The 72,089-nt window shown below is 38.1% G+C and overlaps 1 protein-coding gene across 2 annotated transcripts; it reads right to left on the reverse strand.

The window, feature by feature from the left end:
• Window positions 1-35,208: 35,208 nt before the first annotated feature.
• On the reverse strand, window positions 35,209-54,938 carry LOC122289634 (probable beta-1,4-xylosyltransferase IRX10L). Of its 2 annotated transcripts, XM_043096803.1 has the most exons (5): window positions 54,476-54,938; window positions 46,214-46,290; window positions 37,086-37,474; window positions 36,629-36,870; window positions 35,209-36,074 (listed from the first exon to the last, which is right to left on the reverse strand). In XM_043096803.1, exons 2-5 carry the CDS (start codon window positions 46,281-46,283, stop codon window positions 35,561-35,563), a joined length of 1,215 nt encoding a protein of 404 aa, XP_042952737.1. In that variant the 5' UTR covers window positions 46,284-46,290; window positions 54,476-54,938; the 3' UTR covers window positions 35,209-35,560. The 2 variants fall into 2 exon arrangements, with proteins under 2 accessions (XP_042952737.1, XP_042952736.1); XM_043096802.1 differs by lacking the exon at window positions 46,214-46,290 and having other exon boundaries at window positions 54,476-54,937.
• Window positions 54,939-72,089: the final 17,151 nt, after the last annotated feature.

Here is a 72,089-nt window from a genome sequence, read left to right on the forward strand (position 1 = left end):
GGAGGCTGAGCCCTCGAGGATGCAGCCTCGCCAGAGTTCTGAGTTGGAGTTAATGTCTTGTTATTTGGCTTTGAAACTATATTTGTAGTTTGTAATATTTTATTATGTATGATTTGAACAGCTTTATATTAAACTAAGAAAAATTCTGGTACTTAGTTATGACTTTCGTTATCCGCTGAGTGTTTCTTCATGCACATTTGTTGCTTTTACACACACTTGACACTCGTCGATAGGGTGGTGACCTATGATGTCACCATCCGGACGTCTCGATTTCCCCGTGTCTGTGTGTGGGGATTTAGGAGTATCACAGGTGGTATCAGAATGGTTTGGCTCTAACTAAAACCACATGTCCCGTAGGTAGTACCAGAATGTTTTTAAAGTTGTGTTTTAAAATTTATTTTAAGTAAAGTTGTTATTTGATTTGTTTTATTTGTTTTGAATTTATTTGAGCTAGTTTGCTTGTATTTGTTTATTTAGTTATTTTATTGCATGCTGGTTTCTTTTTGTTTCTTGTTATGTGGTTTGATTTGGGTTCAACGAATTTTAAGGATATGTTTAAGGGAATTTTATTTAAGGTTTGGAGTCTTTTGCTGCTGTGACCTGGCAGCGCTTTAAGAAAGAATTTAATGATCACTTCTTTCCCGCTTCCGTGAGGCGGCAAAAAGTAAGAGAGTTCTCAACTTTGGTCCAAGGGAGCATGACCGTGGAACAGTATGCCCTGAGATTTATAGAACTTGGGCGATTTGCTCCCCACCTCATCGCCTCGGAGGAGATGCAGGCCGAGCGTTTTCAGGAGGGTCTACGTCCTGATATACGCCGAATGATGGTCAGCCACCGGATATCCACTTTTCAGGATTTAGTGGATGTGGCCACTCTTGTAAAGCGAGAGAATAATTTGAGTATGGGCTCCCTTCCAGGACATAAGATGCGGAGTTTTTTTGGTGAAGGAAGTAGTTCGGGTTTGCCTCAGAAATTTGTTCAGCGGATCGGGACTCGACCACAAGCGTCCTCAGGTGTACGTATGGGAGGAAGGGTGCCAATTTACGGAATTTGTAATAGAACTCATGAGGGTGAGTGTCGGCTAAGTGGTGGAACCCATTGTTACCGATCTGGCCAAGTGGGACATTTTGCTCTTGAGTGCCCTAGTCGAGTTCAAGAAAGCCGTGGAGCTCATCGCAGTGGTAGAACTAACCAGAGGCAATTAGTTCGGGCTCAAATGTACGCAGTGACTCTTGGTACCATTGGAGGCGAGGTTACGGAGACTCAGAATGCTGGAGTCATGGTAGGTATGGGTCTAATCTAATCTTTCATGATGAATGCCTTGTGTGGTTTGGTTTTTTTTTTTTTTTTTTTTTTTTTTTTTTTTTTTTTTTTTTTTTTTTTATCGAGACTTGGAGAGAATGGCATGATCTGGGTGATCTTTTAGGGAAGAAGAATAATTGAGTTCTTTGGTTCCGGAGTTTATGAAATGGTCTATAACGTAGTAGGTTGTAAGTTCAACAAATTTCAAGGATAGATTTTATGAAGTTTCAACAAAGTTTTGAAGTTTGGGGCCTTATAGATTTTAGGAAAATAAGTTTATGGTAATTAAGGTGTTAGGTTCGACAAGCTTTGGGGGGGAATAATTAAATTTTGAGTTTTAGATTTCGTAATTCGGATGAGTAATTTGGTGGCAATTGGGGCTTTAGATTTTACAAGCTTTTAAGGTTAATGTTTTAGATTAAAGCCACCAATCTTGAGAATTTCAGAAAATGATTTATTATCTATTAATGTTTTAGAATTTGAAAGATTTGGGAGTCGATTTTTCTATTATGGGATGTAAGTTCTTTGATCTTAGAAGTTCCGGAAGATGATTCTTATTTGATTTAAGGTTTTAGAATTGCAGAGTAGATGGACTGATTTATAATAAGAATTGAGTTCTTAGTTTTACAGACTTAGTGCTGTAGCTTGATCTACTATAGTGAGTGATTAGTTTGTAACCATTAAAATGGGGTTGATTAGAGTTGAGTTATTGATATGAAAATTTTTCTAGAGTAGATTTCTTTGAGGATTGGCGGTAATGATCTAGTTCGTGTAATTTTTTGAGGATTGAAGATATCGAGTTAGTTTAGAAAATAATTATTGTTAACTCGAGGTTGTAGTAGCAGATTTTAGGAAATGATTTTATCGATTCGAAAGATATAGGTCCATCAGGGTGTTGGAAATAGTAGATTTTGTGTTAGTATTGAACACGATTGAATTTGAGGCTATATGATCCGTAGACTTTTGGGAATGGATTCTTAGCAGGTTTAAGGTCATTCTCGGTACCAAACTTTAAGCAATGGCTAGTTGCTGATTTAAGGATATAAGTTGAGTAGATTCAGGAATGATTCTTGTTGAGTTGAGGATGTAAGTCCAGGTGATGGAAATGTGAAAATGAATCACTTGTACATTTGAATGATTTTTGTTGTTGGCTAAGAGTGCATAAGATCGATGAGTAGTAATGGTAAGTGCGTATGGATTTCGGGGAGTGCTGGTCCTAGTCTCATCTATTTTTGGCTTGGTAGGAGTTGAAGAGGAATCTGTGTGGTAATATTAAATTCAAGAGATTTTGGCTTTGAGTTGTTTGGTAAGTTGAACGGAATGTGCAGTCGAAGCGAGTTACCCATTGGGATGATGGTTTGAAACGACTGTTGTGTTTATCTTGAGAATTAATTGCGACTTGAAGTCATAGAAGTTTAAATTGGTGAGACTATACTTTTCTTTGGAGATCAAGTATCCAGTTGAGAGAATTGGGGATATGGTTATTTAACTTGAAAATGATCGTTAGGTCACCATGTGTGGTGTATGAAGTAATAAAGCAGTAGGATCCATGAGTGTTGTTTAATAGTTTTTGATGGATTGAAGATTTAAACAGTATGGCCTGTCTTGAGATTTATTTGTGAAGTGCTGTTGAAGGAATTAGTTGTGCTAAAATTAGAGTTTTTGAGAGTACAAGTAGGTGGGTGAGTTACCAAGAGCGTTTCGATTATGTCTAGGTGATGTCAATGGTAGTTTATAGTGAGTTAGATATTGCAAGATTTGATGTTATTCATAATATAGGTAATGAGTTTGAAGTATGGGATATCGGATAGAAGTTATAAGCGCTCTCGTTGGTTGGCCGGAAAGGACTTGGGTCTTTTGGAGATGTTCCTTATCTTTAGAAGAGACAGGTGTATTTTGGGATGATGTTATGTGTTTTCAAATTGGGGCCTGGAGGTTGATTAGTACTAGTTTCTGTCATTAATCAATGGATGTAATTTTGCGGAATGTTGATTTTCGTTTAGGACAGCGATGGCCAACTGAGGAATGAGTGGAGATTTGTGGTTTTTGGAGGTATGATTTTCTATGGAAAAGTGGTAAAGGTTTTCTTGTGATTAGGTGTGGATTGAGCTTATACTTCATGATATTAATTTTTGAGGATATAGCCTTTATGTATTTTGGTGAGTTATTAGAGTGCGCGTGAAAGTATGATTTTTGGAGATTCTTAGAAGTTCAAATTTTGTGTTGATTTTCAAGAATTAGTAGTGATTCAAAGTTTTAATGGGAGATTAATCATTTGGTCGTACAATTTGGTTTATAAATGGTTAACTTTGGAAGTGGCTATTAGGTTACCAAAATTGGAATGGGATGAAAGTTTGGAAGGTAAAGCAGAGACGTCATTGATATTAGTGATTTATGGTGTGAAGATAATAACCATTGGATTAGTTGGGAGTTGTCGATGATATGTATCTCTCAATCATGTTCAGAGTTGTATCTTGTATCTTTTTGGCGCTGGTGTTTGATCTTGCAAATTTCGAAGACGAAATTTGTTTTTAAGGTGGGAGGATGTGATGACACATTTTTACGTGTATTTTCACTGAAGGAGTTTCTTTAATTTAATTATATATTAGTTCTTTTATTTTAAATTATTGTATTTTAAATTGGTTTTAATTTATTTGATGCGGTGTTTAATTTATTTAGTCGTTTTACGGTTTTTAAAATCGTTTTCGGCGGATCAGTTTTTGGTTTCCGGAGTGAGGACTGGACCTCATTTCTTTTCCCTCATCTTTTCTTTTTCTTTTTTATGTTTTTTTTTTCTTTTTCTTTTTCCTTTTCCTTCTTTTTCTTTCTTTTCTTCTTCTTTCTTCTTCCTTCTCTCCCGCGTACGCCGAACAACTCTCCCTCTCCTTCCCGTTGCCGCCTGTTGACCAGCCCAGACCGCCACCGTCCGGCTGCTGTGTAGTACACCACCCCACCAAAATCTTCCCCTCCCACCAGTGATCATTCCCACCAATTTTCAGAGCCATCCGTCCAGCCGTTAGCTGCCACGCACGGTTGGAAGTCACGGCACCAGCCCACCTTTCCCTCTCTATCGCCGGTTGCTTTCTCAGCGCAGAACCGCCGCTCGCCGGTGGCGTGGCCTACACCACCCACCCAGTTTTCTTCCCCTTCCACCGGTGAACATCCCCACCAAGTTTCACCTCCAAGCGAGGCACCGTTAGCCGCCACTAGCTCCTCTAAGCCACACAGTTTTTGAGCTTTTCCGGCGCCGTTGCTCCACCTCCGGCCACCATCTCTTCACAACTTCTTCCCCTACCTCTTGTCGATCTAACCCACCCATTTTCGGCCTCGATCCGTTGCCGGAGCAGCTCCCATGAGCTCAACTCCGTTCAGCCCATTTTTGGCCTTCTACCGCCGTTTCCACCATCACCCATGACCAAAACTCACTTCCTTTAACTTCATAAATATCTCAAGACCATTCCCTATCAATTTTGTGTCTTAGTTTGTCCCCGTTCGAAAGTGGGTAATTTATTACCCACGGTCATAGTGTAAAATACACTGTTACGTTGCTTTTCCTCCGCAGTTTGCAAAACTGCGAACTTTCAAAAAATACCGTATAGCGCTGTAAGTATTTTTCAAACTCTACTTTTAGATTTAAATATATTTTACTCTTACAATAATTATTTATCTGCTGGTTGGTTGATTCCGGACTGAGTCCGAGGAGTTCGGGGGTCGGATGGATTGAGGACGGAGTTGTTTGGATTGTTGATTTGTGATTGGGTTGTTGTTTTGTGCTTTGATGTTGCATTTACATGGTGCATGCACGTGTATTTTATTTAATTGAGAAAAATCTTGTTTTATTGGCATAAATAGATTTTCAGGTGCGTGTGTTTCACGACCCCAAGCTGAGATGGGGTATTATCTCGGTGGAGCTCCTCTGTTCACTCGGAAGCGTAATATACTGAGTGATGTCCCCTGAGTTGTCGCTGGGCGACAACGGGAGCGGGCGGGTTGGTAACGCTCTACGTACCGACTCCGTGGCCCTTCGCTGACAAGGGCTAGAGGATGCTTGGCTACGAACGCGCGGGGAGCGGAACTGGGCATGGGTCGTTTAGGTGTCACACGCGTGGTCGTTACCTGCGGTGTGTCACAACAGCCAGGGTGTGCGGATGACCCCTAAGGGAGGTCATAGTGCATACGGATTAATTGGTTAATGGTTTGAGTTAGATATGGGCCAAATGAGACTTTTGGCGTGAGTTGGAAAGTAATATGTTTTTGAGCCAAATGGATTTTTGGCGTGCGTGGAAAAATATGGTTTTACGGGTCATGTACATTGGCTTTTCTTTCATGCATGTTGTTTGAGTTTTATATGTTTTTATCTAATTGTTTGGATTTTACTTACCTGCTGCACCATTTTTGGTACCGTAGATTTTGGTGCAGAGTTCGAGGAGGAGGAGGAGGCTGAGCCCGAAGATGCGGCTCCGCTGGAGTTCTGAGTTGGAGTTAATGTCTTGTTATTTGGCTTTGAAACTATATTTGTAGTTTGTAATATTTTATTATGTATGATTTGAACAGCTTTGTATTAAACTAAGAAAAATTCTAGTACTTAGTTATGACTTTCGTTATCCGCTGCGTGTTTGTTCGTGCACATTTGTTGCTTTTACACACACTTGGCACTCGTCGATAGGGTGGTGACCTGTGATGTCACCATTCGGACATCTTGATTTCTCCGTGTCCGTGCGTGGGGATTTAGGGGCGTCACAAGTCCCGCCTGCAATTCTTACCTACAGTGCACGCGACGTAGGGATGGTGGTAGAGTCCCGCCTGCGCTTCCCGCCTACAAACGAACTTGTAGGGATGGTGGTAAGAAAAGACAGTGGTAGAGTCTCGCCTGCAATTCCCACCTACGGTGCAAGCTTAGGGATGATGGTAGAGTCTTGCTTGTGATTCCAGCCTACAGTACTCTGATGGTTTGGTTAATGAGCTATTTTCCCATGAGATTGGATTTTTGGGCCATTATCTGGGATAATGCCAATGAAATGTTTTAAAAAAAATGTTTTGGGCTAAAATGGGATTTTGGCGTGTATGGAAAAATGAGAATTTTCAGGACATATGCATATGACATCATGTTCATGCATTTGATTATTGCATGAATATATTTTTATCTTGAGATTTGTTTGGTTTGTTACTTAGCTGCGGTACCGTCTTTGATAACGTAGATTTTGATGCAGAGGATGAGGAGGCTGAGCCCGAGGAGGTGGCTTCGCCAGAGGAGTGATCGGGGATCACTTGTGGATTGTGGTTTATTTTCCTATTTTTGATTGGTATTTTATTTTTACTGGTTATTTGTAATATTATTAGTACGCTTATTTTTAAGCGAGTTTGTATTTAAACAAAATTCTGATACTTAGTTGAAAGACTCTTTATTGCCGCTGTGTTATTTTTATGTACACGTGTTGCATGTATACACTTGGCACTTGACAATAGGATGTGTGACTTGTGTTGTCATCATCCCGACGCCTCGATTTCCACGTGTCCTTATGTGGGAGTGGGGGCGTCACATCAAATATGAAGAAACACTTAGAAATAGCTCATATTTGAAACCACTAGTATTTGACTACTCCAATATAGATGATTCCTCGTTCCATTCTATTTCTTCAAATTTTGAAGAAAAACTTGCGTTTGACTAAGTCAATACTAGTGCTTTTAGGCTCGATTTGGATTGAGAATAGGTCTTAACCCATCTCATTTCATCTTATCATTACAATTTTTATAAATTTTCATACAAAATATAATAAATGATTCAATTTTTTCAAATCCTAAAATAATAATAATATTAAAAAAATAATATTCTAACAATAATTTATTCAACTTTCAACTTTCTTCTCAACTCACTGTCCAAACCTAACCTTAATTTTGATAACTGTACTTACAGTCCACAAACTTTGTCCCCGCATACTCCTCTTCATGTCGCTTGTCCATGTCAACCTAAGTTGAATGACCAAGAAGCCCATGCCTTGTGATGACCAAAAAACCACTTCTCATGCTTGGTTTTGGACATTCAAGCTTGAATTTCGATTTCTCGCTACCCAAGCCACTAATTGAGTTGAAATATTGCATATTTTATACATTTAGAACTAACATATTTTAATCATTTAATGACAGTATTATTGATTTTAAATGAAAAAATAGTTAATAGGCATAAATTTGAGTTATGATTTAAATTGATTAATATAATGATTTATGCTTAATTTTATAACCTATGATTTAATTGGACAATATTTCCTCACATAAAAACATATGCAAAATACATTTATAATATTTCTTTCTTTTCAATTTATTTCGATTTTTCTACTGTGTTATTTTTAGGTTTCTAAATAAATAAGATGCTCGTTGGACGCAACACCTTGCTTTTGGAGACAACGGGACCACATGCAACATGGCTGTAGCGGTAAAGCCACTTTTATGGACTTTTATGGGTCAAAAATGGTGGCTAGTTGAGCTTGCATTCACACTTGCTTCTGCCATCTTCCACTTGCTTCCGCCATCTTCCACTTGCTTCCGCTATCTTCCACCGCCACCTTTATGGGTCAAAAATGGTGGCTAGTTGACAACCTACATCAAGCTTGCGTTCACATTTGCTTTCGCCATCTTCCACCTCCTTTAACTTCTATAAATACATGTTTTTGCTTTTAGAAACCTATCCCATTTTGAAAGAAAAATTTAGAGAAAGAGAGAGAGTTTTAGAGAGAAAAATAGTGAGGTTTCTCCTATATATTGTCTCTCCTTTTATAAGAAAGAGTGAGTTTTCTCCTTTTATAAGAGAGGGTATTGTCAATTGTGTTCTCCTTATTCAAGAGAGAAATTCTTGTAATCCTTTTGCTATAAGTGAAATTCTTCTACAATTGGAGTTCCTTATTATTTCTTTTATTCTTTCTCATTTCTACTTCAGTTGTAATTGTATGCCCCGTACCACAACGTCCTAATAGTGGTATCAAAGCATCAGGTTTATAGCCGGTTTTCGTGCTATAGTTAGATCCAGTTAGTGGAAAGGAGGCATCTTCAATAATGGCGACGAAGTACGAAATAGAGAAGTTCAATGGGAGTAATTTCTCATTGTGGAAAATGAGAATAAAAGCAATTTTAAGGAAAGATAATTGCTTGACGGCAATTGGAGATAGGCCCGATGAGATCACTGACGACGGCAAGTGGAGCGAGATGGATGACAATGCTATTGCTAATCTGCACCTAGCACTAGCTGATGGAGTATTGTCAAGTGTGGCGGAGAAAAAGACAGCAAAAGAGATATGGGATACTCTGACAAAATTGTACGAGGCCAAATCACTACACAACAAATTTTCTTGAGAAGAAAACTCTACACCCTTCGGATGATGGAGTCAACTATGGTGACAGACCACATCAACACCCTCAACACTTTATTTTCACAGCTCACAGCAATGGGGCATAACATAGAGACGGGTGAACGTGCTGAAATTCTATTTCAAAGTCTACCTGATTCGTATGATCAACTCATCATCAACTTAACCAACAACATTGAAGTTCTAGTCTTCGATGATATTGCAGCTGCGGTTCTTGAAGAAGAAAGTCGGCGCAAAAGCAAAGAAGATAGACCAGGAGGTTCACAACAAGCCGAAGCTTTAGTAATGACGAGAGGGAGATCAACGGAACGTGGCCCCAGTGGGAGTCAAAATCAGAGTAGATCAAAATCCAGAAGTAAGAAGAATGTCAAGTGTCATCACTGTGGCAAGAAAGGGCACTACAAAAGGGAGTGTTGGCATCTCAAGAAGAACGAAGAAGTCAAAGGAAAAGGCCCTGAGTTGTCAAAAGCTCAGGGTTGTGTAGCAAGCACCTCAGATGATGGTGAAATTTTATACAGTGAGGCAACAACAGTTACTGAAGGTAGAAGAAGATTCGCTGATGTCTGGCTTATTGACTCAGGAGCAACATGGCATATGACTCCCCGGAGAGAATGGTTCCATCAATATGAACCTATCTCAGGAGGATCTGTGTTCATGGGAGACGATCATGCCTTGGAGATTGCTGGTATTGGTACCATCAAATTGAAGATGTGTGACGGTACAGTTCGCACCATTCAGGAGGTACGACATGTGAAAAGCCTGAAGAAAAATCTATTGTCTTTAGGACAATTAGATAATAGTGGGTGTAAAACCCATATTCAAGATGGGATCATGAAAATAGTTAAAGGCGCGCTTGTAATGATGAAAGCGGAAAAGATAGCTGCAAATTTGTACATGCTTAAAGGAGAAACACAACAAGAAGGAGAAGCATCCACTGCGCTGGCAAGTTCGGCAGAAGAATTAACAATGATGTGGCACCGTAAGCTTGGCCACATGTCGGAACGAGGTTTGAAGATTCTTGCTGAACAAAAGCTTCTTCCAGGGCTCAAAAAGGTTTCATTACCCTTTTGTGAGTATTGTGTTACTAGTAAGCAGCACAGATTGAAATTCAATAGTTCCTCTGCTAGAAGTAAAGCTATCTTAGAACTAATCCATTCTGATGTTTGGCAAGCACCAGTTTTGTCCCTAGGAGGAGCAAAATACTTTGTGTCATTTATTGACGATTACTCCAGGAGATGTTGGGTGTATCCAATAAAAACTAAAGCAGATGTATTTCCAGTTTTCAAAATATTCAAAGCGCGGGTTGAGCTTGAATCTGAAAAGAAGATCAAGTGTTTAAGGACAGACAATGGAGGAGAATATACTGGTAGTGAATTTGATAGCTTCTGTCAACAAGAAGGTATCAAAAGGCAGCTCACGGTGGCATACACTCCACAACAAAATGGAATAGCAGAGCGGATGAACAGAACCTTGTTAGAACGAACAAGAGCGATGTTGAGAACTGCGGGAATGGCCAAGTCATTTTGGGCAGAAGCAGTCAAGACTGCCTGTTATGTGATCAATCGGTCACCATCAACCGCAATTGATCTGAAAACGCCGATGGAGATGTGGACTGATAAGCCAGCTGATTATTCTCACTTACATACATTTGGAAGTCCTGTTTATGTTATGTAAAACGCCCAAGAAACATCAAAGCTAGATCCAAAATCTAGAAAATGTATTTTCTTAAGGTATGCTGATGGAGTCAAGGGGTATCGCTTGTGGGATCCCACTGCCCGCAAGGTGCTAATCAGCAGAGATGTTGTATTTGTAGAAGATAAGGTACAAAAAAAAGAAAATGATAGTGCTTCAAAAGAGAAACCAGAGACTACTACAGTTCAAGTTGAAGAAAGACAAGAATTAGAAGTTCCAGATTCTTCTGAAGCAATATCAGAGCACGAAGAACAAGAACAAGCTGAGTGTGCAATTCCACAAGTTTGACGGTCAACTCGGGAGAGAAGAAAACCAACTTGGCACTCAGAGTACATCATGGAGGGAAATGTCGCATACTGTCTACTAACAGAAGATGGAGAACCGTCAAATTTCCATGAGGCTACAAATAGTCAAGAAGCTTCTCTGTGGATGGTTACAATGCAAGAAGAAATTGAAGCTCTCCATAAAAACAAAACATGGGATCTTGTACCACTACCACAAGGAAGGAAGGCCATCGGAAACAAATGGGTTTACAAGATCAAACGAAATGGCAATGATCAAGTGGAGCGGTATCGTGCTAGATTGGTGGTGAAAGGATTCGCTCAGAAAGAAGGCATAGACTTCAACGAAATATTCTCTCCTGTTGTTCGACTCTCAACGGTTCGAGCAGTCCTTGCGATGTGTGCTACATTTGACTTGTACTTAGAACAACTGGACGTGAAAACTGCATTTCTTCATGGAGAAATTGAAGAAGAAATTTACATGCTCCAACCAGAAGGTTTTGAAGAAAAAGAAAAAGAGAACTTGGTTTGCAGGTTGAACAAATCTCTATACGGTCTCAAACAGGCGCCGAGATGTTGGTATAAGAGATTTGATTCCTTTATCATGAGCCTTGGATACAACAGACATAGTTCAGATCCTTGTGTTTACTACAAGAGATTTGGTGATGGTAATTTCATTATTCTGTTGTTGTATGTTGACGACATGTTGGTAGCAGGCCCCAACAAAGATCGTATTACAGACTTAAAGGCACAGTTGGCTAGGGAGTTTGAAATGAAGGACTTGGGACCAGCAAACAAGATTCTAGGGATGCAAATTTACCGAGACAGAAATAATAGGAAGATATGGCTTTCTCAGAAAAATTATTTGAAGAAAATCTTGCGACGCTTCAACATGCAAGATTGTAAGCCAATTTCTACCCCTCTTCCTATTAATTTCAAGTTATCCTCAAGTATGAGTCCTAGCAATGAAGCAGAGAGGATGGAAATGTCTCGAGTACCGTATGCATTAGCAGTGGGTAGCTTAATGTTCGCTATGGTTTGTACAAGACCAGACATTGCACAATCAGTGGGAGTGGTTAGTCGATACATGGCGAATCCTGGTAAAGAGCATTGGAGTGCTGTAAAGAGGATCCTGAGGTATGTCAAGGGTACCTCAAATGTCGCATTATGTTATGAAGGATTAGACTTTACTGTCAGAGGCTATGTTGATTCAGATTATGCAGGTGATCTTGACAAGAGCAAGTCCACCTCAGGTTATGTGTTTACTCTTGCTGGAGGAGCTGTAAGCTGGGTTTCAAAATTGCAGTCTATCGTGGCTACTTCTACAACGGAGGCAGAATATGTCGCAGCTACACAAGCTAGCAAAGAGGCAATATGGTTGCAAATGCTACTGGAAGAGCTCGGACACGTACAAGAGAAGGTTGATTTATTTTGTGATAGTCAGAGCGCTTTGCATTTGGCAAAGAATCCAGCATTTCATTCAAGGACAAAGCACATACGAGTTCAGTATCACTTCGTTCGTGAGAAGGTGGAAGAATGAAGTGTGGATATACAAAAAATCCATACAAAAGACAACCTAGCAGATATATTAACAAAGCCAATTAATAATGACAAGTTTATCTGGTGTCGATCCTCCTTAGGCCTAGCAGATATGTAAGCGGCATAGAGATGGAAAGTGTAGAAAAGATAGAAGGATTACAAAAGTGACTTTAAGTGGGAGATATGTAGCGGTAAAGCCACTTTTATGGACTTTTATGGGTCAAAAATGGTGGCTAGTTGAGCTTGCATTCACACTTGCTTCCGCCATCTTCCACTTGCTTCCGCTATCTTCCATCGCCACCTTTATGGGTCAAAAATGGTGGCTAGTTGACAACCTACATCAAGCTTGCGTTCACATTTGCTTCCGCCATCTTCCAGTTGCTTCTGCCATCTTCCACCTCCTTTAACTCCTATAAATACATGTTTTTGCTTTTAGAAACCTATCCCATTTTGAAAGAAAAATTTAGAGAAAGAGAGAGAGTTTTAGAGAGAAAAATAGTGAGGTTTCTCCTATATATTGTCTCTCCTTTTATAAGAAAGAGTGAGTTTTCTCCTTTTATAAGAGAGGGTATTGTCAATTGTGCTCTCCTTATTCAAAAGAGAAATTCTTGTAATCCTTTTGCTATAAGTGAAATTCTTCTACAATTGGAGTTCCTTATTATTTCTTTTATTCTTTCTCATTTCTACTTCAGTTGTAATTATATGCCCCGTACCACAACGTCCTAACAATGGCTCTTTTGGGCAAGAAGGCAGCAGGTTTTTGGTGGGGAAGCAGTAGGGTTGCATTTTGATGAAAGGGGAGTCTACGCTGCATTTTTGGAGTTTGGCTGGCTTGCTTTTAAAGATATTTACGGAGACCCAGCAGGGGACTTTTGACTTTGGGGCCTTTAGCTTTTCATAGGGTTGGACGAGAAGAGAAAAAAGGCTAGGGAGCTTTCGGACTTCAGCATTTCAGTTGGCTCTTTTCTCGGTTTTGGAACGTGGAGACGCTAGCTATGGCACGAATGAAGAAGAAAATAATAAAAATAAAGAAAAGCAGCAATGACTGAAGACAAATGAAATTCAAAGGCTCTTCGGCAGGACCCATACAAATAAAGCAAATATTCATTGGTTAAAAACCTACAGCGCACGACTTGAAGCTACAGACAAAAAAAAGGGGGGACATGGAACGCTGCATTGAGATGAAATGAAGGAGAGGCCTCGAGCGGGATACGAAAAAGACAAAAAAAAAGGGAAACATGGGACGCTGCACTGAGATGAAATGAAGGAGAGGCCTCGAGCGGGATACGAAAAAGGAAGTAGATGAAAATGGGGGGAAAGGCTAGTTTGGCGGGACTTGAAAAGGAGAAAGAAAAATGATTTTCGGTGTTGGCCGGGGACTTTAGAGAGGGCCAATCGGTTTTGAGAACTAGGAGAGAGTAACGATAAACGAGAAGAGAGGTTTGAAGTATTATGGCAGGCCATTTTTTTTTTTTTTTGGGTGTGGGAGCTGTGGACGGAAGGAAAAAAAGAGAGGGTGGTTTTTCTGGGTTTGGGGGTGAGAGGAGTTTTCATTATGAATTTGGACCTGGACACTGGGCACTGGAGTTTTGGGGCGTAGGCAACACGAGGGTTTTTGGTTTATTGGCCTTGGGGAGAAAAACGTGAGGCTGGAACAAAAGTTTCTGGGGGTTGGATGACGTGGGCACCCTGCACCGGAGAGAGGTGAGCGAGAAACAGAGTGAGAGAACATAGAATCTTCGCTAGGCGCTGGAGAAACAGGAACGCAGGGGCTTCTGTTTTGAGGGAGTTTTTATTTTTGGGTTCTATCTTTTCTCCATTTTTATTCTCTTGTCTAGATTGTTTTCAGGTGCTGGATTGTGTATTTTACTTTAGTTTTCTATGGAAAATATTTCTTTAATATCCATGGCTCTTGTGATGAACATGATTAGCTAAATTTTCATACTGAGGTTAGAGGTGAAGTCTAATGATTTAGATATTATTTCAGATCATCGATAAAATTTATGTTATGATTTTGATTGATTGACTGGTTTTATTATTGGATATTTTGATTATCTATATATTTATCTTGACTCATTGTGATTTCTGAATACATTGAATGCTTGAAAAAATCTCTGTGATATTCAAATGAGTTTATGAATGTTAGAATCATCAGTTGTTCATACTTAATCATTAGTGACTATTTTTCTTGACCTTAAATGCTAAATGTTCCAATTAAACGTAATCATTATTCTAGTTCAATCGAAAACAATATTACAAATTATTAGATGGATCCTTGAAACCTTAGTCGTTCTCCATATCAATTTATTTTATCATTTTAGTTTTATTCTATTACTTTAAAAATCTTCATCTCAGTAATTTTCTCTTCTATTTGATTGCACGTTTCTTTTAGTAATTTTTTTTCATTGTTTGAGTTTATTTTGTTTATCACATAAGTCAATCCCTGTGGATTCGGTCTTATTTGGTACTACAACACCTGTATACTTGCAGGTAAAATTACACTAAATTTTTGATCCACTAGTTTGAGTCAAAGTTTAGGCCAACAACCACCCAGGAGCAGAGAAGTCATTTGAGTTTTGACGTTGACCTGCTTAGCTGCTCATTAACTTTATTCAAAGTTCTTCATGCTTTACATAATTAAGGATAATATTTCTTTAGGTGCTTTGCGTTCCATGGGTGTGGCAGGTTCTTCTTCTAGTGTCTTTTAAGCAGTATGTGCCAGGTTGTAGGTTGGCGATCACTACGTATGGTTCGTCCCAGTAGGGGCCAAGTTTTCCTTCTTCATGCGTGGTTACTCTAGTTTCTCTTAAGATCAAATTGTCTATTTTGAAGGCACGAGGCTTAACTTTTCGATTGAAGTACTATTTGGTTCTCCTTTAGTTAGGGGTTGCTTGAGCTTGAGCTTCATCTTAGTGTTAGTCTAGCAAGTCGATGTGCTCTTCCAACACTTTATCGTTCTACTCTTGGTCGAAATACTGGACACAATATGTTGGCAACCCTATCTCTACCAAAGCCACAGAGTCACTCTCGTATGTTAAATAGAATGGGGTCTCTCTTGTTAGAGTTTTTACCGTGGTTCTATCTGGCCATAGTATCACTGTTTCAAATACCGTACCGTACCCACCGGTACGGCCAGTATATACTATACTGGACACTAGTTTGGTATAGGTATTATACCTCTTTCGTAGCGTTCCAAATACCGTCCGAAATAACCAACCGTACCAGCCGATATTTTGGCCTTTACTTTTTTTTTTTAATTTCTTCAAACTGTAAGCTCATTTTTTGGCCCCTAATTCATACCAGACTATTTATAATTTATATATATATATATGTATTTATGTATAATTTATTCATATATAGACTATTATTTTGGAATATAATTTATATATATTTATATATATAATTTATTCATATATCGACTATCCCGAAATGGTACACGAAATGATACTAGTATCGAAATTTTTCTTTCCAGTGCATTGACCTGTACGGCATCCGGTACGATATTCAAAACTTTGCATAGGATGCCTTGGAGCTCTTCTACCCAATCTCCTTTCTTATATGTAAGTCTCTTCTTTAGCATACCAAGTAGGGATTTGTTGGTCGCTTCTACTTGCTGATTGGCTTAGGGATGTCCTGAGGAAGAGTATTTGAATCGAATTCCTAGCTCTGCGCACCACTTTCAATAATGCTCTGAGTCGAACTATCGTCCATTGTCCATAATGATGCTCTTGGTGATCCTAAATCTGCATACGATGGTTTTCCTCAAGAACTTGATGTTATTTCTAACTGTGATCATCACCAGGGGTTCTGCCTCCTCCCAATTGGTGAAGTTGTCCACAATGACGACCACGATTCTTACTCCTCCTTTACCGAGTGGGAAGGGTCATTCTTGGTCCACCCCTAACTATGTGAATGACAATGGGGAGATTATGGAGGTTAGCTCTTCTAGCAAGCAGTGTGATACTGGGACAAACATCTAGCACTTTGGGCATCTCTTAACGAACTCTTTCGTGTCCTTGAGGGCATGGGGCTAATAGTAGCCCGCCTTCATAACCTTTCTCACCAAAGATCTTCCCTGGAGTGGCTTCTGCACACTCCTTCATGCACCTCTGCTACGACGTATTATGCCTCTTATGGGGAGATGCACCTTAGTAAGGGGCTCGAGAAGCCTCGTTTGCAAAGAGTTTCGTCGATCCAGGTGAACTGCATAGCTCTTTTATTTTTATTTTTTTATCTTCCTTGCTTCCTCATTTTCAGCTAGGATTTCTCCCATATCTAGGTACCTTGCCACTTCTCGAGCCCACTCTGGCTCTCTGGGTCCCATCTCTACAACTTTGATCCTGACAACGAGGACTTCTATCTCCCTACTTACAACCTTCCATGGCAAGACAGAGTTTTCCATTTCTAAGGTGGTTTCTGTTAGTTGGTCTGCTATGCTGTAACTCTCCCTTGGTATTTTCTTAATGCTCTAATGGCGAAATTGGTCCCTTTTCTCCCATGTCAACTTCAAGTACTTCTTCAATTTCTCACCCTTTGCTGCGTACACCCCCAACACCTTATTAACGACCACTTGGGAGTCTACCTTTACCTCGACCGCGATGGACCCTAGTCCCTATGCTATCGAAAGTCTAGCCACCAGCACTTCGCATTCAGCTTCATTGTTGGTAGTTTTGAAAGTGAGTTTCACCATGTAATGGTGTTCGTGTCCAGAGTCACTTACTATGTATGACCCTACTCCCCCGCCAGCACAGCAAGATGTGTTGTTGACAAAGACCTACTTTTCTAACTAGAGTAGTTGCTATTTCTTTGGAAAAGCTGGTAAATTTGGCAATAAATTCTGTTAGGGCTTGTCCCTTTGTTGCTTGTCTCAGGAGGTAATCAATGTTGAATTCATTCAGTTCAATCGACCGGCTCACTAGGCATCTGGTTTCTACAGCATCTTCTTGAGGGGAGCTTCGTTTAAGACCTTAACTAGGTGAACTAGGAAATAGGGTCACAATTGCCTTGCTGCTGTTATCAGTGCGAAGGCTAGCATCTCCATTCGCGAGTATCTCAACTCTACTCCCTTTAGGGCTCGGCTTATGTAATACATCAGTTTCTGACCCTGTCTTTACTATTTGACGAGTGTCGTAGACACAACATGGGGACAAACCACCAAGTATACGTAGAGTGTATCTCCTTGTTCAGGCTAGCTTAGCAATGCTGGGTGTACTTTATGTAGAATCTTAAAAAATGGTAAGCATTTGTCAGTGGACCTGGACCCAAATCTATTTAATATTTCCACATTGCTAGTCAGTCTCTTGGTTTAGCTGATGTTCCGAGGGGTCCTCATCTCCATGATTGTCCTAATCTTCTCTATGTTAGCCTCTATGCCCCTTTCAGACACTATGAAGCCCATAAATTTTCTTGAGTCAACGCCAAAAGCGCGCTTTGTCAGGTTCTACTTCATTTTGTATTGACGTAGCACAATGAAGCCTTCCTTCAGATCTTTCAAGTTTTGGGCCGGTACTTTGCTTTTGACCAGTAAGTTATTAGCATAGACTTCCATAATTCGCTCGATCTATTTCTTGAACATTTGATTCACGAGTCTCTTGTATGTCGCCCCCACATTTTTCAGGCAGAAGGGCATGACCTAGTAGTAGTATAGCCCTTGATCGGTCACAAATGAGGTTTTCTCTTAGTCCACTGTGTTAATTCGGATTTGGTTGTACGCTAAGTAGGCATCCATGAAACTCAACATTCAGTGTCCCGCCATGGAATCGATGATCAGGTCAATCCCTGACACTGGGAAACTATCATTTGGACATGCTTTGTTGAGATTAGTGAAGTCCACATACACTCTTAGTTTTGTTTTGGACTTTTTAGTTAGTACAATATTGGATAACCACTCGGGATAGTAGGCTTCCCTATGAAACCTGTAACGAGCAATCAGTCAACTTTTATGGCTATGGAAGCGTATTTCTCCATGCTAAATGACCTCTTCTTCTGGCGGACTTTCTTAATGGTGGGGTTGACACAAAGACAGTGCTCGATGACTTCATTTTCTATTCTTGCCATGTCCTCATGGCTCCATGCAAATATGTCTCTATGCTCAATTAGCAATTGTTTTAGGGCTTCCTGAACCTCGAGCAAGAGTTTGGTCCTAGCCGATGTCCTGGTTTCAGGCCGCTCTTGGTGGAGGGCTACTAGTTATAGCAGTTCTTTGGGTTCTACTTGCTGCAGAATTTCTTCATCCCACATCTCTACACCTTGGTCAAGAAAGACAAGAGGCAGTTCATCCGGACCCTCGAGGTTTGTAATACAGACATTTGCTCCTCCCGGCGTAAGTTCTTGCACGTAGCCCTTTCGTGCTAGGCCTGCTCACCTCAGACTTGCCAATTCCCCCGCCTCTATCTAGAACTTCATCTTCAGATGATAAGTTGATGTGATTGCTCTAAAGTTGTTTAAGAATGGTCATCACAATATGGTGTTGTAGGATAAAGGGGTCTTGATGACAAGAAAGTCAACCATAGCAGTGGCAGTCTGGGCTCCCTTTCCGGTTGTGATATGTAGAGTTATCATGCCCAAAGGTTGTACTACATCTCTAGAGAATGAAAATATATGATAAAATACAATCCAAGAATGAAAATATGTACTAAAGGTAGCTCTAATGATTAGTCACAGTAACCTATCAAAGTATGCAACAAGAAATAGAAGAGGAAATTATGGTTAATTGTCAAACCATCTCAGAGTGGTGATTCAAAAACTAAGATTTATCCTTTAGAAAAATTTTATTGTCCATCCTCTCACCATTCATTTATATGACATCAAATGATTAGATGGTAAATAATTTTCTAATTATTTAATGCTACATTAGAGGATGACAGGAGGATGATAACAAGAAGGATGATTAATAGCACTTCTCTTATATTTATGGAGATGAGACGTAGGGGGATATTCTATTACTTGAAGAAGATTTTGATAAAATAAAAACTCTAGGAGATCCAGATCTCTAGGATACAACAATTATGAATGATCATTTCACGCATGCATTATGCAATAAAATTGAACAACATTTATATCAACTAGATCAAGTACTATGCAAGGGAAAGAAACAAGTGAATTTCCACCTTTAGGTAAGATATTGATGGTAATACATCCTAAAGTTTGCCAATGGTCTTATGGCTAGATAAACTTGCTCCCTTGTTTCATACCCCAACCCTCAAAAGAATATCCTAAATTCTAATTTAAGCATAATTAGAAAAGTGAACCCCCAAAATTAGACAATTTAAAACAATAGAATTGAAAAGGGAAAATCACCCACTAAAAGAAACAAAACTGTCTTAGGAGAAAATGTTTAGCAATAAGCAACATGAGAGTTAATGATATATATATATATATATATATATTAATTTTTATGATACCTCTGTTGCAGATAAGGCAACCAAATCACACCCAATGGCTACCTAAGTAGCCATGGCAACCACACACCTAGCAACAACTCCTTTCCAATTTACTTTTATTGTTCCCAAATCACAACCCATAATATTCTCGCCCTTGTAACTTTACACAATTCTATAAATACCAACTAATCTATAAACCACTAGTATATATACGTATAATATACTCTTAGTAAGCTCTCATGGTGAGTGAGACTCTTTCACAAACACCCAATGTTCATTTGTTTTTAATTTATATTTTTAATGAGAGTTGATATTTTGTCATACCTCAGTCACTAGATTAAAATATTTTCTAGAAATGGGAACATCATAAAGTTGCTTCCCATTTTGCTTGTCACAAGAAAAATCAACAAAGGTTGAAATAAAATAGCAGGTTGAAATACCTTTTTTTTTTTTTAAAAAAAAAATCAGGTTCTAAATAATAATCCCTTCTAACTCACGAACAGTCTTCCTAAAATACATTTGTAAATGACCCCTTTATTCCTAGCTTTATGCTATTGAGTAATGACAGATGTTTAATCCGAAACCCCCCACACGTGAAGTATATAATTGTCCCACCCACAATCATAAAGCATCAGTTTTTCAAAATAATAATAAAAACATTTAAAAGAAAAACTAGAATGAATAATTGAAGTGGAGGGATGGCCGACCTCTACCAGTTTTGATTGCAATGTAAAAACCGTTGGCACGAGGGAGATGTCGAGGTCGAAGGGACCTTCGCAGCTTCGGAACGGGACGTCGCCCAAAGGGGATGAAGGGACTTCCATAAGTATGGGAAGGGGATGACACACGATGGGGATGAAGGGATCTTTGGAGCTTAGGAATCATAAGACACATGAAGGCACTAAGGGGAAGGAAGAGGATAGAGCTCATGAGCAATGGGATGAAGCTGCTCAGCAGCTCAGGTGTTCTCTGAAGCTGCTTCTTGAATGAAACGAATCGTTTCATACGAGTTGTCCTTTCCCACTTAAATGAAATGTTGAGCTTCATCATCTATGTGGAATGAGCCACGTAGAGAGAGCGTGAAGAGTCCCCTATTCGAGGATTGCAATCATTATTCCTTAATTTTAGCACACCACTTCCCTATTTAAGTAATGCCTACGTGCCTTAAAAAAACAAAAATTAAAAACAGGGATGAAGAGGACTTGAGTTCATATCCTTTGTCTCATATTTTGTAACACTCCCCACTGTAAGGAAAACCACAAGAAAAAAGATTGTTTTATTCGAGGGGAGCACCTCTAAAGGAAGGAAAGGTAGAGAGAGAAATGTTCTAGTAGTACATATACTGTCAGTAACCCCTTTTTCCCTCCCATGGCCATGGTCTGAAATACACCCAAGCAAAGTAAATAGCAGTAGTCTAAAGCTACGACTCTAATGCCAAAACAAGGGCTCGGTAAGCTATTGGGCTGGCCCGTTAAAATGAAACAACTAAATAAACATAAAATAAGATAGAGGTGACTTCGAACTAAAGTGTAACCCACACTTTTGTCTCTCTCAAATGCCCCTTGCTGAACCATCATTTCTTGTGTCTATTTGCCACAAACCCTAATCTTCAGCATGTGACATACCCACCCCTTCAAAACTTCATTCGGTCGAGAATTAGCTTCCCAGGTGGCGTCTTTCTTTGCTTGTCCTTGCCACTTGACCAGCAGCTCCACTTTTGCTTTACTACCAGCTTTAACCATTAGGTGACCCATGACTGCTTCAGGTTCAGGGTTGAGGGCTCCTTGATTGTCGGTTGGTTGAAGTATTGGAACTACTGCATACTTGGCTCCAATCTTCCTTTTGAGTTGGGGAATGTGAAAAGTTGGATGGACCCATTAGGTCGCCAGCAGATCTAAGTGGTATGCCACATTCCCAATCCTCTGTAGTACCTGGAAAGACCCAAAAAAAGCCAGGGGCCAGTTTGAGGTCGCACTGATGTGCAACAAACGCCTGTCGTTATGGCTAGAGCTTCAAGTATACCCATTCCCTTATCTTGAACTCATGTTCTTTCCTCTTTAGGTATGCATGTTTTTTCATTCTATTATGGGCTCTGTGCAAATTTTCTCAAAGTAGTTAAGATATTTGATCTCAGGAGCGAGATTAGCTTCCACTGCCTCTATACACACAATGTTTGGTATGTAGTCCATGAGCCTTGGTAGTGGATAATCATATATTGCCGCAAATTGATAGGCACCATGGTAGATCAAGTTTTAATGATCACTTGCAAGTTCCAGATGGACCAATCATAAGGTCAAAAGCTAATAAGATCAAGAAAGCAATGCAAGAATTTATGCAATCCACTTAGGCCGAGTTTACAAATTCATCTAGCAAGACCCCAACATTTAAGATGGGCTTGAAAGAAGGAGAACCAATTTTAATCTATGTGATACAAGTTATGGAAGGGGGCAGCATGACCTAGTGATTTAGTGTAGATTTTTATTTCAATAAGTATTGGCATGTGGGCCTATTGTTATGTTTTTGTGGTTGAAGGCATTGGACTTGTTTAATTCATTAAAAGGACTTCTATTATTAGCTATAGATGTGTATTCTAGGTTGTTTGGGCTTGAAGATGTTAGGTCTATATCTCTTATTTTGATGAAGGCCTTATTCGGCTTAGGGTTTTTGGGGAAAGGTTCTAAAAACACTTGTAGCCGCACATTGTGAGGCAACCAACATGAATGAAGTACTTTTTAGAGAGACGTTCAGTTTTCTACACTTGTTCTTGAATGAAATAAAAACTTATCAAAGGTAAAACCTTTGTGGTGTTCTTACTGCAATCTAGGTTCTTGAAACAAGATTTCAATGGGTATAGATCTTCTTGAGTTAATTCTTGGTTTTTTTGGATGAGTTTTCAATTTGATTATGGGTTCAAGGGATTTCAATCTCACGGGTTCACATCACAAATGGTATGAGTTTGGTAAAGAGGTGTGGTGTGGAGTTATAATGCCAGTTGCTAGTGGTAGCCATAGAGCCCAATCCTTAGGTCGGTCCCAAGTGAAGCATATTAAGATCACATATCAGAGCTCTTAATAAATTCCTTCACATCCCTTTTAAAACCCGACCAAAAAAAAATCTCTCCTTACCATTTGTAAGGACTTGTCATAACCTACGTGTCCTCCCCCCCAACAAGGGCTACTGTGTGTAAGTTCTAATAACTTATTTTTTAATCCTTCATCCTGGGGAATGTACAATTTGCCATTGCACAGAAGTAGTCCATCCCTAGTAGTGTAAGTTGAGCTCAACTTCTCTTCCAAGCAAAGTTTAATAAGTTTCTGTAGCTCTTCATCCCTAGTATATGTTGCCTCAAATTCATCCAGCCAATCTATAGTTGGAAAAGAGATCAACATTAGAGTTTCTTCTTCCTAAGTCTCTCTTCTTAATAGGGCAATAGCTACCCTATTTTCAGCCCCTTTTAAACTCCACAATAAAGTCGTATCCCAATAGCGTAGGTATCCATTTTTTCTGCATTTGGCTCCCACTTTCTAGTCCAATAAGTGTTTCAAACTCTGTTTGTCAGTTTTGACAACAAATGTCTCTCCCAAGAGGTAGGGTCTCCATCTAAGTATAACTGAAACTAGAGTGAAGAGTTTCTTCTCATAAGTCGACATCATCAAGGACCTCCCTTTGAGATTTTGGTTGTAGAAAGTTATGGATCTACCCTTTTGCATAAGCACTACTCCAATCGCATTAGCAAATGCATCACAATGAATAGTGAAGGTCATCGAAAAGCTTGGCAATGCCAGGACTAGGGGCTTAGCGAATACTTCTTTCAATAGTTGGAAAGCCACTTCAGCTTCTTGACTCCAATGGAAATTATAGTTTTTTAGGATTCCGGTCACGGGTGTTGCAATCCTTTCATAGCCTTGAATAGACATGTGGTAGTACCCAGTTAAGCCCAAAAATCCCCTCAAGGCTTTTAAGGAATTTATGAGTAGTCATTCCTACATGGACTTAAGCTTCTCAAGATCTGCCCTAACCCCTTTAGTGGATATTAAGTGCATCCAAACCAACATTTGGACTACTTGGCATATAGTTTGTACTATCTCAGCATTTCTAGGATCAATTTGAAGTATTTTTCATGCTCCAACGTTGTTTTACTATAAACGAGAATGTCATAAAAAAACAAGATTAAACTTTCTCAAGTGAGGGCGAAATGCCCCATTCTTCGGCTTTGGAATGTGGAAAGTGCATTTGTCAATCCAAACGGCATAAGTAGGAACTTGTAGTGCCATTCGTGCCTAAATGTTGTTTTGTGCACATCATTGGGCTCATATTCTAGTGGTAGTTGAACCTCAGTCTCCATGTCACATCTACATTTCTAACCAACAATATAGGAGAAGAGTATGGGCTTTGGTTAGGCTATATAATGCCTGAAGATAAGAGTTCCTGTAATATTCTCTCAATTTTATCCTTTTGGTATTAAGGATATCTATAAGGTCTTATAGATATGGGTTTAGTGTCGGGAATTAAATTGATTGCATGGTCATGCGTTCTTGGTGTGGGCAACCCTTTAGGTTCGAAGAAGACATCTTCAAACTACCTTACTACTGACTATATGGCAATGGATGTTTCACCTCCCACCCTCTGTTTATTTTCCAACCCTCCCTCCAACATGTGCAAAATGATGCCTTTTTTCCAACCCATTATACTTGTTAACTAACCCTTCATCAATCATCTGTGATGTAGCCAATCCTTTTAACTCAATTGTCTTTCCCTCATAGTGAGCCTTTCAAAATTGTACAAAATGGAACCCAAGTCTTAGAGCCATTGGATTCCTAGCATCATGTCACACCCAGCTAGGACTCAGACTTGCACATCCACAATAAACATAGTCCCTTGGATTGTAACTCGAACCCCACTACACTTTCCTTCATTAGGGATTAATTCACCACTAGCAACCTTCACAATAACCTTCTCAGTGTAATCAAAGGGTGGTTGGATCTTATTACTTACTATTGGATCAAGAAAATTTTGTGCTGACCTTGTATCTATCAAGATGGTTACACATTGTGCACCAATTTCTCCTTTTATTCTCTGTTTTTTTTTTTTTTGGGGGGGGGTTGAGGGAACTATCAATGCATGCAATGATATCTTAGGGTTTTCTTGAGTGGCATTCAGTTATACTATTACTAATTCTCTTGTATCCACCATTTCTTCCTCTTGTGCTTCTGATCCTTCTTTCTCTAAATACTTCCTTAAGCAGGTAAAGTTTTGGGTTTTGACACTTATGCCTTGGGCCCCACTTAGCATCACAAAGATAATATAGCCCCTTACCCCTCATTTCCTTCATTTGGGCTTGGTTAATTCTCTGGATTGATAGTGTGGTTTTTGGTAAGCTTTTGGATTTATCTCCTAGATTCATATTAGGGATTTTCAATATCTCCAAGGTTTGGAGAGTATGAAACATTGGTCTTAGAAGTTTTTTTGGATATGTTCACTTTTTCTCCTTGGATTTTTGCTAAGCTATAAGTTGTTGTTAGCTTGGGTGGGTTAAACATTCTTATATGTAGTCTGGTTTCATCTCTTAAACCACTAAGAAAAACAACTTAGCTTGTAAGTATTAGAAAGCTCCCTCCACCTATTAGACAAGGTTTCAAATCTAGCCTTGTATTCCTCTACAGTTCTACTTTTTCTTAGTATAGTGAGGAATTCAATTGATAAAAACTAGGTCCAAATCTCACCAGCATAATTGTATCAAATGAGTCCAGATTATTCCAAATCTTTAAACTAAATTAGGGCTTTACCCTCCATGTGAAATGAGGCTAGTCTTATACGGTGTTGAGGTAAAATATTATGAAATTTAAAGAACATACGTACCTTGTAAATCTATCATGTAGGATCCTCACCAGGGAAAGCAAGGAAGTCAAGGTGCAAGGTCCTATTCTGAACCCCATCCGTGTGTTGTTGTTGCTGGTTGCTTGGTTCTTCCCTTTGTGGCACGCCTGAAGAAGATTCCCCAAGATTGACATTTAGGTTTTTTCTCTCCGTAATTCCATTGTTAAGGCTGGCAATTGTTGTACTATGGAATCTTTTTGCCTCTCATTTTGAATTCTTATATTGGCAGTTTGTTGATTTTTTAGGGTAGTGAGCTCATCTTGTAGATGGTTTAGCCTAGTTCCTTCTATCATAGTATGTACTTGGCTAGCATAAAGACCAGTGTTTCTCTAATAACCAAATCTGTAACGCTCTTAGCTATAAAGAAAATCACAAGAAAAATGGTTGCTTTCTATGAGGGGAGCGCTCTTGAGGAAGGAAATGTAGATAGAGAAATTAGGGTTTCTATCACATTTCTAGATGATTATTACAAAATATTCTAGGAGTACATATACTGTCAATGATTGTTTTTCTTACTCATGGCCATGGGCCAAAATACACCCAAAAAAAGTAAATAATAGAAGTCTAATGCTATAGCTCTAATGCCAAAACAAGGGCTTGATAAGCTACTAGGCAAGCTAGTTAAAGTGAAACCACGAAATAAACATAAACTAAGATAGATGGCCGATCTAGAGCCTGTCCTTCAAGTGAAATTAAACATACTAGTTGACTTTGAATTAAAGTGTAACTGAACCTTTTGTCTCTCTAAGATGCTGATGGGCACCAAGGTGGATTAAATCTTAAAGATTCTTTGCAAGTTCTAAATGGGATAATCACAAGATCAAGAGCTAGGCAGGTCAAGGAAACTATGCAAGAATGGGTGCAATTCACTTGGGATGTAGCTAGCAAAAGCCCAACACTTAAGATGGGCTTGAGAAAATGAGGTCTAGTTTTGATCCACATGATACAAGTTGTGGAAGACATGACTTGGGCCTATTGTTATTGAAGACCTTGGACTTGTCTATTTCATTTAAAAGGGCTTTTTATTAGTTATAGGAATTAGTCTAGAATAATTGGATTTGAGGATGCTTGGCCCACATATGTTTTATTTTGTTAAACTAGGGTTTCAAGAGGCTTTTTAAGTTACTGTAGCCGCATTACTGTAGCCTATGCACTATTCACTTGGGGTATTTTTGGAAGACCCTCATTTTTATTTTGCTAGGGATTTGTTTTGGGAAGGCATATTTAAGCCTCATGTAGCTACATTTTACATAGTTATTGAAATTTGATGAATTTGGTCATTATGAATTGAGTTTATCTCCTCTTGTTTTTAAATGAACTTTTGAACTTATCAAAGGAAAATCACAACTTTTGTGGCATTCTTCCTTATAATTTAGGTTCTTGAGACTGGTTCTTCAACGGGTCTAGATTTTTATATAAACTAGGTTCTTGAAACAAGTTCCTCAATGAGTCTAGATTTTCCATTTGGCTTGATTTTTGCTTTCTTGGGTAAATTGACTATGGGTTCAAGGGATTTCAATCCAGCAAGTTCATATCATTTGGTATTCAGAACTCGGTTTCTAATTAAGTCTGATTCTATCTTTTAATTCTTGCTTCTTTAATTCTAGAGCTCCATTGGTCTAGGATTGCAAAAACCAAAAAACAAACAAAGAGGCTGTTGAAATTTCTCATTGTTCTTGGGATGCCGTGTTTCATCCTAGGGCTGCCAAAGTTGCTTTGTCATTAGGGTTTGTTGGGGTGGCTGAATTCCATTTAGGGTTTCTTACATCTCTAAGTTTGTCAATTGCTTAGAGTGTCATTTCATTGATTCTCTTCTACTTCCTTGTCAATTTTTGTGTATTGAATTCAATTGTTTGATTTTCACAATTTAATATTGTTATTTGTAATTGAATTAGTGAATAAAAGAAAGGAAAAAAAAAGAAAATTAAAAAAAAAAAACAAAAAAAGGTAGCATACTCAAAGGTTGCTACATAGTTACAACAAAAAGAAAGAAAAAAAATTTATTGATTGAGCCTTATATTTAAAGGGGCTGAATACATCATTCTAGTTGTTATCTTACTTTGTAATTACTCTTTCTCTCGTATAAATTCCTTGAGTCTCGTGTCATTTTATTCATTCCTTGTTTCTTATCCTTGTTTCTTGAATCTATTGCTGGTTGGAATAATACAAGTTTGTATTGTCTAGATTTAGTTCAATTAGTTCTTAAAGAACTTGAGCAGGAAAACTATTGAGGTAAAAGGCAGGAGAGTGTGAGACTATTATCGAGAAAAAGCCAATTTAAGATTGAAACTCAAGTGGAGTGCCACTATTTGAATGTAAATACGTAAGGGAGTGTGTGAGGTTTTTATCACTAAAATTCTTTTTATGCAGTAGAGAGAGAACACTTTTTATACTAGATACCACATCAACAACAAGGTAGTAGTATGATCATTGATGGGAGGAGTTGTACTAATTTGGCTAACACTACTTTAGTTGAGAAATTGAATTTAACCACCTTTGAAACATCCTAAACTATACAAGTTACAGCGGTTGAATGATTGTGAGGAAGTTAGGGTAAATAAGCAAATGTTAGTTTATTTTTCAATTAGGAACTATAAGGATGAGGTGCTTTGTAATGTAGTAGTGTCTATGCATGCTGGCCATATTTTATTGGAGAGGCCGTGGCAATGTTGTGACGCCCCCAAATTCCGTTTGGGATCGGACGGATATTTGAAGTGTCGAGACATGCAACACAAGGTTACCTGCCCCCGTTCATGACATATAAGATGCAATATTCCTAACATGCATCTAACAATATGCAATATTCACAACGGATAAATTTTTTCTTTAGCAATACTATGCACCAAATTGAAAATATCCCAAATGCTTAAAACATACTTCATACATAAAAATCCATTGAACAACTAAGATCACAACACTAATCCAAAATGGTTATGATCCAAAAAGTACTAGAGATGCAACTCAATCGTACAAGTAGTAATTTACGTTAATTACTATATTAACATTTATGTCGCACTGTCGCTTAGTCAACTGTGTCTAGTTGATCAGCTCTTGATTCTCCTTCAGGTCCTGTAACAAGATCTACCATTCGGGGGGAATGGTAGTTGGGACTACCAAAGTGAGATTTTGATTACAAATCTCAGTAAGTTAACAAAAAACTTCCACACAAGCTAATAATGCATGGATGACAGTAAAAGCATAAATGCATAATCAAATTCATAAGTAATTAAAGCATAACTTGGCGTACAACATAGCATAATTGATATAACTTAAATTGAAACATGAACTGAACTTGACTTGACATGAACTTGATCTGAAACTTGACTTAGCATGAACTTGCTTTGAAACTTGAATTAACATGAAAAATACATACTCCACAGTTGTTGTGGCCCCATGTATTCTACACAAACTTGACTTAACATGAAAAATACATACTCCACAGTTATTGTGGCCCCATGTATTCTACGTGTAAATACATACTCCACAGTTATTGTGGTCCTATGTATTCTACGGAAACTTATTCTTTAACTGCTTAAATACATACTCCACAGTTGTTGTGGCTCCATGTATTCTACGTGTCACAATTGTTGTGTCTCACGTAATGTATGCGCCACAATTGTTGTGACCCCATACATAAGTAATCAAGATGAAACGTGACTGGAATACGAAATGACTGAAGCCCTGACGTAACATAACGTGACTTGAACATAACTTCAAATACATGACCAACTTGAAATACATGACCAACTTGAGATAGAAACATTTCGTAACATTGCATAACATATAATAGACAACATATTTAACATGACATACTTGCAACAGTGAATATTACATGACTTGACATACATGTAATAGATGACATACTTAGCATGATGTACTTGTAAAGTACAGTAATACATGACAGAATATATTATGTAACAGATAAAAATTTGATGACAGAATAAATTCTGTATAATAGACAATTACGTGATAACTTGGCATGGCATGACATATATGATAACACACATACATATACTGTAGTTCCTTTACTTAGCACACATACACAGTAGACTGCTAGTAAGTTAAAACCTAACTTATCTCGATCTCCGCGTTTCTTATAAAACTTCAAGTGCGATCACGAGGAACTGTAATTAGTGATTCTAAAAGTTAGAACTAAATCACTAATAATTTGAAATATGGAAAATACTAACTTAAAGAGTAAAATTTTCATTTTACTCTCTACATTGGGGAAAATGACCGTTTTACCCATAACTTAAGGATTTTGCATACTAACTCCAAAAGTTTTCAAAATTTACATTCCTCATGTAAATTTTGTCCTAAATTTAAATATCAACTCAGAAAAATTTAAAACAAAACACAACTATGCAGAACAGACTATGGCCGAAACATCCATAGGTCATTTCCCTTGATTTTTGTTACAATTCCTTCCAACTTCAAAACTCATGCTTAAACCAAAATTTTGCAACAAACATCTTCCAATCCTAAGTTCAAAACCATACTTAAAACATCCATCCAGAAAAAACTAATAATTAACACCAAACTTTTTTGTAAAAAGATCCAAGCACTTGAATCACAAGTTTTGACCTTAAATCAAAACATCTCCAAGAATTTCAAAAATAAAATCTTACTTCTAACATATTCATAATATCATTCTAACATCAACCATGCTTTAAATCATCAAACTAAAGTCACCAAAATCACAAAATAACATTTGGAGTTTTTGGTTTTACACTTAGTCCAAAAACAGAAACTTTTTCCTCAACTAGTTTTGATAAATCTCTTGATCTATTACTTATAAATATATGATCTTCAAACCAAACCATAAAATGGTTTAAAAAGATGTCCTAAAACATATATAAGCTTCTAATTCAAGATCACATGGTTAGAAATTAACCAAAACATAAATTTAGCCAAGAATATCCACACTTTGGCTTATCTGAATATCTCTTTGCATAAAATTTCATATCTTTGAAACTAACATCAAATATCTTCAAAATAATAATATAACATGTATATAAGATGTTTAGGATCCTCCAATAAAATTATTAAAGTCATTAGAATAGGTTTAGACCATCAAAGAGTTAAACTTTCTCAAAACAGAAACTATTTTTCTTCTTCCAGTTTCTAAGTTTCTAAATCTAAGAAAATCTTTCATCAAAACCTTTAATCATGTAAAAATCCTCAACCAATAGTCACATATGCATGTTAACAATACTCCATAAAAATTTCGGACCAATATCTATCCATTAGCTTGGTCAAAAACTTCAAACTATAACATATTCTCCAGTTTATCTCCCAGAATGACCTTTCTATAGTTTATATAATATTTGACTAATCAAATGATCTTCAAATGGGGCAAATAATATATCCATGTAAACTAGACTCAAAAAGGAACAACTTATATAAAGGAGACTTTATGATAAAACACTTTAAAAAGCTTCGAAATGGGCGTGCAAAAGAACTCCTAAAAACTGTCCGAGAGAAAGTATTTGATATTCTTTTAAAGGAACGTGTAAATGAAGATAAGTTTGTAGGTGATGGCTGGAGCTACTTATGGACGAGATAAGGAAGATGATAAGGCTAGAGTTGAGAGTTGAGTGTAGTTTTCTCCTACCCAAAATATCTATAAAAGATTATCTCATAATATTCTATCCAATAATATCTACAAAAAATCAACTTAAGATATTTTTATCTAATAATATCTATAAAAATAAACTCAAAATATTTTTACCCAATAATATTCACGAAAATTACCTCAAGATATTTCTTTTTATCCAATAATATCTACAGTTTTGAATAGACGTTTTGTCCGAAAATATGAAAAAATGTTATTGTGCCATAAGACTTTAAATAACCCTCCGAGTCTAATGGCACAAACCATAATACATTTTGACACTTCTAACTATCTCCAATAATAAAAAACACACTTCTGATACCATAGTAAATAATAACACTAACTATGTAGTTAGACAAAAACCTATACGATTAATGGATTCGTGAAAACTTATGGAGTTTTCACGAGGTTCCTAAAGTTAATAGAAATTTCACAATTGAATTTCTAGCGGGCTGTTACAAATGTGATAAGAGAGTGATCCATGATGGGTTAAGGAACATGTACAACTTTGAAAATGATGAAAAAATAATCAAATTTGCTCATTTAACTCCAACACAGGTCCATGAGGACCAACTGAGGTTGAAAAGTGAGGTTGAGGAAAAAAGAAAGAATAAAAGTGAGATTGAGAAAAAAAGAGATAGTGAAGCCGAAAATGAGAGAGAGAAAAAAAATAAGAGAGAGGGAAAAAGAGAATGAGACCGAAACATCAACAAAAAGAGAGAGTGAAAAAGAAAAGAAAGAGGTGGTTGGGAGTAAAGAAAAAAGAGTGGAGCCATAAGAGAAAAAAGAAAGAGAGATTACAGAGAGAAAAGGAAAAACAAAAGTGAGTTTTTATACTAATAAATTTAACGACTCTTTGTCTAGTGTTATTGTTTCTTTGTTGCAGAGATATGAGGTCATGATTCCTAGTGGAGTATTTAGTGGATTGCCACCTATTAGAGAGATAGAGCATTACATTAATTTTGTGCCAGGTAAGACAATCTGTACCCGACCTTTCTTTGAAGAACATGAGTCCTTGAAGTACTTGAAGGGACAAGGTAAGTAGACTAGAATGCATGGCAAGTGGGAGGAATGTAATGAGACTTTTCCTCATTCCATCAAATACACACATGGTAAGGAAAATTTTGTGGTTCGTGCATTAGTAAGAAGGTATGTCCTTATCTTTATTTTAAATGTAAAGTCATTGGGATTTGAATATGATAGGAAATTATATGTTAATGATGATGACTTTATTAGTGTGTATGGAGTACATGAGAAAGAATCGTTTGGTAAGTGCTATAAACTAGATTGGTATTTGTTTAGAGATAATAGACTTTGTGAGTCTACTAGTTTTATGCGTGAGTTGCTTATGTATGATAAACATGGAGGTGGTTTGTTAGGTAACTTTGGTGTAAGGAAGATTTTAGATGTGTTATATGAGCACTTTTGAGAGTATCATTTGCCATTCATTGAGTTTGCATATAACTGAAGTAGTCATTTTGATGTAAGGAAGATTTTAGATGTGTTTCATGAACATTTGTGAGAATATTGTTTGCCATTCATTGAGTTTACATATAATTGGAGTGTTCATACTACTACTAAATTTTCACCTTTTGAAATTGTTTATGGCTTTAATCCATTACTCCTTTAGATTTAATGCCTTTACCTGTTGATGATAGAAATAGTTTGAATGGACTTTCCAAATTTTTGAGAAAATTAATGATAATTCATATCAATTGGATCATCAGGTAAGTATCATGTTTATACTATTTTCAATGTTACTAATCTTTTTTCCTTTGATGTAGGTAGAGATTTGAGGTCGAATCCTTTTTAGGAAACAGGGAATGATGGGCACCAATGTGGATCAATTCTTAAAAATCCTTTGCAAGTTCCAGATGGGGCAATCACAAAATCAAGAGCTAAGAATGTCAATGAAGCTATACAAGGATGGGTGCAATTTACTTGGAATGAAGCTAGCAAGAATCCAATACTCATAATAGGCTTAAGAGAATAAGATCCAGTTTTGATCTACGTGGTACAAGCTATGAAAGACATGACTTGGGCCTATTGTTATTGAAGGCCTTGGACTTGTCTATTTCATTTAAAAGGACTTTTTATTAGTTATAGGAATTATTCTATAATAATTGGGCTTGAGAATGCTTGACCCACATATGTTTTATTTTGTTGAATTAGGGTTTTAAGAGGCTTTTTAAGTTACTGTAGCCGCACTATTCTCTTAGGGTATTTTTGGAAGACTCTCATCTTTGTTTTGCTAGGGTTTTGTTTTGAGAATTCATATTTACACCTCTTGTAGCCACATTTTACATAGTTTATGAAATTTGATGAATTTCATTCATTGTGAGTTGAGTTTATTTCCTCTTGTTCTTGAATGAACTTTTGAATTTATTAAAGGCAAATCACAACCTTTGTGTCATTCTTCCTTATAATTTAGATTCTTGAGACAAGTTCTTTAACAGGTCTAGATTTTCATATAATTTAGGTTCTTAAAATGAGTTCATCAGCGAGTCTAGATTTTCCATTTGGCTTTCTTAGGTGAGTTTTCAAATTGACTATGGATTCAAAAGATTTCCATCCTGCCCGTTCATATCAGATGCCCCTTCTCGAACCATCCTCCCTTGCCTCTGTATCCTCCACAAACCCTAGGCTTCAGTGTGTGACACATTTCACCAAGCACCAGTCCTAGCTTAATATCTTAGAGCTTCTAAGAAATTGTTTATAAAACATGGGCAAATTTGAAACGAAAGGTCGTGAGAAAGAGGTCAAGCTAAGTATCGTGAAAATGCTAATTGAATGGAAGTTTTAAGGTTAAACAAATTGTACTGCATGGTTAAAATTTGATAGAAGCTTTGGCAGGCCGAAAGGCATAGGAGAAAAAAGTGGTAGATCTTTGGTTAGCCTAAAATTTAAACATTGCAGCGACAACTTTGTGATTATTGAATTTTCGTGAGTTCTTAGCTTCTTGTTTTTGCATTTTTTAATTCTTAAGGATATTTTTTATACAATTATGTTGTTAGGCTTAGTTTAATGATATAATATCCTACATAAAGGATAACTCAATATTCATTTGATTATTTTTTAGCCATCAATTAACTTCAAGTTATTTAAATTTCGAAGAGGTTTTCTCTATTTTTAGGGTTGATTTCAATTTCTTTGGGTTTGACATTGCTCAAGTTCTTATCCTACTACTTCCACTATGTCAATTGTAATCACGTCAAGCCGAAGATATGTGATCCTTATAAAATGTTGAAGAAGATTATCCGTAGTGCGAAGGTTATAGATCTGTGTAAAGATAAGAGAATTTTGAAAACTTCACCTATAAGAAATTTGTATGCATGAGTATCATTGTGAAGAAGAACCTTTCTATCCGAGTTCTTCAATCTGGGGATGAGTTCATTCCATCCAAACAAAAGTAGCCATGAATCACATGAACAAATATGAGTTGAAAAGGCTTCAGGAACAAGGCAGAAGGCAGATCAACGGGCACGAAAATCTGTGTTGAGTTTTAAAGGCTAGAGAAATTGTAATGATCAAAGCTCAGTAGAACTGTAGATGTTTCAGTCGACTGCGGGATCCCACGAAAAAGAGCGATAAACGTTGAGTAAAGCGCCAATTAGCCATACACCATACACTCGGTCAAACCGCATTAGAAATCCACATGGCATTCCAAAAGAATGGGCCAATTTGGACAGCTAATTAAATAATTTATTTTTTAACAGCACAGGGCTAATTGACGCATATTTGAGAGAGAGAGAGAGAGAGAGAGAGAGAGAGAGAGAAGGGAGGGGGGGGGGGGGGGGGGGGGGGGGGGGGGGGGGGGAGGTTGTGTGGGTCAACTGGCAAGTAAACGAATTCTCATAATAGATATAAGAGAAGATGTAGTACATGAAGCCGAATCATCACGTAATTTTGGCAATCAACTAAATGCTCATATATTAATCAAGTATCCAAGCCGCATTTAATAATTCCAATTGAATGCCTGATGTGGCAATCACAAGACACGGGAAAATCAAGGCGACGACTGTTAATATGCTCACAGAGAAGCATTCAGTTGCAGCAAACCTCTGGACAGATACGGCTAAAACCAATGTGCAGCAATCCTAAACTCTTTAACACAGCCATTTATACCAAAACACAGATATCATAGCAGCCTATGGACACCAGAATTTACAAAGATGACAAATTTTTTTATGGCCAAATACACTACTGTAAAATAGAGAGAATGAATAAATCCTGATTTAGAAGTTGCTTCCTGTACTTAAAGGTGGATGATAACCGAAAAAGAAGCCACTGGTTTCAAGAACTTCACCACAGGGAAAATTACAACAAACGAGCACCAACTAAAAGCGCAAGAAAAGAAAGTATAATGCATTTTAGCCAAGTAAAAAAAAAAAAAAAGACTTAAACCCAAATGACCACCTCAATTAGAACAAGACGCTCTCAAAAGATCACAAGGGTGGATTAAACGGCATAATTCCAAGCATTCCAGTTAGAGTTGAGAATGCAATGCCATAGCTGCTACCAAGGTTTCAGATCACCCACTGGACCTGCAGTCCAGTTTAGGATTTTCTCACCTGACTTCAAGTAAATACTCTTGTCATGTGGCAACTTTCTTGCCAGTCCATTTAGAACTTGATGGAATGCATCTCCTGGTTGAGCTGGTTGTGGAAACAACATTGCTTGCTTCATCGAAGGGTTGGCAAGCAATCTTTGCTTCCTCAGAATTAGATCTGACGGGATTGATGTGAGGATTGTATCTAAGTTAGGAACGTCCTTCTCAGCTACAAAGACCCCAATTTCTTCCCATGGGATGGCATCAGCAAAGGGTAGCACAATGTCATCTGCTATGATAACGGGGATGCAACCAAATATCACTGCTTCTACCAATCTCGGGCTCCAAGGAGCCCAGCCAAGGGGGCATAAACAAAAGACAGCTCGTTGCATGTCCTCATAATATGTTGTTGGGTGCTCTGTGGAAATGTCAAAAAGCGGATTGTCCTTGAAGTTCTCCCACACTGCTGCACGTGCACCTCTGTAAAATTTTAGAACAATGTTAGATTCAGTTGTACTCACCCAAAAAAGTTAGATTTAGGTATGTGCATGCTTGAATGACTCAATCTATTTTATATTACGGATGGGGGGAGAAAACTTAGAAATTTTTCCTGCTTCAGATTAAAGTTCTTTCTTTCTGAAGGAAAAAAATAAAAATAAAAAGAAAAAAAAGAAAAGAAAACACTCTATTTAGTCTCTTAAAATAGCTAAATAATAGAATTTTTGGTCAAAGGGCTTTTCCCTTGCGCCATTGCAAAAAGAACCAAAACAAATGGCAGCAGGCAAAGAAATATCAATCAAATAACAACTGTCAAACTTTGAGATTTCAATGAAAGCAAAGCAGACAAAAAAAAGCTTGAAGTTGCGCCTTATAATATGGCAAAAGAGTTTCTATCAACATCCTGTCATAATCCTAGTATTACCACAAAATCCTCTAATCTTTTAATTTAATTGGACGGATGCATTCAACCCTTCAAAAAGGATATGGAAAGAAAATAAAAACCATTGGATTTCTAAGCATCCTCTACAAAATACCTTGCGTAATAACCACCTTCTGGGTCATTTCCCACATCATAAAACAATCCCCGGAAGTACACAAATATAGACCTGGGAGTTCTCTCAGGAATCAGGTGGGCTTGCATTTTTTGTGGAGGAGCATATGGTGGTATTGTAATCGAGCTTTCTTTTAAACAAACATGATTCTGTTGTCCAAAAGTCTGAACCAGTGTTGCACGTTGGAGCAAGGGAAGAATTCCTCTTTCAATTGCCTTCTCCTCCTTCAACAATTTACATGAACAGAGAGTTATCAAACGAAAATTAGACATAATGACAAAATTAGCCTGCCAACATACAACTATTTCGACAAACCAAAATAACATTGAGACACATTCTGAATAGTTGAGCCCTATAGGCTCTTCGAGAATCCATACAATAGGACAAATTGGTATAAAGATATCGTCCACTTTCAGCAGACGAGACAAAGGGTTCTTACTTGATAATGGAAGCATGCTCCAAAGTCATGAGGGACTACAAAAAAGTGATCAGCACCTTCTGTCCGATTCCAGTAAGGCCAGTTAGAAGAAATGAGCTGTATTGCACTCCTCATCATCCGAGGAGACTTAAATGGCAAAGGGAGGCCATTTGGTGTCAGGTCACAAGTAGTGTATACAGGGGTGTAAAACCAATCAGCTTCTTCAGGATTAAGGGTTCGAACAGGGCTAGATAAGAGAAATCGATGCATGTAGATCTCAGCTGCAAACATATGGGTTAGGCATCTTGGATCCTTTTGCAGAATCTTTTTGTTATATTTACTTGGAAGCTCATACACAAAAACTTTCAACCTTCCCACTGGATCATCTTCCAAGACATCACCAGCACTACCTACACACCGTACAAATCATACTTTTAAATTCTTAAATTTAACATCGCAGCAAGTGATATTAAATAATTTCCAACATTTTGATAGTTCACTATTTTAATGGGACAATCCGTACACTGCAAAGAAGGATAGAAAAACTAAACAAAATAAATCATACAACATTTTTTTTTTCAAGACTAGGATTAACTAGCAAATTTATCAATTAGTTTCTCGAATTAACCAAATAGCACTTCCTCTCCAAGAAAGGGATCAAAAGGGTAAAGTCATCAGTACAGAACCCACCAGACGCATGTGTAATTTTACCAATAAAACAAAAAGATTGTTACACACAAGTATATAAAACCAGATATGAATGACCCATTTGAACATCTTAAGATTTTAATCGAGTAACTACGCATGTAAAATATATACTAATAAATACTAATAACAGATATGTTTCCCATTCCCCTCGAAAACAAAAATGTCAAGGCAAACTATGTATGAGAGGCTTGTAAAGGGCTCTCTTGGGCCCCAAAAAACTAAATCTATGGATGTCTGTTCCAGTATACAGAATCAACTTCAGTTTTGGTGGAAGGTAGAGCTTCAAAACACGATGCCATATACGCAGTGAAACTACCTTTGCAGGTACAAATCAATCCCTTGCCACTAATTTCTGACAAGAATCCATATCTCCAATCAACTTTGTCTCACATCATATCTTCAACCAAATAGTAGGTCACAAACTCAACCAACATACCTTGGCCCTTTGCTGCGCTTTCTGTAAACTTGCTCAATTATATATATCCTTCCTAGTAGAGACATCTTAAACTATATACATTCTTCTTAGTATAGTCTAATGATGCCTAACTCGTTAACATGACCTATGTTGACATCAAGTTTTGCTGCCTCCCATCTCTCACCACGACTACAATTCATGGCATAGGGACGCTAGATGTTGAGACAATTGTCAGGATTATGCAACACAGGATTTGTTGTGCAACACATTTTATACCTATAACACCCCAAGGGAAGGCCCAAGCCACATCTAGGTCATACTCTGAAATAATTAGTCATTAGTACAATTGGAGCCCCTTTGAATAATTATAAAGAGTAAGAATTTTTCTCCCTTTGAAGCAATGTAGGATCCAATACGCCACCTACACTCATCCTTCAGTATATGGTATTACAATCTCCCCCCTCAAGTTTCTGTCATCCTTGTTGAGCCATTCAATCATAGGTGGCACACAAATCTTACACTTCTGGTTGAGAGAAGCTCGATTGCCATTTGTAACACCCTAAGAGAAGGCCCAAGCCATATCTAGGCCTATACTCCAAAATGATTAGTCAATGGTACAATTGGGACCTAATTGGAATCATTAAGGAGTATAAGTTTCTCCCCCTCAATCAATGTGGGATCCCATATGCCATTTATACTCATTAGTCAATATGGGGTATCACATTGTTTGGGAGGAAGAAGCTCTTAATCTTTCTAACACCTCAATGGAAGGCCCAAGTCACATCTAATCGATACTCCAAAAGGACTAGTCTATAGTACAATTGAAGCTCTATTGGAATCATTATAGAGACCAAGAATTTCTCCCTCTCAAGCAATGTGGGATCCAATACATCATCTATACTCGTCATTTAGTATAAGATATCATAATCTCCCACCTTGAATTCCAAACGTTCTTGTCAAGGCCATTCCATTATAGGCATTATGGCTCAAGTCCCACACTTATAGTTGGGTTAGGCTCCGATGCCAATTGTAACTCTCCATGAGAAGGGCAAAGCCACTCACGGGCCTATACTCCAAAAGAACTAGTTAACGATTTCCCTATTGAAATCATTATAAAGTTTCTTCCTCCCAAACAATGTGGGATCCAATACATCATCTACACTAATCACTCAGCATGGGGTTATCACAATCCTACCCCTTAAATTCCAAACATCCTCATCAGGCTATTCCATCATAGGTGCCACGGCTCCCACGTTTTTTGGTTGGAATAGGCTCCGATACCATTTATAATAATCTAAGGGAATGCCCAAGTAAAAGGACTAGTTGGTACAATTAGAGCCCCATTGAACTCATTATAAAGAGCAAGAACTTCTCCATCCCAAGTAATAAGGAATGTCATTCACACCTTACACTTATTACTTAGTATGGAGCATCACATTACTCTAACTGGTTCTACCATTGGTACTAGAGCTATGTCCATTAGCAAAGAGAGGATTGAAAAAATGGAGATCAATATTGAGCGAGTACAAGATGAAATTGTGAACAAGGTACATTGTGTTGTCACTCCTACACAAATGAGAGTGGTTTAATGAAATTTTGTCTTTAGGAAAAAAATTGTAGACAGCATGCATGTTCAACCAGTAGACAGTTCATGAGACAATCAGAACTTCGAGAATGCATGATGAGAGGCTGTCCAGGAAGAAATACCCTACACTAGAAGTGTTGAAGTAAAAAATAAACATCCAAGGGGATTTGTCCATTCTTCTAGCAACATGAAAACCGTCTGGAACTCTAGTAAACAAACTATCATGCAATGAAATGTAGTGACAGTGCCCAAGAAGATTATGTTTTAGCTGCAACCAATGGTTGACGTCCCAACAAAACTGCAAAGCCCCACAAATGTTTTCGATTGAGGGAGATTGTTAAAAGTTGATGTGTTTTTTCTTGAATATTCTAGAAATAGTCATGATCATTGTACGGTAGCCAAAGTCCATTGAACCTTGAACCATGAACCATGCATGTATCTAGTTTATTTATTATAATACCTAGGAAGTTGTAAAGGCTAGTTCTAGAATGCGTCTACTTCTATTATATATACCCAATGTAGGGTGCTTTGTATGGCAATCCAAAAATAAAAAAATAAACCAAATAAATATCAATCTTTTCTACAAGCTTTGGATGAACTCAAACATAGAAGTCTTCCTAATTCTCTAGCCTTTTTTCACAACTTACCCATTAAATTAAGTATCAGTGTTCAATTCCCAATAGTAGTATCAAAGCTCAAGTCCGATCAATTTTGGGCAAAGGGCACCATAGCTTCCAATTCTTCTCAACCATATATTCCTATTTTTGGTGGTGAAAAATTACGACTATTGGAGAATCAAAATGATGACATTTTTTCAATCTCAAGATTTATGGGGGGTGATTGAAGGAGTTGCAAATTCTACAAAAGGAAGTCCTTTCTCTACAAGTCAAACATCGAAACAAAAGGAGCTGAAAGCATCTTTTTGTTTCCCAAAAAGCACTAACTGATGCAATCTTTCCAAGAATTATGGGAAGCTAAATCATTAAAGCAGGCTTGGGACACATTGCAGGAGGAGTTCCAAGGTAACATCAAAGTACGAACTATCAAACTCCAAACTCTGAGAAGAGAATTGGAGAATCTTAGAATGAAAGATTCTGAGATTGCTAAAGATTATTGTTCAAGGATGATGGAGATTGTAAATCGGATGAGAGCTTAAGGAGAAGAAATCTCGTATCAAAAACTAGTACAAAAGATATTAATCAGCAGGACGAAAAAATATGATACTGTTGTAGTTGCAATTGAAGAGTCTAAGGACTTATCACCTATGTCAATCATAGAACTTATGGGCTCTCTACAAGAACATGAGCAACGATTGAATAGGCATTCCGAAGCCTCACTAGAGAATGCCATTCAATCTAAGCTCAACGCAAAAGCTTGGAAATTAGGAGAAGCAGGAAGAAAATCTCAAAAGAATTCCAAAGGAGGATCAAAATCTCAAGGGGAAGAAAGTCAAAAGGAAGGAAAAGAAAAGAGATCACCCGCCTTGTGGCATATGCAAGAAAACAAGCCATCTTGAAAAAGATTGTTGGCATTGTAAAAAGCCTCAATGTAGAAATTGTAAAAAATTTGGGCATCCTGAACAAGTTTGCCTCTTCAAAGATACTCATCAAGCAAATTTTCATAAAGAAGACAACAAAGAGCACCTGTTCTATGCACGCCAAGTCACTCTTGAGGAGAAACATGAAAAGTGACATTTAGATAGTGGAGGCAGCAACCATATGATGCTTGGTGAAAGTATCTTTAGCAATATAGATACATTTGTCAAGGCAAAATTCAAGATGGGAAATGGAGCTTTTGTGGATGCAATAGAAAAAGGGCACAATTGCTATTGGTATAAAGAAACGAATGAGATACATCAAGGATGTTCTTCTCATCCCTAGTCTAGACCAAAGCCTACTCAATGTTCGTCAAATTATGGAGAATGGATATTCTACATTTGGAAGCAAATGAGTGTACTATATATGATGTGAATAAGAATCAAAAAGTGGCTCAAGTAAAGATGGGTAAAAGTAGAAATTTTCCATTCATTGGCAATATGCAACAGAAACAGCTATGAAGGATCAAGTTGACAATTCATAGATTGGCATTGAAGGTTTGGGCATTTCAATGTTCATGCACTCAAAATTCTATATCAAAACAACATGATGAAAGACTTGCCAAATGGAGCATGCAAAGGTTGACCACGTGGAAAACAATATTGACAACCATTTCATTCAATTATTGCATGGAGAGTCAAACTGTTGGAACTAGTGCACACAAATGTATGTGGTCCAATGAGACCACCATCTATGACTCAAAGCACATTGGACCACCATCTATGACTCAAAGCAGGTACTTTATTCTTTTTATAGATGATTATACTTGAATGACATGGGTATATTTTCTTCGAGAAAAATCAGAAGTCTTTGGAATCTTTAAGAGATTCAAGGCCTTTGTTGAAAAAAAAGCGGCCATTACATCAAGATTTTAAGAAGTGATAAGAGGTAAAGAATATACCTTAAATGAATTTGACAAGTTTGGTGGAGACAAGGGTATGGAGCATCATCTCACTATTGCTTATTCTCCACAACAAAATGGAGTATCGGAGCGAAAGAATAGAACCATCATGGAAATGGCAAGATGAATGCTAATGGATAAAGAACTTCCAAATAAATTTTGGGCAATAGCAATATGCACATCTGTATATTTGCTTAATAGATGTCTACAAAAACAATGCAAAATAAGACTCCTATTGAAGCATGGAGTGGATTGAAGCCCTCAACTAAACATCTCAAAGTATTTGGGTGCATATGTTATGTCCATGTCCCAGCTGCAAAAAGACACAAGTTGGAAGAGAAGACTGAAAAAGGAATTTTCATGGGATACAGTACAAAGTCAAAAGGGTATCTAGTTTATAACCTAAATTCCAAGAAGCTTATCATTAATCGTGATGTTCACTTTGATGAAAATGCTGCTTGGAATTGGGAAACAGAGAACATAGAAAGGAAAAGTATCATTGTGCCAAATGAAGTGCTTTAGGAACATCAAGAGGCTTCAGAGATCACAACTAGTGGATCAACTCCCCTTTCATCACCCAGATCCTTCCCCACTTCATCTTTGAGCAAGCCGAGTTTTCACCGTTATCACCTCCAAGAAAGGTAAGGGAACTAGATGAGTTGTATGAAACATGCAACTATTCAGTTTTGGAACCAAGCAACTTTGAAGTAGCATCAAAACACAAAGTATGGGTGAAAGCCATGGAGTAGATAAAAATGATTGTAAAAAACAACACATGGGAGTTGGTAGATCGTCCTTGTGATGAGGAGATCATTGGAGTTAAGTGAATTTTTAAAACAAAACTTAACTATGATGGCTCAATACAAAAATATAAAGCAATACTTGTGGCCAGAGGCTACACACAGCAACATGGGATTGACCATAATGAGACTTTTGCCCTGGCCACTCGGATGGATATTATAAGTTGTCTTGTTGCTCTTTCAGCACAGAGGCAGTGGAAACTACATCAACTTGATGTGAAGTCGGCTTTTCTTAATGGAGTACTAAAAGAAGAAATTTATGCAGAGCAACCACAAGGGTTCACAATAACTAATGAAGAAGGAAAAGTTTTTCGATTGAAGAAAGCTTTGTATGGGCTTAAGCAAGCACCTTGAGCCTCCTACAGTAGAATTGATAAATACTTTACTGACCATAGTTTCAGAAGGAGTAAAAGTGAGCCAATGCTCCACATCAAGAACCGAGATAACATGGATATTCTTGTAGTTTCTATTTACGTTGATGATCTAATTTTCACAGGAAATAATCCATCAATGAGTGAAGAATTCAAGAAAGACATGATGAAGACTTTTGAAATGAATGATTTGGGATTGATGCACTACTTTCTTGGTATGGAGATAAGTCAAGATAAAGAATGAATCTTCATATCACAAAGAAAGCACGTGGAGAATTTATTGAAGAAATTCCCAATGTATGGTTGTAAATTAGTTGCTACTCCAGTCGTACCTAATGAGAAATTAAGGAAAGATGGTTCAGAAAAAGCAAATGCTTCCCTCTATAGGAGCCTAATTGGGAGTTTAATACATGTTACTGCTACATTCTTATCATCCAGATTCATGCAAAGTCCAAGCCAAGTTCACTATTGTATAGCGAAAAGATTGCTTCGATATTTGCAAGGAACAATGGATTATGGAATATTGTACAAGTCCACTTCAAATACAAAGGTAATCGGATTCAGTGATAGTGATTGGGCTGGATAAGTGGACGACATGAAGAGCACCTCTGGATATGCCTTCAAGCTTGGTTTTGGAATTTTTTAGTGGGTGTCAAAAATACAAGATACCATTGCGCAGTCATCTCCAGAAGCTGAATACATTGCAGCGGCCAGAGCAGCACACCAAGCAATATGGCTTAAATGAATATCTAAAGACACGGGAAAAACACGAGAGGATCCTACAGGGCTCTATTGTCACAACAAATCAGTAAAGGCTATGACAAAGAATCCAGTTTATCATCGTCGAACAAAACACATTGCCATCAAGTATCACTTTCTCAGAGAAGTAAGAGCAAATGGAGAGATCGATATGAAATATTTCAGGAGTGAAGAACAAGTTGCAAACATATTCACAGAGGCATTACCAAGAGAAGTTTCATTTCTTGCGAAGAATGCTTGGAGTTTCAAAATGCATTAATAATCCAGAAATAGTCATGTTCATTGTACAGTAGCCAAAGTCCATTGAACCTTGAACCATGAATGTATCTAGTTTATTTATTGTACCTAGGAGGTTGTAAAGGCTAGTTCTAGAATGTGTCTACTTCATCTATATATACCCAACGTAGGGTACTTTGTATGGAAATCCAAGAATTAAAAATAAACCAAATAAATATCAGTCTTTTCTACAAGCTTTGGAAGAACTCAAACATAGAAGTCTTCCTAATTCCTCTAGACGTTTTTCACAACTTACCCATTCAGTTAAATATCAACTTTCAATTCCCAACAGAGACACATATGATGATAGAAGTTGAAGAAGATAAATTAAAAGAAGTGGAGGCTTTCACCATGACCCAAGCCCATGAAAGGGACATTCCTGAGGATATTCATATGATTGCCTTTCGCTCTCATAGCGATCTGCATGAGTGATGCCTTTATGTTTATTTATGCAAGGTATATTATATGACATTTAATATATGGTAAAGCTTGGGAATATCATCTCGCAAGGCACCAACTCCAAACCCATATTCAAATTTCATACCTTAACAACTCCATTGGTTCACTCCGATGGTAAGGTCATGGTCACCATTGAAGATTCTAGGTTGGCTGCAAGTCCCTTCACCACTGGTGACCCTTTATGTGCAACTTCACTTAGATTAATGTTTGAGAGAAGGGCTGCTCTTATACAAAAAATAGACTATATATTCCCCAACATGGGGAGTTCAAAAATAGACTGTTGGATTTGGCACACAACAATCCTTGGGGAGGGCACTCAGGATATGACAAGTCTATACACAAAGTGGGGAGTTCTATAGGCCAGGATTTCAAAGGATCTGAAACAGTTTATCCAAGGTTGTGATCTTTGTCAGAGGGTTAAAACAAATAACACTCACCCAATTGGATTATTGCAACCCTTCCTATACCCTACCAACCCTGTACTCACATATCTATGGACTTTGTGGAAAGGCTTCCTAATTCACATGGGTTTATCAGCCTTTGGGTGGTTAAAGGAGCACAAGCACACCACAAGGGGAAACACTAGGACAGATGTACCCCTTGTCCCAAAGCTCTTGTAATTGCTCCTTGAGCTCCTTTAACTCTACTTTAGGCTCTTGTGGTCTACAAAGATCCTATAGTGTACTCCATACAAATAATGCCTCCATATCTTTAGTGCGAACACTATCGCTACAAGTTCTAAATCATGGGTTGGTAATTATGCTCATAGCTCTTCAGTTGGTGCAAGGCATACACCAATACTTTCCCATGTTGCATCAAAACAAAACCCAAACCCTTTAGTGAGCCATCACCATAAATGACAAAACCATCCATGCCCATGGGAATTGATAGTAATGGTGCCATCACTAGTCTCTTCTTAAGCTCTTGAAGACACTCCTCCGTCAACACAAACTTTTATCCCTTATGGATCAGTTTGGTTGTGACGCCCCCAACTCTCACATACAGACACGTGGAAATCGAGGCGTCGGGATGATGACAACACGGGTCACACATCCCATCGCCAAGTGCCAAGTGTGTGTACATACAACATCTGTACAATAAAACCAAACAACGGATAATAAAAGTCTTACAACTAAGCACCAGAATTTTGTTTAAATACAAACTCGCTTAAAGCACACATAATAAAATATTACAAGTTTCAACATAGTTTCAAATCCAAATTACATAACATAAAAACAAGAAAAAATCATTTCCGACGTAAAACGACTCCAAGTCAATACTCTGGCAGAGCTGCCTCCTCGAGCTCAGCCTCCTCCTCCTCCTCCTCCTCCTCCTCCTCAACCTCTGCATCAAAAATCTATGGTACCAAAAATGGTACCGCGAGTAAGTAATAATCCAAACACCGCAAGATAAAAATATATTACATTCAACAGTATGCATGAAAAGATGCCAAATGCACATGTTCCAAAAAATCCACATTTTTCCACGCCAAAATCTCATTTTGGCCCAAAACATATCCTTTAAAACAAGTCATTGCCATTATCTCAGATAATGGCCCAAACCAAGAAAACCACTATTTTTCCAGAAAATTGCCCATATCCAGTATCCAAAACCAGTTCCAATTTAATACATGCACCATGATCTCCCCTAGGGATCATCCGCAAACTCTGGCTCCTATGCCACACTGCAGGTAACGACTACGCATGTGACATCTAAACGAGCGATACCCAGTCTCGCACCCAGCGCGTACCTGGACCAGGCCATCCACTAGTCCCTGCCAGCCAAGGGACCACGGAGTCGACACGACAGCATTACCGTATCGTGCAATCTGGTCGTCGCCTAGCGACAACACAGGGGATGTCACTCAGTATTATCCACTCCCGAGTGACCAGAGGAGTTCTACCGAGATAATACCCCATCCCGCTTTGGGTCGTGATACACACACCCGAAAATCCATTTACACAGATAAAATCAGTTTTTCTCAATTTAACACATGCACATGTATGCACCATGCAATGCGCACCTCAAGACACAATTTATCCAACAAAACTCAACATCAACAATAACCAAACAACTCCATCCTCAAATCCATCCGACCCCCGACTCGGACTCAGTCCGGAATAACCAACCAATCATAATTTATTGTAAAAGCAATAATATATTTAAATCTAAAATGAAGTTTGAAAAATACTTATAGCGTTCTATAATAATTTCCAGAGGATCAACGAGCTGAAAATGGCAAAGAAAAAGCAACGTAACAGTGTAAAAACACTGTGGCCGTGGGTTGTAAAATACCAATTTTTGAACGAGATCAAACGAAGACTACGGAAGGCTAGGGTAGGGCTTTGGTGAAGCTAATGGTGGTGGTGTTTGGCCGTGGGTGGTGGTGCACAATGGAGATCGGCCAACTGTGAGGAAAAGAGACCGTGGGAGAGTGAGGGAGAGTGCGGGAGGCACGAATGGACCCGGGGAGGCTAGGGAAGACTCACCGGTGTGAGGGGAAGACAATGGTGACGGCGGTGAGGTGGTGTGGTGGGTCACGGCGGCGCTACGAGGAGGAACCCATGCGTGAAGAGAAACTGGGTTTGTGTTATTTTAAGGGGAAGGAGTGGTCGTTGTGGGTTGGGCTTCATGGTGGAGGATGCTGGGAGGTTGCCGATGGTATGGTGAAGATTTGGCAGCGAGCAGCGGAGGCAAGGTGACTTGGGAGCAAAATGGAGTTGCGGCTTGAAGCCATGCGTGGGGGAGATAGGTGGCGCGGGATGGGCTGAAAACAGAGGAAGGTCGCCGGCCGGTGGGGAACCAAGTGGGAGGGGCAGTGTGCTACACGCCGGCACATGGCGGCGGCTGGGCAGGCTAAAGAAAGACAAATGGAGGGAGAGGAGGAGTTGGGTCGCACGGGCTGGGGGGAGAAGCAAGGGAGGCAAAGAAGAAAAAGAAAGAAGAAGAAAAAGAAAAAGGAGAAAAGAAAAAGGAGAAAAGAAAAAGGAAAGAAAGAAAGTGAGATCCAATTCTCACATCTTGAGTCAAGAAACTGATCCAACAAAAACAACTTTAAAGGCTATAAATTGAATAAAATAATTTAAACGCAACATCTATCTAAAATATAATAAATAACTAGTAAAAACTAACAATATAATTTTAAATCCAAAAACAAACTAAAATAAATTAAACAGGAATTTAAACTCAAAACAATAATTAATATTAAGAAAGCTTTACAAAATAAATTTCACAACTAACTAAATTCAATTAAAATTCGATAATTTAAAATAAAATAACTAATATTTTAATTAAATTAAAAACACTCATTCAATAAAAACACATGTAAAAACGGAGTATCACATTGGTCATAGGTGTTGCAATACTATAGGAACCCTCCACAAACCTCCTGTAATATCAGATAAGTCCCTGAAAGCTTCTGACTTCCTTGCACATTGGTGGGTCGAGGCCAATTGGTTACTACTTCCACCATGGCCAAATCCAATGAAATACTGTCATCGGATACAACATGCCCAAGAAATGAGATTTCTTTTTTTATTTATTAATAAAGAATTTTATTGATCAAAGAATGGTAACGCCTGAATTACAACTCTGATGCCCCACCTAAGTGGGTACATTAGAGGCAAGAAAATCTCAAAAGGCCATGCCATTAAAATCTACAGCTATGGCCTATCTACAAAGAGTTCTGAAAAATAAAAGTTTAAGCTCCTCCAATGATCTTTCCTGGTCTTCGAAAGTCCGCTCATTACGCTCCCGCCACAAACTCCACAAAATGCAAATAGGGATCATCTTCCACATAGCTTTAATCGGTTGCCTGCCTCTTATGATTGGCCAACTGGCCAACGCTACCTCAACCGCTTTTGGCATCACCTAGACCATTGCCAAACGAGCGAACACCTCATTCCATAGGGTCTTTGCTACATCACAATGCAACAAAAGATGATCTACCAACTCTCCCCCTCCTTTGCACATACAACATCAGTCTGTGATAATGATCCTTCTTTTCCTTAGATTATCAGTGGTAAGAATCTTACCCAATGATACGGTCCAGACAAAGAATGAGTCTTTTGGAGGTGCCTTGTGACTCCAGATCTTTCTCCAAGGGAAATGAGAATTGGACTTTGGGGTGAGGGTCTTATAGAAAGACCTAACGGAGAAAATACCTTTTCTTGATAGCGTCCACCACATGACATCTTCTTGCTGGCTGTTTAATCTTATGGAGTATATGAAACTGTAGAAATCTGCAATGCTACTTATCTCCCAATCCTGTACTGCCCTACTGAAATTAATATTCCAAGTAATTCGTCCCCTGACACCTCCATAGCATCTGCCACTGATACTTCCTTTGCACTCGCCAATTGGAAGAGAGAAGGATACAAATCTTTTAAAGCCCTGCTATCACACCACACGTCGCTCTAGAATTTTATCCTGGATCCTGTACCCACCTGAAGCTTAACAAAGTGGTTAAACACCTCCCAGCCTCTTCTAATGTGTTTCCACAACCCAACTCCATAAGCCCCCTAACTTCTCTAGTGCACCAATCTCCCCATAAGCCACCATATTTCTTTTCAATAACCAATTTCCATGGAGAGTCCGGTTCCCTGACAAATCTCTATAACCATTTGCCTAATAATGCCCGATTGAATACCCTTAAGTTTCTAACCTCCAGCCCTCCCCCCAAAATAGAGCGGCACACCTGTTTCCACTTAACCAAGTGGAACTTGAACTCATCCCCCAAACCCCCCCCCCCAAAACAGAAAATCTCGTTGGAGCTTCTCAATACGGATTGCCACACTTGCTGGTATTGGGAATAGAGATAAGAAATAGGTGGGTAGGTTAGATAGTGTACTCTTTATCAAAATGATCCTTCCTCCTCTAGACAAGTACATTCTTTTCCACCCTGCCAATCGGCGCTCTATTTTCTCGATCACTGTATCCCATATCGATGAAGCCCTTGAAGCACTCCCCAATGGAAGTCCCAAGTAAGTCAAGGAAAGAAGCTATCTTGCAACCCAAAGTTCTTGCCAAGAGACGAGTGTTAGGGACTAGCCCAATTGGCACCAGTTCTGATTTTTCCATATTTACCTTCAAACCAGAAACTGCCTCAAAGCAAAAAAGTAGGGCCTTTAGCACTTGAACCTGACTTTGGTCAGCTTCGCACATTATCAGAGTATCATCTGCAAACAATTAAGTGGGAAATATTAATAATACCCCTATCCGGGGTTCCGATCTGGAAACCTGCTATAACACCATTCTCAACCAATGTCGATAGCATCCTGCTTAGTGCCTCCATGACTCTGACAAATAACAAGAGAGATAACAGGTCCCCTTGTCTCAATCCACGTGAGCTCTGGAAGAAACCCACTGAAACTCCATTCAACAGTACAGAGAACTTTGCCGCAGACATGCACCAATGGATCCAGGCCCTCCAACGCTCCACAAAACCACACCTCCTAAGTAAATGAAGGAGGAAATCCCAATTGACATGGTCATACACCTTTTCCATGTCGATTTTGCACATGATCCCTGTTTTCCAGGCTTTCAGTCGACTATCAAGGCATTTATTAGCAATTAACACCGCATCCAGGTTCTGTCTTCCTTTAACGAAAGCATTTTGGGGTTGCGTGGCAATCTTCCCCATCACCTCACTCAATCTATTCACAAGTACCTTGGAAATTATCTTATACACCCCATTCACTAGACTAATAGGCCTAAAATCCTTAATCTCCGTCACCCCCACCTTCTTGGGTATCAAAGCAAGGAACGTGGTGTTAAGGATTTTTTCGAATCTTCCAACCCTGAAAAACTCCTGAAAGACCTTCATTAGGTCTTCCTTACTAACTTCCCAACAGTCTTGAAAGAAACCCATAAAGAAGCCATCCGGTCCTGGTGCCTTGTCCTTAGCCATTTTCCTCACAACTTCATAGACCTCTCTCTCCTCAAAGTCTAGCCATTTTCCTCACAACTTCATAGACCTCTCTCTCCTCAAAGTCCCTTTATAGGCGTGATGCATCACTCAAACTAATGGTGTTAAAATCCAGCCCATTCAGTGGAGGCTGCCAGCCCATTCAGTGGAGGCCGCCAGCCCACCTACTCCTTTAGTAGGTTCTCATAGAATTCCACAACATGATTGTGGATTACCTGTTCTTCTCTGCACTCCACTCCATCCACCTTCAACATCTCAATATTGTTATTTCTCCTGTGTGAGTTTGCAATTCTGTGGAAGAAACTCGTGCTCCGATCCCCTTCCCTCAACCATAATGCCCTTGATTTTTGACGCCAAGACACCTCTTCTAATAGAATAAACCTTTCAACTTCTGCAACCAGCTCAACCTTCCTCTCTTGTTCCGCCTGAGTGAGGTGTTGTACCTCTTGAAGTCTCTCAATCTCTAGGATTTCTAACAACTTTACTTTTTTGGTTTCCCCTACATTGTCAAACGATTTCAAGTTCCATACTTGTAGATCTTTTTTGAGAGCTTTCAGTTTTGCTGCAAAAATGAAACTAGGAGGACCTTGAAACTGGTAAGAAGACCACCATTGTTTAACCCTATCCACAAACCCTTCCGATTTCAGCCACATATTCTCAAATTTAAACAGCCGACGACCTTATGAATGCCTCCACAATCGAGCAAAATCGGCCAATGATCCGAACCAATACGAGGTAAACACTTCTGCCAGACCTTCGGAAAATGGCTTTCCCATTCCAGTGAAATTAGAAACCAGTCCAGTCGAGACCACGACTGGTTATTAGACCAAGTAGCGGTACCACCGGCTAAAAGCAAGTCCACCAAGTTCAAGTCAAAGATACACTCCGAGAACGCCTCCATTGCTGGCCATAATCTTCTAGCCAGAATTCGCACTTCTTGAATTTGGCATGCAATTTCTTCTCCCTTAAGGTTTGCAAAACAATCCTCAAGTGTTCATCATGTTCTTCAATGCCCTTAGAGTAAATGAGGATATCATTTATAAATACTACAACAAATTGATCTGTGTGAACCTAAGGGTCAATTTGGATCCTCAACTCACTTCAACTCATCTCATCTAATAATTACAATTTTTTCAAATTCCAACACAAAATACAATAAAAAATTCAACTTTTTCAAATCTCAAAATAATAATAATATTAAAAAATAATATTGTAATAATATTTTATTCAACTTTCATCTCAACTCAACTCAACTCAACTCAACTCAACATCCAAATGCAGCCTAAAACGCCCCATTCATCAAGTCCATGGGTTGGGGCGCTAATCAACCCAACAACATCACCAAGAACTCGTAATGTCCATAGCGATTCCTAAAGGCAGTCTGAGGTACATCTTTTGCCATGATCTTCAATTGGTGATACCTTGAATGCAGGTCAATCTTGGAGAAAATTCATGCTCCCTATAACTAGTCGAACAATTCCTCTATCATGGGCAATGGGCACTTGTTCTTAACCATTACTCTATTCAACTCTCTATAATCTGTACAGAGCCTCATTGACCAATCATTCTTCTTTACAAATAGCACTAGTGCACCCCACCCCAAGGGGAAACACTAGGACAGATATACCCCTTGTCCCAAATTTCTATAGGCCAAGACTTAAAAAGGATATGAAACCATTTATCCAGGGCTGTGATCTTTGTCAGAGGGTTAAAGCAAATAACACTCACCCAATTGGACTATTATACCCCTTCCCCTATACCCTCCCCAACCCTAAACTCACATATCTATGGACTTTGTGGAAGGGCTTCCTAATTCACATTTAACAGTCTCTAGGTGGTGGTCAGCAGGCTTAATAAAAGCCATTTCAACCCTCTTAAACACCCATACCCAGGCAAGAATGTGGCTAAACTTTTTCTCAAAAACATATTAGCTACATGGACTACCCGTCTCCATCGTATCTGACCAAGACAGCACATTCACTAGCCATTTTTGGCAATAACTATTTACACTTCAGGGGGTTCAAATGTCCCTAAGTACAGCCTACCACCCTCAAACCAATGGACAAATAGAAGCAATGAAGAAGAACCTAGAGAACTACCTAGGATGCTTCACTGGAGATTGACCAAAGGATTAGTCCCTATGGGTGCCTCTAGCAGAATGACAGAACAATTCCACACCACACATGTCAACTAACCTCACACCATTTGAGACCCTTTACGGGTACCCACCACCAAGACTCCTCGACTATATACCTAACACTGCATGCATGAAGGCTGTGGAAGCTAATCTCCATTCCCGAGACTAGATATCAGAACTACTCCATCAAAACCTGCACAAGGCACAAGATCACATGGAGAAATATGTAGGCTTGAAGATAAAAGACCAAGAGTTTAAAGTGGGAGAGAAAAGACCAAGATTTTGAAGTGGGATACTTTGGTAGCTCATAGGTGCAACTTCAAACTAGCCCCTCAATTTTTTGAACCTTTCTTGGTAGTATCGGTTATATCTACCAGCTTCATCTTGAATCCATCCCACTTTCCATGTATCACAGCTCAAGAAGAAATTGGGTGCCAAGTTCACCGCAATCCCCCATGCTTCCTCCAATTGATGACCAAAGGATTCTCATCCTTGAACTAGAAGAAGTCCTAGGGAGCCAAATAACCAAGGGTGGGAACCAAGCCAAAGTAGAGTTGATGATTTGTTTGCAAGGACAAGGAACTGATGATGCAAGGTGGGAAACATACTCTCAGTTGAAGTAGGTTTTTCTCCACCTTACGAGCAAGGTGTTTTGATGGGGGTGGATCTGTCACAAGCCAAGATCTAGGGTTGGAATGATGGAGAAGCTTCTATGAAGCTGAAGGATCGAGACATAGGGAAGTGGGGGTAGATCTCAATTCCCATGGGCTTGCTCTTTGTTTACTCAGTCAACTATGTTAACTAGTTACTTCTGTTACTTGTTAAAAGGGCCAGACATAGTGAGCCTTTATGTTGTTAATTTGAGTAGGTTGTTGTAGTGTGCCAGGAAGTTCATGCTTTAGGGCCCGGTTTGGCAAGATTGGACTTGCTGTGTATTTGCTTTTGTTACTAGAATTGACCCATGGCCATTTTACTTGTTTCGGTTAAGTAAGTCTCATGGTATATGTACTGTTGGGGAAATATTGTAACGGCATCTGGAAAGTAATAGAATTCTCTTAACTCCTCCCATATCCTTCTTCTTCTTTACGGAGGTGTTGCCATCAAAGTGAGCTTATTTTGGATCTTTCCTCTTACAACTTGTGTGCGTTACATGCCACAACATGCGCTCATTGCATATCATCCCCTTCGTGGTTTTCAGTATACTTCAAAGCAAATGCGAAATTAAAATTTATTCTCGAGAGATCTCAAGCATCTTACAAAGCTAAAGTACATACCAGAACTACAAAAAACCCCACGACCCGATTAATCAAAACCCGAAATTCAAAACACTACACCAGTAAATTATATTTAAAGTTAAAATCCCTAACAACTTATTACCAAATCAAACCAAATGTAAGAGAATAAGTGAGCATACAGTGTGTGTGTGTGTGTTCGTTCATCAAAATGAAAAAAAAAAAAAAAAAGTCAAAGAAATCCCACCTGAAATTCGCTCAGTGGGTTGACCCCGGCGCTGCCCAACCGCATCAATCCTAAACACAAAGGCGGCATAAAGAAGGCCAACACAAATCCACCTCCAACCCTTCATCTTCTTTTTTCTCCACCAACAAAACAAGAATATGGACTCTCCGATAACAGAATAAGCAAAGTAGAAAGAAAGGCGAGGAAAGTCAGAACGATGCTGGAAAATATGTCCTAAAGAAGATTGGAACTTGAAGAAAAAGCAGAAGAAGAGAGGTTATAGTTGGGCCATCGTTGGAGTTCAAGGAAATGGGTTTTGCTCCAGCAGCAAAGTGAGACAGAGAAATTAACGATAGATTTGTTTTGAAGAAACAAAGCTCAACCCCTCTTTCCTTTCTGGAACTTCAATTAAATCTCCGCGGTTTGACGAAGAGGTCACCTCGTGCCATACCGAAGTCTACCGTCCCTTTGACAGTCTCTCAATTTTTGTTTTCTTATTTTTAACTCGCAGATTTAGCGCCTGATACTGTCCACGTTAGGATCGAGACGATAAATGTTAAAAAAGATTTTATAATTTTATTTTTAACAATTATTTATATTTTAAATATTTTAAATTTTAAATTTTAAATTTTTTTATTTTATTATTATCTAATAATTATTTAAATAAAAAAATAATAGTATTTTTTTAAATTTCTAAATAAAACAAAAAAATAGATATAATACTTTTTTAAATTCAAAACAAAAATTATATTCAAATAACTTTTTAATTTTATAATATTTTATTCAACTTTTACTCTCTATTTTCCTTTAAATTAATAAATTATCTAAATTTAAATAATTTTATTACTATTTAGAAATCATTTTACTATTATTTTCAAAATATTAAAATACTCTAAATATCCAAACAAGCCTTAAATAACTCAAACATTTCTATCTTGCATTATGGAAATTTTGTACATATAAAAACATATTTAAAAGAAAAGTTTTGCTATATATAAGTAAAGTCGTGTACTAATATATGTCAAATTGATTCACATTAGTGCATAATTATATCAATAAAATTTATGTTAAACTGATTTCTTCATACTTAAAATTTAAATTAACATTGTTTTCAATAAAATCTATTGTTTGACTAATCACATTGAATTGATATGCAGATTAGTACATAATTATACTTGCAATTAGATTTTTTCTTAAAAAAATAATTTAATTCAGACTGATTCAGCCAGACTCATAAAATAAAATAAATGAAAAAAAAGTGGTAAAAAAATAATTGAATATGTCAAAAATTGAATGAATTTCGCCGAATGGGTGTATCACTACATTTTACACTTACTAATAACAAAAAGACACGTAGAAACTCTAGGAAAACGAAAAATGGCGGTGTATGTAGTGTCCCTCCCCCCCCCCCCCCCCCCCACCCACCGGCCCACCCAAAAAAAAACCCAATCTTCACTTTGTTCGACATACCCATTGTCATCACCCCCAACTCCAGCTCTCAGCCTCTCTCTCTCTCTCTCTCTCTTCAAGCCAGTTCGGCCTCTCAAAAATATAAATTGGTTAAATTTGTCATAGACTTTCTATTGCAAATGTGTGCAAGGAAATGTGTTTTTTTTTTTATTCATTTCCTTGCAAATTGAGATTTCGGCATTTGACAGAAGGAGACAAGCAGTGTCTTTAGGCATTTTTGACATAACGTAAAAAAATGGCGTAGAAAAATGTACGTTGTATTGGGACATTTTTGTACGTTGTCTCTAGTTTTATCTGCGAGCATTTGATGAAAGGAAATCTGGACATTTATCTCAAGATCTAGATATTTTTGTACATTATGTTTGGGAAGTAGCGATGCTATTTCGAATCACATGCCAAAAATCTAGTTCCCTTGCAAATGTTGTTATCGACAAATTACAATGATTTAAAAATCTTTGCAACACAATTTTTTTGTGTGATTTTTTTTTTTTTTTTTTTTTTTGGCTAATGGGTTTTCCAAAGTAATGGGATTGTAATTTAATCTCTTCAAATTTTATTGTGAATTTGGACACTGCAAATTTGAGCTTTCATTGCAAATGATTGTGGGTTTGAACCACTACAGATTTGGCTTCAAGGGGTTTCAAAGGTCTTGGTAGGGTCTCGGAGATGGGAGGGTCTTTAGACGATGGTCTTGAGAGAGAGTTTCTATAATTCTGTGTATGCAGCCTGCGATTTAGTGTATGTGCAGCCCATTCTTAGCCAAATAGGATGACGACATGGCACCACCTTATTGCTATTTGAGGTTTAACACCATACCTATCCAGAGATTTTCTCTACTTTTTAATCTCTTAAAAATAACCAATTCAACCATTCAATCGATTTTTTAAGCCATTCAAAATCATGTTTTTTTAATTGTGTATAACAAATGAGTTTTCTATTTCTTGTACAAAAAGAAAATACAACTAAATATATATTAATTTTCTTGTCCTTATATTTGCTAAAGAGCTTAAAGTAAGGGGTAAAATATAAAGTTATTTATTTTTACATTTATTTAGATTTTTTTTTATCAAAATTAGTCAATAAATTTATATTTTAAAGTCTCTTAAATGAGACTTTGGAAGAACATTTGGAAACTTCATGTACCTCACATAATTAAAGTTTTTGCATGGAGGGTGTGTAAGAATATCCTTCATACTCTCAGAAATTTGAAGGGTCAAAAGTTAATTGAAGATGACAGTTGCATTTGGTGTCAAGAAGAAGAGGAAGATGTTAACCATGCACTGGTTTACTACCATCTAATTATTGATAGTTGGCTGCAACTTTTTCCATCTCTCAAAGCATCTACTCATAAGATGGATTTTCTACAACTTATTCTTTCTGTTATAAGAAGAAAATCTGAGGGTGAGTTAGAGAAGTTTTTTCTGATGGCATGGGGCTTCTGGTATAGGCGTAATCAGTGGATGTATGAAGAACATATTTTGACACCAGACCAAGTCATAGAGCATGCATTATCTTTATATAAGGAGCATAAGGAAGCTGCAGAGGCATTGAAAGTTAGACTGAGGTATAGATGTAGATGGAAACTACCTCCTTCGGGTGTGTTAAAACTTAATGTGGATGGAGCCCTCTTCAATGATCAATGCAAGTCTAGTATTGGAGTGGTTTTAAGAGATGACAGAGGACAAGTTTTGTTTGCTGCAAGTAAACCAGAAGATGCACTTGCAGATCTAATGGAAATTGAGTTAATTGCTATGTTAAGAGGTTTGCAGCTGTGCATTCCTTTAGGCATTTCAGATTTACAAATAGAAACAGATGCCTTGCTTGTTGTTCAGGAATTGCGAAAAGAGGATTTCTCATCAACTTTGTGGGGAATTTTAGTTCAAGATATCAAATCATTACTTAATAGGCATCCATCATGTAAAGTGCATCATAAAGGGAGGGAAGTTAATGGAGTAGCTCATGCTTTGGCCCGATTTGCATGGAATCTCAATGATAAAGTTATTTGGTGGGATTTAATCCTAGAGTGTATTTCTCAAGCTATGTGGGCAGATTTATCTTTGTAATGTTTTGATATTTGCTTATTTGAATAAAGTGCAATATGGTTAAAAAAAAAACTCAATTCAAGCTTCTTATTAATGGTCTGATTCAATAAATTCGATTACCCGATATATTGGAAAGGACCTTCTCTAGTTTTGAATTTAATTTTAATTTTCCTAACCTTGGGTCAAAGTTTTCTTTTAAAAAAGAAAAATAGAAGTCCTTTCAAACTATTTGCTAATTTGTAGTTACACCTTAAACTAACGAAAAAAAATTACAATCAAATATGCTACTTTGCCCGCTTGCTTGTGCCCACTGTAAGTGACCGCCTAATGTGGCATATGACGTGTAGTGCTTGATGTGGCATGTGAAGACAAAAATAAAAAACAAATTCCATTCCCACGTGATTTTCTTCTTCTTTGTGTAAAGAATCGAAACTCATATGCATCCACCTGCCCCACTTGCCCCCACCCTCACGGCGTCGACCACCACCATACTCGGCCCCATCTCCAATAACAAAAGACTCTGCACATAAACTCCACCATAGATTCAAATCCACAACTGAAACATGAGACCGATCTTGCACCCACCTGGCCCCTCCCTCACGGCGCCGACCACCATACTCGGCCCCATTTCTAGGGAGATCTAGATCCACACAGAAACTCCACCACCGATTCGACTCCACAATCTTGACTTCCTTTTATTCAGATTCCCCCCTTCCCACCCCCCCTCCCCTGGATTTCTGATTCGACCCCCCGACTCCACAATCACTCCACAACGGGTTCAAGGTAAAAATTATAGGTAGTTTTCCCTAAGAACTATTTTCTTTCTTGGCATTCTCTTTTTGGAGGGATTAGGGGATGCTTGCAATTTTAGTGACCAAATTGCATGACCAAATGTAATTGCATTCAAAACTTTTATTCTTTTATTGCTTTAATGGATAAGAAAGCTACACATTAGCCAAGCCAAAACTTGAAAGAATAAGAAAATAAACTGCATTTGCCATCTACAAATCTTTTGAAAGTGACAATGCTCTCTAAAAACAAGCACAGGAATTAGTCTAAAGTCTAAAGGGGTCCAATTCCATCAACATTTATAACCCCCATTTCTTCATGCCAAAAAAATTAAACAAAGTGAAAAGAGGGATCCAAATTTACCTATAAGAACACACCTGTCTAATATACTCTTTACACATAGCCTAAACATGGAATAAGCTGAGGAACAACATGAAGTTGAGGAAGAACATGAAGCCTCTCCAGAAGTGTGATAACTTGCTCATTCTTTTTTCTTTAAGTATGAGCCTCGATTCACGTGTTGAGCCTCGATGGCGTGTTTTAAAAAATATCAAATTGATTTAAAGCAAGTTCGATATTTTAAAGTTTACGGATATTTTAAATATTCTGAAAATATTTATATGTGATATTTCCAGTATTATTAAACTAAGCTTGTTTTTAAAGTAACACAATTATAATATTTTGATGAGTTCTAAAAATATTATAATTGTAAAAAATTATTTAAATTAAATTATATTAGTCATTTAAAAATATTACGAGATTTAACTTTATGCTGAAAACTCTAAATTAATTTAAATGGTTTTATCATCTTCAAGGGATTTACGAGATTTTATCATTTTAATTAATGATGAAGGAATATTATTTTATAAACTTTAGTTCTAAAATAATATTCTACCTTAACTCTTCTCAGTGTTTTAAATAAAACACTTATGCATTTTCAAATCAATATTTAAACTCATCGATAGATCGTTTTGTAGATCGCAAAACGAAGGGCCTAGATTAAATACCCAAGCCCCTCTCTTTTTCCCCTCACTTTTCTATTTTTCCTCTCTCTCCTCTCCCTCTCTCTAGCCCGACGTGTTGCTTCTCCCTTTCCACCCGTGCAGTTTCTCCTCCTAGCCGCCCAACCTCACCTCCACCACTGGCAGCTCCCCCCCTCTCGCCGACCAGTCCATCCCCACAAGTGGTGAGTCCCATCGGCAATACATTCTCTCTCCTCCTCCCTTTAACCAAATGGGTATGAAAACCCATTTATTAGCTCCTACCGCTGCCATATGTGGACAACATGGCCACTGACTGCCATCAACAGCTTCACCACCTCATGGGCTTCCTTTCCATAGCCTCATTTTCCTCCAGCTCTCTCTCTCTCCCCACTGGGCTACCTCACGTACGGGATTACTCATGCAGGCTTCACCATGTGCATCTCCTAGTGCTGTTGAGCATGGCCAGCTGGGTCACCAAGCACCACCACCGTGCTCCCTAGTCACCAAGGAACTACCAGCACCCCTCCACCTCCCCCACGAGCCTCTCTCTCTCTCTCTCTCTAGCCGAAATGGGTCTCTCTTGGCTTAGATCTACCACCGACACCGTGCTTCACCTCCTCTGCCACCAAGAACTTTCACCAGCCTCCCTCTTACTCCCCCTAGCTTCCCATGAAATTCCAGAGCCTTCCTCCACCTCAAGCACCCTCACTCTCTCTATTGGATGCACTGCTGTTCATGGCATGATGCCACCATACTCCACCACCTCAGATCACCATGAGGCCACCTTGAGCCTTTCAAAGACCACACCTAGCTATTCCCAAACTCAAACTGCCACTTTACATGGTGCACAGCCACTATACGTGGCTAACCGCCACCGTACGCAGTTTAATCGCCACATACGACTCCTCCGACGCTTTGATCGTGACGGGCAACGAGTGACGTACGGGTTATCCTGTCGATGGTATAACCCTTTTTTCCTTATTATTTATGATATATGTTAGTTATTAGGTTGTGGACTATGATGTTAGTAATTATGGAGTTCGTTGTGTAGTTGTGAAGTGAAGTGTGGCTGTATAACGAAGTGTTAGGCATAATTGTGTAGTGTTGTGGACTATGTTGTGAGTATGGGCGTGAGGTGTATGCTGTTGTTGTGATGTGATGTGGTGTGTGAAGGGAGTATACGTGGAGTGTACTCCATGTAGTGTAGCGACGCACCGTGTGACGTGCGTCGTAGTGATGTGTGGTGTAGAGTGAAGAGAGTGCACGTCGTGTGCTTTGTGTTGTGTAGCGATGTACCGTAAGGCATGTCGCATATAAAAGGATGGTTGTGTAGTTAAGAAGCGTAGGATGTATTGTATAGTGTCGGGAACTGTGTAATAGTGTCCCAAAATTGCTGTGACATGGCCTGTAGTCCGGGGTGATGGGTGTTACCTTGTGGTTGACTTATGGTAGATAGTATGTGTGAAGTGGTGGAAAAGTATCAGAGTAGTGCATCGAAAGCATGACAGGCGTCGTGCTGTAACTCAAAATTTGTCTCGAGCTACGTGACGTGACAGATGTGCATTTGTGGATGTAATCCTCTTGTTAAGTGTCAGGATAAACTTGTACAGGACCAGGAAGTAGGAAGAGTCCTATCGACCGTGTCTGAGCAAGTTGGTATCGAAGTATGGAGCTTGTTTATACAAGCGGACATTCATTGGACTATAAGTTGGTCTTAGGTGATAAGAGGGATAGGATATATGTGTCTTTGGCGAGACACGTGTTCCAGATAGGTTTACCATATGTAATGAGTAATCTGTCCTCAGCATGGTTGCACGATGTTTGAGCCTCGGAGTTGGCTTACAGTCATGTGACATGCATGGATAGGAATGATGATTGAGTATGGGCTAGGATGCATGAAGGTAGTGACAAGTATATTGTCTAAGGTTGGAATGCATGGCTTTGTCGGTTGGAATCATGTGTTGGAATATGAAAATAGAAGAATAAGACGGAGGTCTTAGTATCTTAACCCTAAGGTGAGTTACGGAGGTTCACTTAAGGAATAAGACTCCGAAGATTTTAGTATAGTAAATAGCACATAAGAGCCCAAGGATGGATGGAGAGTGTTCCAAGTGAAGCATAGTTCTATTTTTAGTATAGTTGCTTATGCATTAGATAGATAATGACATAAGGTTATATGTATGCATGTAGGTTGCCATCTGACAAGCACACGAATGGACTGAATGGATTGAGTATGGCATGAAGTCCAAGTAAGTATTGATTTCATACTCTTCTAGAGTTTTCTTAAATAAATGAAGACGAAAATGAAACGCTTTTCTCTAAAATGCTTTACGAACTGACGCTTTTCTCTACGAGACAAGCTTCACCCAAAAAAAAAAAAGAAAAAGAAAACTAAGCATAAGTTTTCAAGTATAAGTATGTAACGTCCCTCGTTGGCTGCCCCTTTTCACGCACCCAAAGTATGTACGTGTATGCATGTGGATAGATGCTATAAGTGGTACGTATTGTATGTATGTTCATGAAAGGAAACGAACCGAAACTTTAAAAGATACAAGAACTAACGTTTTTAAATGATGCAAATGAAAGAAAACTGCTTTTAGAATGACTTTTATGAAAAGAAAGAAAACTATTTTTTTTAAATGACTTTATGAATGAAATGAACTGAAAAACTTAAAGAACTGTAAGAACTTGACTGTATGGACTGAAATGAATAAATAGACTGTAAAGGAATGAAAGGACTGAAAATGAATGAATGGATTGAATGTATGACGTATGAAGATACGTAACGGCCATATGAACGAAAATAGAAAAGGTACCAAAGGAATGGACTGGGCAAATTGCAATGCTGGGTAAGTAGTACTGATAGTGCACCCAGTACTGCACCTTGACGGAATGGATTCCCAACCTATAGCCACGGGTGGAATCAGATCTAAAAAACCGCTAACCCCAACACATGAGGTGCAATAGCGTGCAACAGCCAATGAAAGCGATAAGAAAAGAATGTATGCATGGATGTTAAGAAAGAATGCATGTATGTATGAAAAGACGCATGCATGAATGTATGTAAGAAAAGATGTATGCATGAATAGATTCTTTAAGAAATGAAGGTATTGAGGCGTGGGGAACTGTTTTATGAGAAAAAAACGTTTTTAAAGAAAAACCCCACCTGGCAACATTTAAAAAAAAATTGAATGTCTATGCATGATAAGTATACGATATGTATGGAGTGATGACTGCATGACTGAAAACCTATATTAATATATTTTAATTGTATGATATAATGCTTACGAGTCATCGACTCATTTTAATTTTAATGTATGCCCTCTCAAGGACAAGATGAGCATGATGCGTCAGAATGGGCACAACCCAAGGGGAAGAGCACAAAAGCCTAGGCATGATATTTTGTACGAGAGACTTTAATTATGAAAATTTATGTTTTTCGCTGTAACCTTTTTAATTAAGAAAAACAAGTTTTATTTATAAACATGGAGTCTTTAATATCCTGGCATGAAAAGAAAGAAAATTTTAAAATGAATCGTAATTCCCTTATATTTTTATTAAAATCATTTTCTATTGGACCCACCATAAGGACGGGCGTTACAAGAAGTCGAGGCAACAAGCTAGTCATGACCTTAGAACTATCTAATATGCTCTTTACACATAGCCTAAACATGGAATAAGCTCTTTTTCATGTTGGTTGCGTTTCTACATGTCCTATTTCCCATTTATGCCATGTATTCTCTACAACCAACAAAAGTTCATGTAATAAAACATCCCTTGCTGATTGTTGTGTGAAAGTAAAATAATGCCTTGTTGCACTGTGAGTAGTGAGTGCCTAAAGTTGGTGTTTCTAAATTGAAATCCCTAGTCCAAAATTTATAAATTCATTTTTGTTGCCAAGAAGATGGAGAAATAGAAAATAACACTTCATCTTATAATATTAGGTGTAACCAATTCACTATAGATGCCTTAGAAATTCCACTTAAATTGGGTCTTCTTTGAAACGGAGGCTGGTCATGAATTGATTTAGGGAAGAAGTGTTTTGTTTTACATTATTTCTTTTACAGCTGTGCAAATTTTGATAAGGACTAAGTTTGCCACTCTGTAGGTTCACTTATCATAGTACCAAATTTTAAGAACTGAACTATTTCATGACATTCTTGTCTCAACGCTCTATTGTTTTTATAAGCTCAATTTCCATTACCTTCATTTTTTTTTCACATGATCATATGCTACTCTATATAGTATGCTGTTGTTAATTTTTTTTTTTTGGTCGGATTTTAATAGACTCTTGAGTGTGATGATGAAAATTTTTATAATCTTCTCATGTCAATAATATGAAGAAAATAAAATTATATGCTAATTCAATTATCATATACTAATTGTAAGTTCTCCAAGGCTGAGTTGATATGGCTACTTTTGTAGAGTTATCGGATAATGAGTATGATGAAATAGTGGTTGATGATGGGCGTGATAATGATGATGGTGTCAAAGAACCTAGTCGATGATGGTGTCGAAGAACCCAAGGTTGGAATGACATTTTCTATTGAGGAAGAAGTCTGGTCTTACTATATGAAGTATGCTAAGCATAAAGGGTTCGGGGTGCGTAGAAGGAATTCTAGAAAAAGAGACAATGGGAAGGTTAGATGGTCTGCATCAATGTGCGTGGCAAGGCACAACAAAGAGTCAGGCTTCCAATGTCATCAAGCTAAGACAAATAGAGAGGGTAGGATGTAAAGCAAGAGTTAATGTGGTTTTGAATGAGGATGGTGGATATGTGATACCATGTTTTTACGTGTATTTTCACTGAAGGAGTATTTTAATTTAATTAAAATATTGGTTCTTTTATTTTAATTGAACTTGTTTAGCTGTGAAAATGATTTTGTAGAGCTTTCTTAATATTAATTATTGTTTTGAGTTTAAATTGCTGTGTAATTTATTTTAATTTATTTTTGGATTTAAAATTATGTTGTTATTATTTATTATATTTTAGCTAGATTTGATGTTTAAATTATTTTATTCGTTTTATAGCTTTTAAAGTTGTTTTCGTCATATCAATTTCTGGACTCCAGAGGTGAGGACTGGACCTCATCTCTTTTCCCCATCTTTTCTTTTTCTCTTTTTCTTTTTCTCCTTTCTCTTTCTTTCTCTTTTTTTTTTCTCTTTTTTCCTTCAGTTTCCTTCCCGTGCACGCGTCTCTCTCTCTCTCTCTCTCTCTCTCTCTCTCTCTCTCTCTCTCTCTCTCTCTCTCTCTCTCTCTCTCTCTCTCTCTCTCTCTCTCCCCCCTCCATTTTCGCCGTTTGCCTTCTATCGCCCAGAACCGCCGCCCACCGCCGATGTGTACAATACCACCCACCCAGATTTCTTCCCCTCCAACCGGTGAATATCCCCACCAAATTTCACCTCCATCCGAGCCACCATTAACAGCCACGATTTCCTCCAAGCCGCGGCGTTTTTGAGCTCCAGCGCCGCTGTCGTTCCACCTCCGGCCACCATCTCTTCACAGCATCATCACTGACCTCTTGTCGTCCTAAACCACCTATTTCTAGCTCCGATCCGTTGCCGGAGCAGCCCCCACGAGCTCATCTTCGTTTTGGCCATTTTTCGCTTCCACCGCCATTTCCTCCGCCACCTACCCCCAACTCTCTCTTCCACTAGCTTCATAAATACCTCTAGGCCATTTCCTATCAATCCCAAGTCTTGGTTTGTCCCCATTCAAAAGTGGGTATTTTACAACCCATGGCCACAGTGTTTTTACACTGTTACGTTGCTTTTTCTTCGCCCTTTTCTGCTCGTTGATCCTTCAAAAATTATTATATAGCACTGTAAGTATTTTCCAAACTCTATTTTAGATTTAAATATATTATTACTTTTACAATAAATTCATTAACTGGTTGGTTATTCCGGACTAAGTCCGAGAAGTTGGGGGTCAGATGGATTTGAGGACGAAGTTGTTTAGTTATTGTTGATGTTGAGTTTTGTTGGATAAATTGTCTTGAGGTGTGCATTGCATAGTGCATACATGTGCATGTGTATGTGTTAAATTGAGAAAAAACTGGTTTTATCTGTATAAATAGATTTTCGAGTGCATGTGTATTACTACCCCAAGCCGGGATGGGTTATTATCTCGGTGGAGCTCCTCTTGTCACTCGGGAGTGGATAATACTGAGTGACATCCCCTGGGTTGTCGCTGGGCGAAAACTGGATCGCACGATACGGTAACGATGTCGTGTTGACTCCGTAGTCTCTAGGCTGGCAGGGACTAGAGGATGACCTGGTCTAGCTACGCACTGGGCGCAAGACTAGGCATCGCTCATTTAGGTGTCACATGCGTAGTCGTTACCTGCGGTGTGGCACAAGAGCTAGAGTGTGCGGATGATCCCTAGGGGAGATCATGGTGCATGCATTAATTTGGATCTGGTTTTTGGATTTTGGATATTGGCCATTTTTTGGGAAAATTGTGGTTTTCTTGGTTTGGGCCATTATCTAAGATAATGACAAGGACTTGTTTTAAAGGATTTGTTTTGGGCCAAAATGAGATTTTGGTGTGCGTGGAAAAATGTGGATTTTGGGACATGTGCATTTAGCATATTTTCATGCATATTGTTGAGTGTAATATATTTTCATCTTATGGCGTTTGGATTATTACTTACCTGTGATACCATTTTGGTACCATAGATTTTGATGCAGAGGTTGAGGAGGAGGAGGTTGAGCCCGAGGAGGCGGCTCCACCAGAGTTTGGATTTGGAGTCTTTTATGTAAAAAAATTATCTTTACTAGTTTTTATGTCTTGTAATTTGGCTTTGAAACAATATTTGAGACTTGTAATATTTTATTATGTGTGATTTAAACGAGTTAGTATTTAACTAAAAATTTTGGTACTTAGTTATAAGACTTTTATTATCCGCTGCGTTAATTTTATTGTACACTTGTTGCATGTACACACACTTGGCTCTTGGCGATAGGATGTGTGACCCGTGTTGTCATCATCCTGACGTCTCGATTTCCACGTGTCCATAAGTGGGAGTTGGGGGCATCACAGGATACACCTTGTCTAGTGGAATCTTGGATCACACACATGTATGTAGACTGGGGAAAGCAAGACACTTTAGATGTTTCAAAAATGTAGATGCTCGTGTGGCTAAAAGGCTTTATATAAATTATGAGGCCGTCTACATACTTCAAAGACTTTCAAGAGTGTAGTTGTTGAAGTGAGGGGTATTAGAATGTGCCATTTGGGGAGAAGGAATGTCGAAACTATATTGAGAAAGCACAACAACTTCACCTCGGAGTTGAAAGTGTTGAAACTCTAATAAACTACTTCTAGGCCCTGACATGAGGTTAAAAAATGTGTTTTGAACAGACGCCCAAAGTAGAGCTGCATATCAATCATTCGGGGATGTGATCATATTTGATACAATATACCTGACCAATGCTTATAAAATGCCTTTTGCGTCATTTGTGGGTGTGAACCATCATGATTAGTCAATCCTATTTGGATATGGATTGATATCCAATGAGGATGCACATACTTTTGAGGGGTTGTTTGAGTCATTGTTGAAGTGTATGAATGACTGACCACCAAATGCAATCATTAAAAACCAAGATAAGGCAATGCAACTTGCAATTGTGAGGGTGTTTCCATCATCTAGGCATCACTTTTGTTTGTGGCATATCATGAAGAAGCTTCCAGAGAAGTTTGGGTCACATTCTTGATATGACATGATCAAGAGTAGTCTACACAAATCTATGTATGACTTATTAAGTGAGAATGAGTTTGAAGAATGATGGTGAGAATTGCTTGACACCTATGATCTTCACAATAATGCTTGGTTGAGATCTTTTTATGCTGATAGGCGGTTTTGGGTGCCGGCGTACATTAAAAACACCTTTTGGACTGGAATGTCAACTACATAACATAGTGAAAGGATGAATGCATTTTTTGATGACTACGTTCACTCTAGGACCATATTGAAATAATTTGTTGATCAGTATGATTCGGCCCTTAGAAGGAAGGCAGAGAATGAAGTAATTGCTGACTTCAATTCATTTAACACTGAGATTTCTTGCATCTCCCACTATCCTATCGAGAAGCAATTTCCAAAAACATACACAATTGTCGAGTTTAAGGAAGTCCAAGAAGAATTTCAAGGGTTTTTATAGGGCTGGAGTGGGAAAGCCCAAGAATTCTGAGTTTAAGGAAGTCCAAGAACAATTTCCGTTGGAGTCGGAAAGCCCAACTCCGACCTCCGACTCCGACCAAAGTTGGAGACCAAGTTAGGCTCTGACTCTGACTCCGAATCATAGTAGATTCTGACTCCGATCGGAGTTGTCAGAGTAGAGGGTTAGAGCTCTAATCGGAGTTGAATGAAAGAAAAAAAAAACATAATAGAATAGATGAAAATCCCAACAAAGAACATTCCACAATTCACAACTTGTTTTCTCTTTTGCAACCTAATATCAAAATCTCCCAACAAATAACATTTCACAAAGAATAGATAATAGATTGTCAAATTGACAGAAGATTTTCATATCCTAAAAAATAACATAAATTATAAAAAATAATAGAAATTATAACAAATAATAGAAACTTCAAACTATAACAAATAGATTCATAGAAGATTTTTGCATCCTAGGGTTTTGGATTACAATAGACTACAGAGTAAGACAAGCGTAGTGTAACAAGTCCACCCTGGAAGCTCCTTAATGCGATGGAGAAGAGGGGGTTGCTGATGGGGAGAAGTAGTGGCAAGAGGTTAGGGATGAAACCCTAACCCACGTGCAGTGGAACTCGAGCAGATTCAAAATTGAAGTGAAGACTTTAGTTGACTAAGGGAACTCAACTTCCCAAGAGAAAATAAGGATGAAAGAAAGTTGCGTATATAAAAGAGAATTTGTGAGAATACGAAGGAGGAAGAGAGAAACAATGGCAAGAGAGAAAAGAGAGAGGCTTTCAGTTATGAGACAATGATGGAAGAGGAGAGAAACAACGTAGGGTTTTGGACTTGATTCATGAAGTGATAAATATATAGTAGGCGAAAATGACGTCGTTTTGAACTTTGGAGGGTTTTTTTAAAAAAAAAAACTTGGCAAAATACACCATCTCATACATGGGGAGACTCGAACGCGGGTTAGTTAGTTGGCAAAACACTGCAACCATTAGGCCACTCAACTACTTGTTACTCATGTTACAATATTAAATATATTAAGTCAAGTGTCGGAATTCAGAGCTGGAGTTCGGAGCCAATATGGACTTCGGACTCTGACTAAGGGAGTCGGAATAACTCTGACTTTGACACTGGAGTTTGGAGCTTGGAAATTTTGCCCACCCCTAGGTTTTTATATTTGACTACCTTGTATTTAGGGAGCGATGGTGCAAAATATACATACTTAGTCGCGGATGAGATTGAAGTGAGTGATGGATTCATTAAACATGCAAACTACATTGTGAGCGTAGATAAAGAAGATCCCCTAGATATTACATACATTGCAAGTTGTTTAAGTTTAGGGGAATATTATGTAGACATGCTCTTCTTATTCTAGCTCAGTTAGGCAAGAGTGACGTTCCACCAAAATACATTTTGGATCAATGGAGGAAGGATATAAAGAGAAAATATATCAATGTAAAAAGTAGTTATGAGGTGACGAGCAACCTTGAGAGATAAAGGTATGATCATATCAAAAATTGCTTATATCAACTGTGTTCAAATGCTGCAAAGATCGAGAGAAACTGTGTGAAATTGATTAGTCAGTTAGAATAGTTAAAGCTAGAGTACCCGAATGACAATTTATATGAAGGTACTTCCACAACTGGTCTAGCTACTCCCATGGATGGCACAACAGGCAAAGTTCTTAGTCCATTGGTAGTTCAGAATAAATGGAGACCACTAATTAAGAAAAGAATGCAACCTGCTGAGAAGGCTCTCAAGAAACTAAGTACGAGAAGAAGATTGCCCACAACTGAGGTTGTATATTGCACCAATATTTTTGAACATATGTGCATGACCTTTCTTAGATACTATTAGTTTTTTAGACCTCCCACACTGCCTTGTTGTTTGTTTACTTCATATCATATATTATCAGGTGGTTACCTACTTCATTTTTTAGATTTTCCATATGTTAATCTGAGTGTCTTCAGTATTTAGTTTAACTAAATTGCTAGAATTGAAAGTTCCAGCTAGATTGTCCAGATAGCAAAATTTTATCTTAAGTTACATATTAAGATGTTCTCGATATTTGTTGATATGTGACTCACTCAAAAATGAGTAGCACTAAAGCTATCCCAAGTGCAGGAGGATGTCGTGTAATAATTAGGAATAAATTCCTAGATCGTCTCCTCAGGGAAAGTTACTTAAAAATCAAACTCGTTGAAAATGGTGAAAAACTTCACAAAGAGAAAATAAAATGATGGTATGTGCAATGGATGGAAAAGGGTACTAGTCATGGACTAGATTCATGTTTTTAGATTTTGATTGTCGGATTGAAATGTAAAGGACTAATAGATTAAACTCAGAAATTAATAAAACTAAATTAAGAATTAAACTAAATTAGAAAGTAATTGACAAAACATGCACTGAAAATTGAAAAGCTCCAAAATCAATGTTCTAGGGTTCATCATTGTATTCAAAACACAAATTCTCAAATTAAACCACCGTAATTATAATCACTATTAAAATGAAAGCTTAACGAAACGATAAAAATAAATAACATGAATTAAATGAATAACAAATAAATTACTCAAAACTGAAATGAAATAGCAAGTAGGGAATTGAAAAGATCAAGCCAATTGAATGGAGATGAAGATTCGAAGAGGTGGAGGAGGTTGAGCTGCAGTGGCAATTGGACCCCTCAAGGAGTTCTTCAATCTGCTGCAGTGTGAGTAAATGATCCAGTAAAAATTGTGTAGTTGCGTGAATGATCGATTATATGAATCCTCCTCTCCGAATCTAAACGAAAATCAAAGGAAAAATAAATTCTAAGTGTTTCTCTAATCAAAACAGAGTTTTCTAGGCCAAAAGTCGGCCATAAGATGTAAAAAATCATTTATATACTCTGACGGCGGAATAAACACTAATCTGTAAAATGCGATATTCGCTCGAGCGGAGTGTCGAGTGAACCTCGAGCATTCGACTCTGCCTAAATTCGCTCGAGCATTGGGTCGAGCGAACATCGAGCGTTCCACTTTGCCTAACTTCGCTCAAGCGGCCAAATGCCTCCGCTCTAGCGATCTCCTTTCCCGCACACCCGCTCGAGCCCACTGTCGAGCGGGAGTCGAGCGTTTGAATTTGCCTGAATTCACTCGAGCGGCAAAAAGCCGCCGCTCGAGCGATATGTACCATAATCCATAGTAATCAATAGTTGATAAAATTAAAGCAGAAATTCATGCTTTTAATCAATTAAAATTACAACTTTGATTTATTCATTTTTCCATATAAAACCAATGATAAAGTAATGAAAGAATTAATATATATTGGTTCCAAAAGCATTAAGGATGCAAAAATTCAGCTCAATCAATATGCATAGAGAAGTAGTCACTTATCAAGAGAATATAGACCAAATTACAATGTGAGCGGCACACAACATGAGGCTCCACAAACCCAGCTATACTTAAAAAGTTAAGTGTTCGAATGTTTATGCCTATTCTTTTCTTTTGTTTATGTATAGAACCCAAAAAATGATATTTGATCATTTTCCTAAGTATCCTGGCTACATGATCAAGAAAGCAAAATATTGACTCATGCGTTGGATTACTTTTCTACTCCCTCGACTGCTTCTCCACCTCCAGTACAAGCACAATTGGTGCAATTGAACCTCTCAGATTAGGATGATCTATATTAGCCTAGATGGTGGCAACCATGATAGTGTTGTATTTATGATGGTGTTATCAAGCATAGGTGCTTTTTGTGTAGAAAGTATTTTGAATACTTATTGTTGGGCGCTTGTTGTAAATAAAGTGCTTTTTGTATTTATGATGGTGTTGTTTAGGATAGTTACTTTTTGTGTAGAAAATATTTTGAACACTTATTGTTGGGCATTTGTTGTAAATGAAGTGCTTTTTGTATTTATGCTCCTATTTTGATGTTCTTTGTTGTAAATAGGTTTTTGCATTTAGGAGGTGCTGTTACTGTTGTATTTAGGAGGTGCTTTTGTAATGCAAATGAGGAAGAATTCCATATATATGCTTCAGTACACTAGCAGATTTTTATGCTTCTGCTCTTTATGTAGATTTTTATTGCTTTATAGTCCAGAGTAAAATATGAATCTATTTTGTGTGGATTCTTTAGTCTAATTCTCATGTGGTTGTGAATTAGTTTAAAGGATTTTGGTGGTGTTCATTGAGAAGTGGTTGGG

The sequence above is a fragment of the Carya illinoinensis genome, chromosome 12 (genome assembly GCF_018687715.1).
Source record: "Carya illinoinensis cultivar Pawnee chromosome 12, C.illinoinensisPawnee_v1, whole genome shotgun sequence".
Lineage (NCBI taxonomy): Eukaryota > Viridiplantae > Streptophyta > Magnoliopsida > Fagales > Juglandaceae > Carya > Carya illinoinensis.

Excerpts from the sequence above, each read along its gene's own strand:
- LOC122289634 (XM_043096802.1), bottom strand. The coding sequence starts at position 54,581 with ATGAAGGGTTGGAGGTGGATTTGTGTTGGCCTTCTTTATGCCGCCTTT. Across the intron at positions 37,475-54,475 it reads ACCCACTGAGCGAATTTCAG|GTAGTGCTGGTGATGTCTTG; the intron begins GTGGGATTTCTT and ends TACGGTGTGTAG. Across the intron at positions 36,871-37,085 it reads GAGCATGCTTCCATTATCAA|GAGGAGAAGGCAATTGAAAG; the intron begins GTAAGAACCCTT and ends AAATTGTTGAAG.